The sequence below is a fragment of the Eretmochelys imbricata genome, chromosome 2 (genome assembly GCF_965152235.1).
Source record: "Eretmochelys imbricata isolate rEreImb1 chromosome 2, rEreImb1.hap1, whole genome shotgun sequence".
NCBI lineage: Eukaryota > Metazoa > Chordata > Testudines > Cheloniidae > Eretmochelys > Eretmochelys imbricata.
Genome location: NC_135573.1, coordinates 116,220,292 through 116,292,380, shown reverse-complemented (window position 1 = coordinate 116,292,380; position 72,089 = coordinate 116,220,292). Strand labels below are relative to the sequence as shown.

The 72,089-nt window shown below is 42.8% G+C and overlaps 1 protein-coding gene across 4 annotated transcripts; it reads left to right on the top strand.

Annotated features, from left to right (window-relative positions):
• The first annotated feature begins 15,410 nt into the window (after positions 1-15,410).
• On the top strand, positions 15,411-64,106 carry DSP (desmoplakin). 4 transcript variants are annotated; one of them, XM_077809129.1, is made up of 24 exons: positions 15,411-15,604; positions 26,980-27,082; positions 29,167-29,315; positions 30,281-30,455; positions 34,201-34,329; positions 36,096-36,146; positions 36,978-37,139; positions 38,131-38,235; positions 39,050-39,145; positions 39,699-39,824; positions 40,727-40,879; positions 41,711-41,865; positions 42,891-43,017; positions 43,943-44,159; positions 44,814-45,016; positions 46,126-46,292; positions 46,804-46,942; positions 48,583-48,776; positions 50,047-50,209; positions 52,296-52,379; positions 53,624-53,731; positions 54,914-55,012; positions 56,588-58,882; positions 60,847-64,106. In XM_077809129.1, exons 1-24 carry the CDS (start codon positions 15,411-15,413, stop codon positions 64,033-64,035), a joined length of 8,583 nt encoding a protein of 2,860 aa, XP_077665255.1. In that variant the 3' UTR covers positions 64,036-64,106. The 4 variants fall into 4 exon arrangements, with proteins under 4 accessions (XP_077665255.1, XP_077665257.1, XP_077665256.1 ...); XM_077809131.1 differs by having other exon boundaries at positions 44,802-45,016; positions 56,588-57,085; XM_077809130.1 differs by having other exon boundaries at positions 44,802-45,016; positions 56,588-57,553.
• Positions 64,107-72,089: the final 7,983 nt, after the last annotated feature.

Here is a 72,089-nt window from a genome sequence, read left to right as displayed (position 1 = left end):
AATAATCAGCAGTGTTACGATACAGTGCACTCATCTGGAGCTTGGCATGCAATCTCTTACTTCATTTTAACAGTGGAATGCTCCTGAGTTTTTCTAGGTAACATGCCAAGGCCTACCTTTCTATGTTCCTTTTCAAAAAAGTGTTCATTTGAAGGTCGCTTTATGACATGGGGAGACAGAGACCTGAGTATCATTATCATCAAAGCAAATCTCAAAGGGATGTAGCCTCCTTGCAGATCAAGTGCCACAGGGATCAATCTCTAGCTAGGTCTTTAAAGTAGTCTGGCTGGATATTCACTTTGTCTTTCAATGGTGATCTTATTGTGTCTCCAAAGCTCTTGGTGACTGCCATCTGTGTACTAGAATCCCTTGATAAACGTACATGTTTACCAAAAGAACTGAATATGACAAGAGACTAATGCCTGGTGGTTTTTAGTTTTGCCACATAATCTTTCATGAGACAGGGGACCCTCTTCCCCACCCCGCTCCCACACACATACACAAAGAAAAACCACCACTGCTGGCAGAGGGAGGCACACCTCCTTCCTCAAGTTTCAGCAGGTTCCACTCTCTCAAGTTCTGGAAATGCTCAGGGAACTTCATGTCCATGTACCTCATTGCTGGTTAAATCCTGTACGGAGATGTGGAGTCCCTAAAAGATGGAGAAAACCAAGGCCTCACTGCTGAGGACAGGGTGCTCGCATCTGTCAAACAAGTAGATTTTAGGCTTTTGCTGAAGATCTCCTGTTGTCCCCTTGTCTCCTATCTTCCTAGTTTTTTGGTAAAACAGCCTTGGCTCCACCTGGAATCCTTAGATTTGTGGGATCCAGGAAGACTGGTTTTGTTGCTGTTTATGGAGCAGACATAGCCCTCGTCTCAGTGATCTTCCCATAGTGATGGACAAGATCACATCCATGATGGTTCTTTTGGGGCCTGACCCAAACCTATTAAAGTCAATAGGAGTCTTTCCATTGACCTCCACAGGCCCTGACTGCTATTCACTGCATTTGATCCCAGTGACCATGAGGTGATGATGCTTTTGCAGACCCTGGCAGAGATAGATAGAGTCACCCTTAAGCACCTCTGCTCCTTCCTCTCCTAGAGGACCCAGATCATAGTTATCCTGTCGCTGACAGAACAAATGAATATGAAATCTGTCTGTAACCAAGAGCACGCAGTTTCAGTATAAACATGGGCACAATTCATACTATTTTATTACTACAGTTCTTTTTGTAGACCTAAGTGTCCTAATAAGCAAAGGAACAAACAGAATCCTCTCATCTCAAGTATCTGACAAGGAACAGAATTGTTATCTAGAGCAACAATTGAGATAACATAGCAAGCTCGACATTTCCCTAATTCAACTGTGTTCGGAAAAAGTGGCAACAATTAAGGAGCCAAGCTCTGATCCAGGCAAAACCCACCGTGCCTCCTCACTGCGAGCTTTATCCAAGGAAAGAATAAAGATTTCAACCAAGTTCTCTTAATACTTAAGAGGTGAGGGGAAATGGTGAAACCTATTGTCTATAAGAATAGTAGATACCAGAGCACCAAGTCCATATTGATGAATGAGTTCAGAGCCGACCCCTGAGGCCTACTGAGATTTGTCACCACTAGTTTTTACCTCATGTCCTTGAAATACATGTATAAATGAGAAGTTGGTGGCCATATTATTCATTGGTGTACAAGGAAAAACCTTTGTTGAAGTCAGGATAGTTGAAAAGAAGAAAATTTGTCCTTCTGAGTTAAATCCATTAGGATACATTGATCTCTGGTGTAATAATATTTTGTACTATGAGCAGAAGTCTGCAGCACTTTCACTGAGCTTGCCTGTAAGAAATATAGCAATGGGCTAGATATCTGTGCATCACCACAGATCTGGAAAATCTGCTGCTACCTGTGCAGTAACTGATTGATTTATTTATTTTCAAGCTTATGTACATGATTCGTCTCTCCTTTGCTCAGGCAAAGCTCCAGGCTGAAGTCAGTGGGAGTTTTGTGTCAATAAAGAGTGTAGGATCAGGCCCTGTGCAGTGAGTCTCGCCTAACCACGCGGAGAACTGAACAACCAAGGTTTTGTGAGAAGTACTGATTCGGGCTGTTTTCAAAAATCAAGGTTGTGATAACCTTGATCCCTTTTAGTGGTACTTTAGTCATCAAATGACCTAATTGAAACCAATGGGACCACTAGTGCAGTAACATATTACTCATGGGAACAAAAGTATCCCATCTGACAGTCATCACTTCACTTCCTTGTATCTATCAGGCCTGAGCAGTGCCAAATTTTTGCACTGATTTGACTATTTCATTGAGGGGTTTGACACAGTTATCCCAGAGAAGGGTACCTTATATTGGGATAGCTTATTCCCCTTCCCTTATGAGAATAAGCTGTACCATGTACAACTGTGTCCACAATAGGGGTATTGCACTGGTGTGTGTAGATGAAGCCTTAAAAAAAAAATTCTACTCAGCAGGCCAACCCAGCCCTTTCTCATGTTTTTGTCAGTGCACGTGACACAGAGTGAGGCCACCAGGTGAGGAGGTGTGATTTCCTTCCTTCAGAGCAGCCTGTGTTGGCAGTGCTGCTTAAAAACAAGTTGGGATGCTCTTCTGTGTAAATGAGGCTGAAGAGCCAGTTGAGGCAAGTTGAATCTGCCCACTCCCGGGCTAATAATAATAGTACTGATAATTTACACTTCTAGTGCACCTTTCATCTGAGGATCTTCGAGTGTGTTACCAGCCTTAATGAATTTACAAACATTGAATTGCACAACACCCCCGGGAGGTGAGTACTGTTCTTTAAAATGGGAAGATGAGGCAGCTAAGGTACAACATGGCTGACTAACTTGCCCCAGAGACATGGTAGATTAGCGGAAGAACAGGGAACAGGCACACAGATACTGTGGTGTTGGGCAAGGCCTAGAAAGGGGCAGAGAGAGCACTCCTTGCCATGAGAATAATAGCAGATGAAATCTTATGTTACAGAGTCACTTTGGGAACGATGGGAGAGGTGCAGCACATAAGGAGTCATGCCAGGAAACACTATGCTTTTGTGAGGCACAATGGCACTATGAGGAGCATAATGAAAATAATCTGCAGTGGGCCTTGCTTCCCTTTCAATAATGTGTACGTGCCCCTGCTTCCTCCAGCATTCTCCTGCCAGGGTTTGCCTGTGTGGGGAATGGTGCATTTGCTCTGAGCCCTTAATTGCAATGGTTAAGATACTGGTATGTAATTAGGGGGGTGGACACTCTACTCAGGCAGCCTCAGTCAGACCCTTGCATCCCCACTGAAGTCAACACGGTTGCAGAGTACAAGTGAAGGGAGAATTTCATTCACGGTGTGCGTTTAGATCTATGAAGCCACAAAGGGCCTCTATGTGATGCCACAGGCCAGGACCCATGATGATTTGTTAAAAGTACAAGTGGCGATTTTCAAAGTAGTCAAGGGCACTGAGACACATATCTGCTAGTGACTGTAGTATGCAGTGTAGTTGTAGCTGTGTGAGTCCCAGGATATTAGAGAGAGAAGATGGGTGAGGTAATAGCTTTTCCTGAACCAACTTCTCTCGGTGAGAGAGCTTGTCTCTAAAAGATATTACCTCACTCACCTTGTCTCTCTAATGATTTTTTTAATAGCAAATTTGTTTGAATCTCCTCAACTACTTGGAAAATTTTCAGCCACAATCACCATAAACAAACAAAAAAGCAGCAGTAACCCTACAAACTATAAAAACAACAACAATAAATAAACTAATACCCCGCTGTCATTCCTTAACCAGCATTTCCCTGCTCAACAACTCTCTTAAAAATGAAATTTGCAGCATGCTCTGAAGATCGGATCTGTCCTATTTCAAATTAAAGGAGGGGAGTGCTCCAAGGGAACGGGACCATTGTGGCTGGAAAAGATATGCCAATAGACCCTTCTCATTTGCAGGATTGGAGGGTCCAGTTCTGTGGATCTCAGCTGCAGCAGTATGACATGGGTAAAGAGGCATTCTCTTATGTAGGCAGGTTCTAGGCCATCATACCATGCTTTATAGATCACTGCAGCAACCCACTGGCAGCCAATCATTTCACAAAGCACTGATTTAAGTTGTTTGCAGTGTAATGCTCCACTGAGCAAGATGGCTAGTGCTAAAATACTATGGTGACAAGGGCCATAGAAGAACTTAGAGAAAGAGATTCTGCACTAACTTAGTTTGTGAACGGCTGTAAGGTGCAATCTCAAATAGAGCAGATTACAATAGTTCAGTCTGGAGGTGACAAAGGTATGCATCACAGTGGTGAGGTCCAGGCTGGAAAGAAATTGTCACAACCCACTAGAATGACAAAAAATGAAAAAAACAATGGTTTTGGCTACCATTTAGCAATGATTGGGAATCTAACTAGACTCCTAGGTTAAGTGACACATGGCAGAGAAACTCCCATTGGCAGAGGGACAGATCTAATTTTTGCCACATCTTTTGACTGCTTTCTGCAGCCTACCAACATCATCTCCCTTTTATCTGGATTGATCCTCAGCCATCTTGGCCTCATCCATATCCCAAGCTCACCCAGAGACTGGGAAAGGAACATGTAGCTGAGTGCCATCAGCTTAGTGAAGATATTGCAGCTCTTGCTTCCTCGCCAACCTTCTTAACAGCTACATATACAGACTGAACAAGAAAGAGGACAAAATGGAGCCCTGCAGAACTCCACAGAAATATACCATTGGATTGGAGGAGCAATTGTCCAACACTATCTTCTGGGTTCTTCCCAAGAGATAAGAATAAGACACATTAGAGCATCTCCATTTCTCTCAGCAAGCTCTTGCTTCAGTGTGTATTGCAAAATACGAAGTAATATGAATATAGATCATGATTACAATTCCAGCTCACTGCTAGGGGCCAAAATCTGGCCTCACTTACGCTACTGGAACCTCATTAATTTCACCAGTGTAACTGAGGACAGAATATGGCTCATTTTAGATAACAGAATTGCTGAATAAAATGGAGAAAGAATGGGGTAGGGGGCTGGTAACTGTAACAAGCTCTGAAGTTTTCTAGATGGTGGTTTGAATCTGGCCCCCGATGACATATCCCAGTGTTGTTACCATTTAATGGGTGTTGATGTGAAATGAGTCAGGCATTTTGGTTCAGTAGCTATTGGACAGAATTCTACATCACAAAATCAACCACAGTAGTGGTTGCTTGTTAGTAGAGTGACCCTACGTCCCGTTTTGGCCCAGACAGTCCCCTTTTTAAGCCCTATCCTGAGCAACCCAATTTCTTTTTTTGTGTGTGGCAAAACTGGGCATTTGTCCTGTTTGCTCTTGCCAACTGATCATTGGAGGAGGGATGAAGGAAAGAAAAACCTGTTCATTGTCCTATTTAAACACAAAAGCCAAATTTTCAAACTTGGGTGCCTAACATTAGGCTACTAAATCCATATTTCCACCTCTACATAAAATGGCCTGATTTTTCAAAGTGCTCAGCAGTTCCCATTGACTTCAGTAGAATTTGTGGGGACTGAGCACTTACTTTTTATTTTGGGGCCTAAATATGGTTTTATGAGGCTAATGTTAGGCAGCCAGGTTTGAAAATTTGGCGAAGCTGTTTATGTGTCAGATTGTACATGCTTTAGGCCATGAAGCTCCTTCCCTGGGGATTTCTTGTTTTTTAAATACTTTCTATTTGATGCAATCTGGTTTATTCCAAAAAGCAAAAACAAGATTGCTTTTAAGAAGTGGTTTTTATGCACCTCAGGGATGATTTATAATGTCCAGAGAGGGAGTAAATTCCACTAGAATCAGGAAATCGTCCCAAGTTTCCCTTCAATTTGATTTTGTAGGGGCTATATGTGTTTCATTGAAAACATCACTGGAAATTTTAAGAGGTGGTCCATTTTCCATACAACCAGTAGTATCATGATTTAGCCTAGTCTTAACTTAAACTCCTACTACATCCAGCAGAGTAGACCAAATTCAGCGCTGGCATGTGTGGGTGAAAGTCAAGGGGAGGAGTTGCACCCACTTATACCAGTGTGTAATTCGGTCCACTAATGGTTGCTTAGAACAAATGGCATAAAGCATTGAGTGGGGGCAGTTGGTTTCAGTGCCTTTCATGAAACTATAGACTGTCCTCAGTCCACGGGCACACAACTCCCAGTGCCAAAGAGGCACATCTGACACTCATAGGAACAGACTGCACATGGCTGAGCTGAAAAAAAGCTCACCCAGTTGTTTGAGGAGCAATCAGCATTCTGATAGGTAGGAGCCCAGCTGACAGCAGCTGAGAAAGAATTGAAAGGTGGAAGGAAGATGCAATGGGCCTGACACTTCAGATTGCTAACCGTAATTCAGTTGGTTGAGACAAAGTCATATGATGATTTCATCCAATTGTTGACAGGTCAATAGCTATTTTTCAAACAACAGTACAAAATTACTTTAGCTGGTATAATACCCTGAAAGCAAACTGGACTGTGATTGTGAATCCAATAGCAGGCTAATTTCCGCCCACAGTAACAGACATGTAGCCCCATTGTGCTGAGAAAGAATTCAGTGGTACTTTTAGACTCTGAATCTTAGTAACAAAAGGATGCTCCAGAAATAATGACAGAAATTATCTCTGACATCTCATCCACTTTTTTCCCCAGCCAACCAGATTAATTCTGTTTTAACTGGATTGAATTTCTGCTATTTAACAGAAGCTGTCATCCGGGGCTGGACTAAGGCAGACTGGAGCCCTATGACTTAGGCAGACATTTCTGCATCAGCTACCCTTGGTTCATAGTTTCAAGCTGTACTTCAAAACTGAGAGTAAAAAACATAACTCAAAAAAAAATAAAACCTGAGATTCTGATGTTGTCACGTAGGTCCAAAAGTAAGGGCCCTAGGTACACACCCATAGTGCCTATGCCTTAATTTTGTCCTGCTTCAAATCCTTGTTCAGGTGTTTGGAGTGTAAACTCCTTGGGGCAGGGACTTTGGCTTCTTATATGTCTTTAAAACACTATATATACCTACAGCATTGTAGGTAGATTATTAATACTATAACTGTTGTTGCTGACAGCAGATTTTTGCCCATTTTATATATAAATATATACCACACACTAATATGGTATACAAAATCACACACAGATATAGAAATAACAAAGGGGTAAATTCTGTGCATGGGACTGGACTAGATGATCTATAAAGTCCCTTGCAGTCCAACATTTCTATGATTTCAGATCCTAACCTCTTGTCATTTATTATACTTGGAAAAAAATGGAGTGGAGGATGGAAAGGTTAAAGGAAAGAAATGGTAATGATTCCGCTCCTTCACCCACCACTGAACTGCAGCTGTCTCTGAGAAGGAAACTGAAATGCAGCAAGCTGTTTAATAACAAACAGCAAAATTATGCAACAATTTAGGATTGGGAATGAAGAAGAAAAATATACTTAGTAGAAACTGCAGGTGAAATTTAGGTAAACACTGGAATTTGGTCAGATCAACTTGGTTAACCCCCACCCTACGCTTGCTCAAAGTATCATGACATTTTTAATAATCTCAGTTGTTGTGTGATCCTACTGCCAATACCACTGCAACAGTAGCTGTTAATCTTAAGAAATGGTAGTGTCTTGTTGTGAGAGATGGAGAAAATAAGCTTTTAATATACAAGACCCTAAAGCCTGCCATTTGTTTTTCTTTATAACTACCATGGCTCAAAAGAATGGTGCAGTAGGACTGGCTTCACCCTATCACCTCTGATGTTAGAATTGAGGGTATTTTTTTGTTTTATCTCTTCCTTTCCTGTTTTGTAGCTCACATGCTATAGTAACTAAAGTGCCTGTTTAAAGATGTTCAGGAAGAAGACGCTCTGAAAACATTCAGGGAAAGATTCTGGCCTCTGATAAGACTTTTTTGCACTGCTCTGACCCAAAGCACCCTTAAAGCTGCTCTAGATAGGCAGCAAGAGATTTCCTTGGTGCAGGGAAATCCCTGGCAGCTATAAATCCATGTATTTGGCTCTGTGCCACCTCAGCTGGCTCCCCAAAGAGGTGGTGGTATATTGGGGTGAGATGCGGGTGTGAGGGGGCATGGCCAGAACACACTGCCGTCAGGCAAATCTGGCTGGGATAATGTCCTTTGAGCAATAGGGGGGCCATTAAAAGTGACATAATTTACAGCAGACCTAGAAGACAAACCGACCTTCAATTCCCCAGCGATTGGGAGAACACAAAGATGGCACCTTCTCTCTTCAGCTGTGAGACTCAGAGTTTTGGCACAGCAAAGAACTGGACCTTTATCTTTTTCTCTGTTAATTATCCAAACAGCTATCATATCATTATCCAAACAGCTATCATTTCATATTCGATCTGACCTACAGATGGAATATGAAATGGCAAACTCTGTGAACTCCTGTAGGAACTGGTGACCAGAGCATGACTATGTCCTGTTGATCCGCAGCAGCAGGATCAATCCCTTGTGTTTCACTGATCTGGGTGTAAATTAGAGGAGCCCCAGGGGTAGCCCCAGTATCAGGGGAGAGTAAAGGTGTCTTAAAGCCATCATTGCCCCACCTCTAGTTTTGTGCCACGTGTAGCTCATCTGGCCTTCAGCATCTAAGCCTGCATGTGCAACTCTCCACATCATGAGAGTGAATTTGCTTTTTCAAGCAGCTCACATTTATTTTCAATCATTAGCCCACAGAAATTAGTATGTATAGCATGTATACTTTCTATAGAGATCAAAAAGGTTTCAGGCTATTAATAAAAATAACAATAAAAAGTAGCCCTTCTGTTGCTCTCGACATCATCCACTTTCTTTTCACATATAATCTTTTCAAGCTCTTATGTTTCATCAGCCATTCATTAAACAGAATTGTTAAATTAATTTCAAGGTGGTAATATAACAGTAAACAATTGGCTCTGCGCTTTCTCTGGGAAATTACCCTGTGAAAAATTACATGAAACAAAAAGCTCTGAAGAATTACAGTGCACTCTCTCTGCTGTCCACAGTGGGACAAAGGATGTTTTAGCTGCAATGGCTTTTGCCACTTGAAGCAAAACTGCGAGGCATCGGAAGTTTTTTATCTGAGCGGTCAGTCAGGTTTGATGCGACTGACACATCTCTCACCTCACCCTTCTTTGGAAGTTTAATTTCTTCATTTTATGGAAACAAAGATACAGTCCCACCATGACTTTTTTTTTCTTGAATTTAAAGGGTCGTTTGTTATACCACTTACCGGTAATGTAAAGGCTACAGTGCAGAATATCTACAAGGAGTACAGCCAGTGCTCAGGGGAAAGGCAGCCCATGAATGATAGTGTGAGCTTTGCATCCCTGGTCCCACTGCTTTTTGGTACAGAGTAGGAGCTGCTTTGTACTGAGTGACAGCTCTGTAGTCATCACTTGAGTCCCTAGAAGAGTTAGGCGGTCTTTCATTTATCACAGCACTGGCTGTAGCCCATCTAAACGTTCAAGTGGATTGGGCTACAAGGGGTTATAGAGCTGGCCAAAATAATTAGAAACCACATAAGTTGGTCTGGGATAGGTCAGTCCCCTGTAAAAGGGCATTGTTGATGCATTTAGAGGAATTGTCTGAGCCCTACAGTTCTGTTACTAATGAAATTCCAGGTCATTTTCTGAGCTGCTGTAGAGTTTAAAAAACTCTCTGTAGCTGTACTGAAATCAGTGGTGCTACACTGATTTACACCAGCTGATGATCTGACCCTCCATGGAAAAGGAACTCTATAACAGCAGAGTCTGTCATGAACTGACCAAATGTGACCCCATTTAGGTTGTGAGATCTTTTGAGATAACACAGAGAAGATGTGAGAAGCCTGATATGCTGAATAAGGAGTAGAAATTCCTGGGTTCCCCTTTATTGCCTAAGAATCACTGAATTTCTCGCTGCTACCATTTAGCCAAAGACAGGGAGACCACTGTGTAAGAATGCTGATGCAGAGTAGTGATATACTAGCAAGATACATAGTTATATTAATGGCTTGCCTGTGTAGACTTGGCCTCAATATCCAAAAGTGGGGGAAGTTTGATAAACAGAAATCAAATTCTAATTTTGCTTACAATTCAACTGACATTTGAAGTCATAACATCGAGTTTTTCTAATCAACAATAATGAAAATCAATAATCAGGCCTCTTATCAGACATGTTGGGTTAACAACTTGTTTTTTCAGCTATGATATTCTCATTTAGTAGTTTCTTGTTCACAGAGATGTCGAGGGAGTGTCTTTAGATATACTCAGGTGATTGTACATGAACAAAACCTGCTAGGTTGGGATGATAGCTGGTAATTAACAAGGATTTCAGCATGTACTTGAAAGGCTGCCATATGAAAGATGGAGAAAAAAATGTTCTCTTGCCAAAGAAGGTAGGACAAGAGACAATGAGTGAAAACTACAGCAAAGCAGATTTATATTAAATTTCAGGAAAAACTTCTTACCTGTGAGAAAAGTAGGACAATGGAACAACTGCCTAGGGAAGTTGTGAGATCTCCTTCACTGGAGGTTTTTCAAAAGAGACTGGATAGCCATCTGTCTGGGATGGTTTAGACACAACAAATCCTGAATCTTGGCAGGGGGTTAGACTAGATGACCCTTGCGGTCCCTTCTAACGCTATGGTTCTATGACAGGCACCCAGCTGAGATAGAGACAAATTCAGCTGGTCATACTCACATAATTAATTAATAATGAAAAGGACCCGGACCAGTAGTTCAGGCTCAAAACTTTGCTTGTTTGGGGTTTTTTGGAGGGCAGGGGAGGGGAAAGTTTTACAAAAGCTGATAGGATAGATTGTGCCTACCCCTTGTGTAATGCATAGAGGAGCCTCCCACTTCTCTGCACAGAGTTCAGGCATAAATTCACAGATTATGCCTTGCTAGTGTCCTCTTGGTACAAGCCACCCCAAAAAGGATGGAGATGGGTGGAGAGGAAGAGGGTGGGCCCTGGCTCAGCCCCACTCTACACTGGCCAGCAGAGCTGATTTGATGTGTAGGGGAGAGAAATGTTATACCCACACCTGATGTGGATCCTCTAAAGATCTGTGTGGTTCTTGGGGCTTCATGGGTTAGAGGAATGGAACCCTTGGCTTCATTCCCAGGGGGACAAAACATGTCCCCCTTGGTGGAACAATGAGTAAGAAACTCCACATGTTGAAATTAGTAGATTTTATTCTCTTCTATGTGGAGGGAGAATGACACCCACAGACTTTACTTCAAGTGGGGATTACTCAATCCTTACTCCAGCAAACTCTTTTTGAAGCCAAAGAGTGTTAAGGACTACAGCAGGGGTGGGCAAACTTTTTGGCCCAAGGGCCACATCAGAGTGCGAAACTGTATGGAGGGCCAGGCAGGGAAGGCTGTGCCCCCCAAACAGCCTGGCCGCTGCCTCCTATCTATCCCTCCCACTTCCCGCCCCCTGACTGACCCCCTCAGAACCTCTGATCCATCCAACCCCCCCTGCCCCTCATCCACTGATCGCCCCCTCCCAGGACCCCCTGCCCCAAACCACCCCCCCCAAGATCCCACCTCCTATCCAACCCCCCCTTGCTCCCTGACTGCCCTATCCACTCCCTGCCCTCTGACAGGCCCCCGGGACTGCCATCCTACCCCCCCCTGTTCCCCGTCCCCAACGGCCCCAGAACCTCCATCCAACCCCCATCCAACCGCTCCCTGTCCCCTGACTGCCCCCCGGGACTTCCTACCCAACCCCCCCCACTGCCACGCACGCTGCCGCCGCCCCCTTACCATGCCGCTCAGAGCGGCAAGCGCTCGCAGCCCCGCTGCCTCCGTGGTGGCATGACTGCGGGGGGGAGGGGGGCCAGCAGGGGAGGGGCCGGAGGCTAAACGGAGCTCAAGGGCCTGGCAGGATGGTCCCGTAGGCCGTACTTTGCCCACCTCTGGTCTAAGCAATGTTTTCCTATTTCTAATTGGGACACTGACATTTTCCACTAGTAAATGGAATTTTAAGATAAACTTGCAATGACTTGTTATTGTCAGTCTAACTGTCCCTGTTATATCAAATTAAATATTCAAAACAAAGTTTGGTTGTTGTAGGGTAAAAATAGTTATATTTTATAATTATATGGAGAATTAACCATTTTACAGGTCAAACCCTTCTTACTTTACTCAGTCCCGTGCATTTCAATGGAGCTATCTGCATAGAGTAGGACAAGTGAAATCTAGCCCTTTTGCTATAAAGCATGATGTACATGTCCAGGAAAAAATGACTCATACAGCCTTTGGGATGTATCAGAAACATGCTGCATGTCCATTAAAAATAATGGAATGTCTCACTAAGCTGTAAGCCAGTGTGAGCTGAAAGGTGGGGCAGGACAGGGCTTCTTTTAAAACTAAACATAAAAACAATTTCTGAGATATATTAACCCAGTTAGCAGATTTTAAATGTTTATAAAAATGCATAGGCCACATCCTCAGCAGGTGTAACTGGCAATGCTCCGGAGAAATCAATAGAATTATGCTGATTTACGTCAGTTAAGGTTGTAACTCATGTTCCTAATGCTGTGCTAAGAACGCAGTTGACACTGCTTACTAGATAGGACATTGGGCTAAACTGCTCATGTTTATATGTGAGAAACCCCCTGAAGTCAATGGGAGCTGTGGGTGTTAGGCCTCTTGTTTGGATGCCTAACTACAGATGTAGGTGCCTAACTTTATGAACCTATGTTTGAAAATCTTGATCCTAGGCAGAACTATGCCAATAATTCAGTAATCTGCATTTAAATAAATCCTTTAATCAGATTTTAGACTGGAGAGTCTGAGGCATAAAACTCAACCATCTTCTCATCCCTCTAATAGGTGTCCTTAACTTAGCTCCTGCCTCTGCCCTTATTTCCTTCCATACTCCTTCCTGCTTTCCTAACTTTGCTGAATCATCAAGTTTAAGTGCTCACTTGTTCTTATTTGCTCATCCTTGGTGTTTTTCTGCACTGCTCCCTTATGCCTGCAAAAAACACCCAAGTCATGTGCATAAAACTCAGTCACCCTCTTCCTTCAAATAACCCATCACTGAAAACCCATCTGTTCTCTGACAAAGGAGATACCATACAAACACAGAGTTGCAGTTGGTTAGCATTTTAAATTGTTTACATTATATATAGCCTTTAGATTGCCTACTGAGAGAAGGAACCTGTATTTGTTTAGAACAGTTCTCCTCCTCTAAAATGTCCTGTGTACTTAGGGCTACATTCTGATCTAATTTACACTGGTGTCTTCCCAGAGTAACTCCTTCGACTTCAGTGAGATCAATGCGTACCCAACACTTCTAAAAATCAGGCCATGTCCATTCCTCTTTTCTCCAGGCATGCCCCCAACATGCCCTTCCCATGCAGGCTTTTCCTAGGAGCTAGAATGGCTCCTTGGAAACTGAAGTCAGCACAATTTTATAATGACCCTGAGGTTGTTCTAAATTGATCCTCAAGACTAGCCTAGGGGCCTGAGGATAAAGAAGCCATAATGCATCTTATAGATATCTTTGCTGACTCCACATTTTACTGAGAACAGACCAGCCCAACCCTAGAATCCAGCTGTTAATTAAAACAACACCGCATAGATTCTGGAGCACAAGAGGGCAGCCACCAATGAAAACTAGCAATGGGTGAGTCAGCCCAGTTAGACCCCTGGTTCCTGATAAAGATACCCCTGCTCCCCAATACAAGAGTCACAGACACCCTCTTCCCGCTGTGCACCATACAAGAGATTCTCTCACACACACATTCTCCAGCTCCCCATACAAGAGAGAGACACACAAAGTCCGCAAATTACTCAACTCAGACGTTTCCTTTGCTGACACAGGAAATGCAGCGTTACTTCAGCAATGCATTTGATTTGGACGGTAGGAATCTTTTCCACATAAACAGAAAAATGTTCCCAGAATCACGACTTTATTGACAGTGGTGATGAGATGGTGATTTACTAATACACAATGCAAACCCTTCTGGGGGCATGCATGGTGGTCCAAATTAATCCCCGCTATGGCTCTATTAATGCAGATTCTTTTGTCTCTTTGTGTCTGTATTGGTTCTGCCATTTATAACAGACTGTACCTATTAGGCACTGGTGCCAGCTTTGGGTGCAGCGCAGCTCTCTTAGTAGAAGCTCTAGGAAAATTACCCTACAGTAGGAGCAGTACTTGTGCAGTCTGGCCTTCCCTCTATGGCTGCCTAGTTCTGCCCCTGCTGGCTTAGAAGGGGGTGTGACCACACCTCAGCCTTACTTCCTCGCATTGCCCGAGGGGAAGCTACCAGGCCTCAGTCCCTCCGAGCAGGAAAGTTTGCAGCGATAGTCGTGCCTAACTCGTGAGTGCACGCGAGGGGAGGCTCCCTGCACGCTGCGCATGGTGGGTGGGGGTGAGCGCGTAGGTCATCCACACCCGAGAACCCCGCTGCTGACCCTGGGGACGAGCAATGTGGAGCGGACAACAGAGAGAAACCATCCATAGAAATGCAAATAGCTAGCCGTGGCTCCCAGCTGTTAATAAAAACAGCCACACACTTGCACAAGGCGGCAACTCGGTGGGAGGGGGATCTGCAATGAGCCGGTCATTCGGACGCACCGCTGCGCAGCTGGGAACAGGGCGCTCCGCTTCCCCCGCGTGGAGACACTCCCATGCGCTGCCTCTGATCGTCTCCCTGCCTCCCGGTGGTTGGGTGGAGCTGGGGCCTCTGTAAAGGAAGAGCCCAGCCGAGCTCGTGTGTGTGTATTGGCCAGGGGCCCCGCGCCCTGAGAGCAAGCGGCTGGGCTGGGGGCGGGAGTCAGATGCCGTGTGAACCTGAGCCAGACACAGGAGGCCAGGACAGGACAGGACCGGACGGGGGAGGGAGGGGTGGGAGCGGCGGTGGCTCCACGCCCAGGCTTGTTATTGTTTAAAAAAGCACCCAAAAGGTGTGGCTGCGCCTGTCCTGCGCCAGCTGGGAGGGACTAGACCTCACCACCTCCTCCTCCACCACCTGCAGCAGCCCGGCTTTCCTGCCACTGCTGCTCCTACCTGGGCACCGCGGAGACAGACGCCTGCGCCCCAACCACGCTCTGCTTAGTTTTATACCCAGCCGGTGCCATTTCTCCTGCTCCCCTCGCTACTCTGCTTGGCAGGCCCCTCTTCTTCCCCTCCCGCTGAGGACAGCCGATCCGCCCCCCCCCCCCCTTTGCACACCTGTGCCTTTGCAACCGCCCCCCTTCTGTAAGTCTGTCCCCTTCCTACCCTTCCTGGGCAGACGCTCCAGCTAGGGGCGCTGGCATTTTCCCCCTTCTCCTCCCCACCTGTCGGTCCCGCCCCGCCCCCCCCCCCGTCCCTTTTCGTCCTGGTGCTCGCAGCCCCGATCCCTGGGAGCCGGCCTGGCCCTGAATGACTCTGCCCTGATCGCTTTGTCCGCTCCGGTGCGTTCGCTGAGCCCCTGCCCGCCGCCGAGATGAGCATGAACGGCGAGTCCCACCCGCGGCTCAACACCATGTCTCGGATGGTCGGAGCCGAATCCGGCCCGGATATGCACTACGAGATGAACTCCCATGTGGTCGGCGGCGGCGGCGGCAGCAGCCATGCTACCCATAAAATGTACACCATCCAGAAAAGCTACGTACAGGACTTCAGCTCGGAGGGATACGGGTAGGTGCAGCCGAGGGCCGGCCGTGTGTCCCCCAACGGGATCCCGGGCGAAAAGAAAAAGGAAGCCTTGCTAGGCAGAGTGGGGGGGTCGCGACTCAGTCCCAGAAGAGATCAGGCGCTGCAAATGAGTGGAGAATCTGCAGACATACCTCCTCCTGTTCCCCTTCAGGTACTCTTGATGCACACTGTGTAGGGGATGAGTTATTCCACCCAAACGCCTTTCTAACGCGAGTGAGCCTTGAAGTTTGTAACTTACTGCTACTTTTGCATGCTGGTTTTCTGCAGGCGATTCATTTCGCCTCAGTAGTTCCTTGTTTGTTTGTTTGGTACATTTGGGCAGGAAGAAAGGAGAATACTCCCTGCACGAAGAGGGAGTTATTTATAAGTTACTTATTCCATTTGGGCAGGAAGAAAGGAGAATGCTCCCTGCACGAAGAGGGCGTTATTTATAAGTTACTTATTCCATGTGCCGAACAAGGTCTGTGTCCTGGACGTTTATCTGTTAAAATATGAAACCGTTACCTTGCCAGTGCTCTTTGATTTCCCTTCCTGTGAAATACAAGAACATTTTTGGTTGTTATCCTCTCTGGCTCTGCAGGCTTTCTTTTTACTCTCCCTTGGAGTGGAGATCTGGGCCTCTTCAGAAGCTGTTAGATAAAGCTCTTTAAAAAAAGGAGTACTTGTGGCACCTTAGAGACTAACCAATTTATTTGAGCATAAGCTTTCGTGAGCTACACTCACTGTATGCATCCGATGAAGTGAGCTGTAGCTCACGAAAGCTTATGCTTAAATAAATTGGTTAGTCTCTAAGGTGCCACAAGTCCTCCTTTTCTTTTTGTGAATACAGACTGTTAACACGGCTGTTACTCTGAAACCTGTCATAAAGCTCTTTGCAACTCATCTACGCCCATGGTATTTTATTGCCTGTGGGTGAAGCAAAATTAACCATAACACAAAGAGAAGGTTCAGCAGCCTCTAGCCATCTCAAAATGGAATGAAAATAAAAAGAACCATTGAAAGACTGTGCAAACACTATAATAGGGAAAAAGAAAAGGAGGACTCGTGGCACCTTAGAAACTAACAAATTTATTTGAGCATAAGCTTTCCTGAGTTAGTCTCCAAGGTGCCACAGTCCTCCTTTTCTTTTTTGCGGATACAGACTGACACAGCTGCTACTCTGAAACCTGTAATAGGGAAGTGATTTTGTTGGGTGTTGTTGCTGTTCAGTACCCTGGAAGGGATCAAGCTGCCTTATTGTCTTTGTTGCTGTTTGGATGCATTGCTTTAAAAAAAAATATCGAAGGTTACCAAATGCTATTTATTCTGTTTCTGTAACAAAGCCCGGCTTGAAGTTGTGGGGTTCTAACTCTGAGTTCGTATCCAGAGCAGGGACGTGGCAGGGTTGACAGCTTGTGTAGAAGTTTCCACTTTCGGCCGTATAAAGACTCCTGTAATGGCGTCGGTGTTGCTTATTAACGGGAGACATCAATCACTGTTGCTCTTAGCATTCTGTCAGGTGCTTTTAAATAGTTAGGAAAAGCAAATACGAGTGGATTGTCTAGGTGGACAAAAAGAGAACTAGTTTGGAGTTCACCTTTACTTTTCAAAATCCGGGTCCACTTTTTGTGAGTGTGTGCAGCTTGTAATACAGGACACTTTTTTGAAAACTGCATGTTGTGTAATTCAGAACCTTTTATCTCCTTTCCCCTACCCGTCAAATTCTTTGAAGAAAATCCTTTAAAAATAATTAGTTGGCCTTAGGGTTGGTGGAGGCAGTCCAATAACAGAATATTTTCATAAACATTTCTGGTTTATTGTAACTGCTGTGAACCAGGTTTGAAGTCAACTCAGAGATTAGTACTATTTACAGCTTATTGTATTGGAGTTTGCTACTGTTTTCTAAGCAAGCTAATTTTGTGAGTCCTTTGAGAGCAAGCAAAGAATAATTTTAATTATTACTTGGATCACTTTTCTACTTCATAGAGGGGTTCTCTCTGCAGGACTTAGGTACTAGTAAGAGCCACTACAATATTGGATAGTGAAAGCAGGAAAATCCCCCTAGTGTAGATGCAATTATACCAGTATAAAAGAGCCATATACTTGTACAGTCTGTTCTGGTTTGCTGAAGTGAAATAAACTATGCTGGTACAAAGCACATTATACTGATATAATGCTGTGTGCATATTAGGGCTTTTACTGTCATAACTATGAAAGTGAAAAATTACAGCTCTTACTGACAACGTCAGGCCAGTAAAACTTTTTATATGTAGACCAGACCATAAATTGTGAAATCGCTTTTTATTAATTCTTGCATTTGTTTCTAATCTCTGCCAGCCATTACAATCTAAGGCCATGACCCTGTAATGGATTTCATCAGATTAGACCCCTGTACTCCCAAGAAGGATTTCTCTACATAGTTCAGTTTGTGAGACTTAGTTGTCAAATTCTGATTTACTGAAGACTTTGAGAAACTATGGGCTAGAACTTGGCCCTACCAAATATTAGTAGTCTGGTCAAGGTGTATATAGAAAAGAGCTTTTCAGTTAATCCTTTTGGTTCGTGATTCACATGGCTGAAAAGTAGCATATATATTTTACTTCAATCATACATTGATATTGCCTGCATGAAAGATAAACCATCTAAGTCAAATCCTGCTCTCAGTTATACTTTGGTAAATCTGGAGTATCTCTATTAAAGTTATTGACTTCAGCTGAGTTCTTTGGCTATATAATGGTGCAACCCTGACTTACAGTAGAATTTGACCCTGTGATTTTTTTGATGGCACATTGTCTCATTTCTTTCCGGGAATGCGTGAAAGGAACTAGACGAGTATAAACAAACTGTATTGAATCAAGTACCTCCATAAAATACATTTTGCAACTTGCAACTCTGCTTAGGTACATACAATCCTTTATTAGTGGGCCACACAACAGCAAACATTACATGTTTGTTTATGCCCTCACGTCATAATTAAAGATAATGAATTGTTATTACAAACCAATATATTATTATTACACATATTGTAATAATATAAATTATAATACCTACTCATGTTTGAACTCTAAATTGCTGTATAACTGTAATAATACGATGTTTTACCAGTGGTGTGTAGCATCACTCAGTTGTGGAATCCTTTGATGGAGATCTCCTATACTTTAACTCCGAGATACACAGGCTGTGTTACATTCTTAAGGCTTTATTCTGCCATCAAGAGCTCACCCACAAATCCAATTAATAACATTTAATATAAGCTATACATGTAAATTAATGGAAGAATACACTCCTCCTCTACTCTAGTCTGTCCTTTATGGGTTTTACCCCAGTGTAACTACATTGGCTTCATTGGAATTATTCCTAAATTTCTCCTGATTTGAACCAGAATAATTGACAGATATGAGGTTCCTTTAATTTATTTTTGTTTAACACTCATTTTAATTAAGCTTTTCTTTATTTTTTTAATAGTGGTATAACATTTCAATCTGGACTTGATTGAGAGTGCTGTTGTTAAAGGTCTAGCATCAACATCCTTTCATTTCTTCTTGACAGCCTATCCTTTGTTTTCATCTTTTTACTGACAAGGCCAAATCTTGCCAGGAGTTCAGACTAAAAATCCTCTTGACTCCATTGGGAGATCTCCCCATGGAACCCTAGTCCCTTAGATTTGGTCCCATTTTCATAAGATTTCGTGTCAAAACTTCATGTGAATGCAGGGGCGCTGGAACAATTGGTACAGTGGGGGTGCTGAGAGCCATTGAACCAAACTGTAAACCCTGGATATAATGGAAACCACTTCTAACCAGGGGGTGCGGCAGCACCCCTTGTTCCAGCACCTTTGTGTGAATGGGAAATTAATGTTATAAACAGAGAGATGAAATGCATTTGTCCAAAATGTTTGAAACTTTTCTCTTCAAAACATTGAACATCTTTACCCCAGTCTGAGGAATAATTCTTTGCAAAGGTTGATGTTTCTAAAATCAGTTAGGTGTTTAGCTGGGATGTGTCCAAAAGATATAAGGACATTTTTATTACTGTATAACTAGAAAATAATTAGCACCTGATCCTGCTGCTGTGCTGTTTGCAGAGCTCCCATTGAAACTGAGAGTTCTGCCTGTAGCAGGTCTGCAGGATCAGGGCCATAATCTATTCAATCAATCTTATAAATGGCATTCAGGCTGGCAGTTTGTATGCCAGATTTCAGTGGAGATGTTAAACCTCCAAAACTGGGATTTTTTTAAAATGCAAAAGCTACTGTAGCTTAATCTTAAAATCAGTAGGGTTACATTTGGGGCCTCATCCTGCTGCTTTGGGGTCTACACCCCTCCCCCTCTTATTTGCATTGAGTAACATCTTACTCACAGAGCAGTGTTAGGCACTCCCTACCCTTAGGGCTGAGTATGCTGTCTCTGCTGTATTCCCAGCTTCTGCTGGCCTGGGAACTCTGGGTGAGCTTGAGTCCTGAATGTAGATACTGTTTGACGAAACTTCTCACCAGTTGCCAGTTCATCGGGCAATTGACTATCTAACCCTTTGCTATCTAGGGATAAAATCCAATATACTATGAAGGGAAAAAAAGACAGTGTCAAATTCTGCAATTTCACTTGTCATTTCGAAGATCAGATAAAAGTTCACTCTATAGCTAATTATCAGGCAGATAATACTTGGCTACAAATCCAAATTCACTTAAATACATGAGCTATTTTGAAAGTACTGTAGCTCACACGCCCAGCAAGTTGCAAGGGAGTGAGAAATCCACATACCAGACCTGAAGTAACTTGTAGGGTCTGGCAGAATAACAAACAGTACACTGGGAAGAAAAGTCTGGAGTTTCCTTTGTTCCTGCCTATCGAGCATTGCTGTGGTTTACAGGGCATTTGCTATACACGGATAAGATTGCTTCCCGTTCACTGATAATATTGCTACCCCTTCACAGTCTCAAGCTGTGAGTGAGGTGGGCCGTTGCTGTGACCAATAAAAAGATCAGACGATTGTGTTCTTTGCTTTCTATCAATTTGCCAAGTGCACATCAAACTAACAAAGCTAATTACTGTCTGTAGGTCAGCAAAAGAAAACCCACAGCAAGAAATGGGGTGGGCAATTGGGAATTGTTTGGGAAATAAGGAAGAAAAACAGGTTGTCACTTTTCATAACTCGCTCTTTACAGGAGAGTGGGTGAGACCACTTCCTTACAAGCTGTCTTCCTAGGAAAGAAGCCTTTTTCAAGTGATGTATTTAGTGTAGTTGTAGCTGTGTTGGCCTCTCTTTCAAGTGAGGCTTCTGCTAGAAGAAGTATATTTCCTGGATCTGCACACTAAGCTACAGCCTTTGGGCCCAATTCCATGCTCCTTGAGATTTAAGAATGGGAAAGACAAAGTTATGTGGGTAAATGTTAGTGAAGCATATTCTACTTAGCAGATAAATAGTGTGTTTAAGAAGATGTTGTTGTTTCTAAGGCTTAATCCTGTATGTTTTAACAGTGAAGAAACTCCCATTGAAGTCAGTGGGAGTTTTGCGTACGTAAGGTCTGCAACTTGGGTGAAATCCTGGGTCCATTGAAGTCAGTGGGAATTTTTCCATTGACTTCACTGGAGCCAGGATTTCACCCAAGTCTTTCTTTCTATTACAGGATTAAGAGCTTTATCTAGCAAGGTACTGAGCCTCCTGAGCTGTGCTCCCTCAACTTCTCTTGAGTGGAGGATGCTTACCATCTCTCAGAAGTTGTTCAGCACCTCACAAGATGAGTCTGTTTGGTGAGGCTTCAATATGCAAAATTAGCATTTGTAACAAAAGTGATATACTGAAAACTCAGTTATAATATTCCTGATTTTTCATGCATTCGCCTTGGGAAACAAATCTTGTTTTATGGTATTTTAATTTTTGGTTACATCTGTTTGAATATTGTGACTAGATATGTAGCTACTTTTTTATATGCTCCTCTTCAAAATATCTCTCATTTGTATTTTCCTGTGAGCATATAAAATTTATAACACGCAAGTTACAGCTTTTGTTAGTATTTGATTGGAGTGCTTTTGTGTCCAAGTTCAGGACCATCTGTGACTAGCAGGCAGCAAATATAAAGCTGTTCAGCAGTTGTTTAAACAATGATGTATACATCACTTGCTCTTAGAATTTAGAATCCAGTTCAGGTTTTTATTAACCACTGCTGAGTGAGCATATCAAATAATACCTTGATGAATCTGTTGCTTGTTCAGACAAGTTTGAGAGAGTGGGGAAAAAAAACATGATTTTTTTTTTCTCAAGTGTTGGCTTGTTGCATATAGCAATTGCTTGGGTCTTTGAACCTGAGCATAAAGATCATTTTAAAAACTTGTTTTAATTGTGAAAACAGGAAAAATTGTTTCTCTGGGGGGCCAACCATTGAATGCCTTCTTTAGGTGTCTTTGGCCCTTTGATGTGTAGCCTTTTACACACAGGTTTGGCCTTTTTGCATCCCTTATGTGCTGCTGACCCCTTGGGTTCTGTACTGAGAACAGCTCAGCTGCACTTGAGGATCAGGGCTTAAGTGTTTACAAAGGAGAAATCACTTCTTTTCAAAACCTATAATGTAAGAAATCTTTAGACTATTTAAATGTTTCTAATAACACTAACAATGAGCAACACTGGATGCTGGAGAAGAGGCTCAGAACTGTAAGCGAGTTCTTGCTTAGTGCAGCTCTGTTGCTGACTCCTTGCGTGGCCTTGGGAAAGTGTCTCTTTCTCATTTAAAAAGTAATGTTTTCTTTTTTCCTCCCCTGGGAGTTGTGAGGATTGTTGCTAGTTAACAGGCATATATAGGATTGGGTGTGGGAGGTCCTGTACGTGCACAGTTGAAAACATGGTTTAAAATCTAAGGATAATTAGTTAGGACCAGATTGAGACCCACCCTTCTGTGGGTGTGGGGAGCTGCTCATGAAATCTCCTGCTCCTGAACAAAGCAAGGATCACAACAGCAATCCCTGAGGAGCTGCGGCCTTGCTCCCTCATGGAGAACCAAGGACTAATGTAGTAGTGATGATCCTAATGAATGGAGCAAAGTGCATGCCTTCAATGCACAAGGAGAACTTTGAGGGATTCTGCCTCATTCCCTTCTGGTGCTCCTCCTGGAATGGTACTTGCTAGACTTTTTGCAAAATACACAACCCTGCCCTATGTTTTAAAAGCTGCATCTCTGCCCCCAAATCAAATTGTTTTGCTATACACAATACTTTTACATAAAAGCGCAAAATGCTCCTTTGCTGCTTTAGGATATTTTAATAACATGCTTTTGGAATTCATAAATTCGCATCAGAATAAATATTCTTCTTTAAGGCTTTGAGATTTAATTAAAAATATGGATTTATAAATCATTCTAGACCTAAGGCCTGATTCGCCATTGCCAGACTCTGTTCTTATGCCAGTGTAATTCCATGGGTTTCCATTAACTTAAACAATGTAAAACTAGAATAATGGAATGGTGAATCAGGTCCCAAATGCATATTTAGTAAAAGTCAGTGCACTCTTGTTTTGGAAGTCCAGACAAAAGACCTCATCTCTGATTTTTCCCTCTATCTAAATAGACAGGTTATTTGATTTTGACATTGTGAATCACAGGTTCATCTAGACTAAGTGAAAGAATGACTCCATATGTGATAGGGACCATCTTCGTACTGTGTGTGTGTACAATGTCTCGTGGAACGGGACCTTGATCCCTAACTGGGGACTCTGTGTGCTATCTCAGTACAAAATAACAACAACAATCCTGTATTTTCATATCTGGAAATCTGTTTCATCTCAAACAGTCTCTGAAGATGTGTGTGTCAAAATGACGCTTCTGTAGCAGCTTGCTTGGTTTGAATCACATCAGGGTTAACTAGATCCTACATCCTTGTGAGGAACATAAATGGAGTTTGAGGAGCAGCCGTGTTTGTCTGTATCCGCAAAAAGAAAAGGAGGACTTGTGGTACCTTGGAGACTAACAAATTTATTTGAGCATAAGCTTTCGTGAGCTACAGCTCACTTCATCGGAGGCATCGGATAAATGGAGTTGTGTGCGGAGTGTATTGGTCATTTGGATGAGCCTTTAAAAATCAAGGTTCTGTCTTCCATGCATGAATATTAAAGATGTCATATCACATTTTACAAGAAGTGGGATTTTGCCCTGATTTCTCTGGCCCAAGCTTCTCTTCCCAGCTGTTCATCCACTTGTCTGTTGCCTCCATCACAAGATTGGCTATATGATTGCTAGGCAGCATGATTGGGATTTTCGAAGGAATGCAGCCTTGTCCTAACTGTTCCTATTGAAGTCAAGAGGAGTTTTACCATTGACTTCAACAGGAATAAACTCCTCTAACTTAAGTAGGAGCAAAGAGTTAGGTCATGGCTGATGGCTTTTTGAAAATGCTACCCTGTATTGCTTATAAAGTACTTTACAGTTCTAGAGAGTGAAAAATATTATGGTGTATTAATGTAAGAGATTGCAACATGTTGATGAAAAATCATAGTGATATTTAATCCTTGATATCATAAGAGGTGGTATACATTTCAACAACCGGTTAGATTTGCTTGCTGCCACTGTTGTAGAGTTTCTGTGTCAATCAAAGTGGGTTTAGGCATTATATTAGCTAATATTTCTAACAAGTTCTCAGTTGAAAGTTCACTTCCATATTCTTTTAGTTTTAAAACAGGAGGGACATTTTTGAATGTGAGTGCATGTTTGTGCAGAAAAATCCTCTGCAAAGGCCAGCTCCTTGGCTAGTGTAAATCGGCATAGCTCCATTAACTTCTTGGAGCTACCCTGTCTTACACCAGCTGGGGCTGTTGCACCAAATAGCTACACCTGCCTGGCGATTCTATGCAGAGCTATTTTTGTTGCACTTCACCAAAGCAAAGTTTTTATTTCTGGAGTTAGTCTTTCTAAATTTTTAAAGTGAAACTGATGCTGAAGTACAGAAGCTCGTACTTTGAGATACAGGGATCTTTTTCTCTAGTCAGTGCATGCCACAGTTAATGCACACATACGTGTAGACTTCCTGGATTTATACTTGTTCTTCAGTCTTTTAAATGGTTGTAGTAGGTTAGTTTATTTGGAAAGGATTTTCTTCATCATCTTTGGAGATAATTAGACTGACATAATGGACCATTTGGAATTTTCATACATTCTTTGTGCCTTACCTCAGTTGGTATGAATCCACAGAGCTCCACTGAAGTCAAAGAAGCTATGCTCCTTAGCCCCAGCTGAAGATCTGGTCCTTACATAAAACTCCTGTGAATGTAAGGCATTTTACTTTCAGAGAGGGCACCTAAAAATCAGTAGGCAAAAATACTGTTCTTATATGCTAGTTTAAAAAAAAAACAAAAAACCAAAACTTGAAAAATGTAGGCCACTTAACAAGAATCCTCCCTTTTTATGTTTTGTCTTTTGAGTGCAAATAATTGCAGGTGCAATTGTTGTAATGTAGATTTTAGGGGGAGACAGGTACTTGGAGATCCAAAGACATCAGCTGAGCCCACAAAGAATTATGGCTGTAGAAAAGGAGCTTGGGTTAAAATCGAGTCCATGCTGTTTGGCTTTTCTTCAGTCTGGTTTGAAATACCCAGGAGTGCATATGGCCCAGATCCTGTGCTGCTGCCGAGCAGTGCATGCTGTAGCGTGGAAAGTTGGCTTTATGTCACCTTTGTGCTTCTCCAGTCTTGGGTTGTTTGTACTCCAGTTCTGGTCTCCTGGAATAACCTAAAGCAGCTTAGGCGCTGCTCTGAATTGTGCTGGCTGCCATTGGCTGTTCCAGCAGATGCTTATTGCTGGGGCACAGAGAAGCCCCAATCGTACCTCTTTGCCCCAACCACCCCTCCTTGGCTAGCTGCAGGGAGGTAGGTGCAATAGGAGCCGTTACAGCAGCTCTTCACCACTAAAGGATTTTCCTACGCTAGAGTGATCCTCGTGTGTCCAGCTACAGCAAAGGATTTAGTGCCTTTTTGTGCTGGTGGCACAAAGCAGGGGAGAATCCAGGCCTGTATCCTTAGTTAGTATCTTAAGGCCCAGTTCTGAAAACCTGTTGTTATAGGGCCTAATCCAAAGTCCAATGGAAAGATTCCTGTTGACTTCAGAGGATGTTCTCGCTCATTACTTGGAATGAAGTGGAATTACTTGGGATGAAGATTTGGGTCTTTAGCAATTTGTAATGGGAAAATTCTATATACAGTGAGCATGGTACACAGAGAGCTGGGTTAGTACAGGAAGCATATACGTTTCTTACCGTCTCCTGGCAGTCGTTTATTTCTTTTTCAGTGGCAGGATATGTTGGAAATATAAACCTAGGAACAGTCTGAGTTTGTCTGGGAGCTGTGATTCCATCTGCAAGGGGTGGTTCCCAGTTTGAAGCACCTCACCCATGTTCAACTACCACTGCTTCGCTTTGGTGGCTGAATCGAAAGATAGGCAAATACTGACAAAAAAAAACCTGTACATGGGCACTATCTGGTCATGTGATCTATAGGTGAATGGCAATATACAGTAGATCATATGCAAATAATCACCCAAAAAGGAATTCCACTCCGACCCATCTGCTTAACTTGGGCACCCATATTTAACACCTCAGATAAATCTAGTAGCAGGTTTTTGCTTAGAGCCCTGAATTTTTTTTATTACTATTATTATTTGGTAGAACAAGTGCTCATACAGTTCCCTTACTGTAATGCCTTTAAGACATTGTGGTAGCTTCAAATATTACCTCTGATACAAGGATACTTGATGCACCTAGCCTCATGATTACGTTAAATTCAATAATACTTCACACAGGCAGTTGTGATACACATCTTCCTAGCTCTAATATATGCTGTTCCATAGGAGAGTGTAGAAGGCCCGATCCTGCATTCCTTTTGCACTCCAAAGTTCAGGATCAGGCTCATAATGTATACAGATTTATGTGCTACTATTTGGTATAGACTATGAAGAATTTAAGGAATTTGTTACTCTTGTGTGATGGGTATGTTCCCCTGCTACGGTCACAGATCTGTGCTAGAATAAGAACTTTCTCCTTTACCAGGTGCCAGCTCCTCCCTTCTGCTTGGTCCTACCTTGAAGTTGTCATCAAGCCTGTGCTTCTAGAATTACAGCCTGTTCCCACAGAGATCGTTGTGATGTTGCAGAGTCAGCATTCTGACTTCACTGCAGGATAAAATAGGAGGGGCAGATGCAGCATTCTGACTTCACTGCAGGATAAAATAGGAGGGGCAGATGCAGCATATTGATCTCTGGGAAGTCTGACTAAATTTATTGTTTCATATCACTGTCCTTAATTGTTGGGAATATGAATTTCTTACTTCCTTTGAAAAATGTATTTGAATTAAAACCTAATTCGTACTTCAAATTTCATTCTACTATTCCTCTTTTTCCCTCCCAGTCAAAATGGTACCGGTACCATGTCAAGACGTCAGAACACCATTCAGGATCTTTTGCAGAATTGTGCGGATTGCCTGATGCGTGCTGAACTTATAGTGCAGCCTGTGAGTCCCCTTTATTTTGCTTATCCTAAATGAATATTAACACTGTAGGTAATGGTACTTCAGAACTTTCACACAATTGACTTTGGTTCAAAGTTGAAATCCCACTTTCCCTCTTCTCACTGATCCTTTCACTTGTTCTGCAAAGGAAAGCTTGCCTTTTGTCTATTGTCCTGAAATACTATGTATCCTTTTCAGATCTCACTCTTGAAACATGTACCTTTCACTTCCGATTGACTTTTCATTAGAGCTGATTAGAAAAAAAAATTAATTCCAAGATTTTCTGATTAAGAAAAAGGAACACACTTTCTGTGAAAATTGCCATGGAACATTAATCACACCAGCTTTAATTTTCAATGTTCGACTGAGACCACTGTCAGGGCAAACCATCCCCCTAAATGGCGTGGCCACTTATATGCTCCCCCAAACTTTGCTGTATTTGTTCAGCAAAGTGTTCTGAGCTGCAGTTGCCCTGAAATTGAACCAGCCCTGTGCAAAACTGCTATATCTTGACTGGTAAGGAAGGGTATAAAACTAGGCTGAGGTCCCCTTAGCTGTCTCTTCTTAAATGTATCCATTCCAGTTCTGCTCTCCCCCAGTGTAAATGCAGAGTTGGTCAGTGATGTGCAGTGGAGTTATTCTGGATTTACACTGGAGTAACTGGGTTCAGTCCTGCTAGGTGTTGAGCACCCTGAACTCTGATTGAAATCAAAGGGAATTCAGGATGCTGAGCAGATGATGAGATTGAGGTCACGGAGATCTGAATTAAACCCACAATCTCTGCAGAGGATGTAATTAAATTTACATTTTAGGGCCCGTTGGGGGCACTAATCTCTTCCAGGAATGAACTCTCTGGTTCAGAGTTTTGTTTCCTTTTCTGAGTCGTTGCACATGTGTCCATGCTTTTGGAAATGTCAGTGCCAAAGCAAATACTGTCTCTTTCACCGAATATTATTTCAGTGGAGTTAAAACAAAGAAGTGCTTCGTTCTGGCTCTGTGCCACTTGTTGCACTGTTTACTTTTTATTCTTTTGGGGCCAAAGAGTGTGAAGTCCATAAGAATTTTGCCTGCCTAAAGGTGGAGGGGAAAAAATGCATGTTCAATTGTGACTGGTCCCATGTAGGTGCACAAGTAGGGAGACAGGTCAGGGATCCTTTACCCCTTGTGCAGCAGCTGTCCGCATTCTGGTTTGTGCCTCTGAGGTAGCAATTAGTGTCAGCCTCCACAAGTTGGTAGGGAGGAATGTGAGAGGGGCTGGCCATGGCCTATCCTTGCTCTATCCCAAGTTAATAGCACTGGCCCCATGGAGGGTGAGTGCATTCTGTGATTTTTCAGAAGGTATTTCGCTTGAATCAGGACAATGTCTAGCAATTCCCACTGGGGCACAGCACTTACTTATTACTCCCTTGAAAGTGCAAAGCATCCCTCCATAAGGTCATTGGGATTTGATTCCTGGGGTGAAATATTGGCTCTATTTAGGTAAATGGGAGTTTTGCCATTGACTTCCATGAAGCTAGGATTTCATCTCTGGTGTTTATAAAGACCATATGCATCCAAGTCTTTTCAGTGAAATTGTCAATGGACTTAGGCACAGTTCTTAACACAACAACGTGGGAAATGTGATCATTGTGGACAAGTATGGAGACATTTTTCATTTTGAGGGTTAGTATGGTGGTACCAATGCTGGATTCAAGGAAACCCAAGCTATGTGTACTAAGAGCCTATAATTTATTTTTTTGGAAGGATTTGATTTGTATCTTCAGTGCTGGCATTTTGGTATAGTGGGAAATAAAACAAAAACAGAGACATTAATTATTATTTAAAAGTATAATCACAGAAGAGGAGATTCAGAAGGAATTCCGAAATAGTCACATTTCAAATCATAATGTTCATTAATATTAATTTCTTATTTATTGATTGTTGACAGAACTGAAAGCAAAAAGTTCACCAGCTGTCTGAGTGCAGTGTGTCATACCTTTTAAATGTAATTGCTCCTGATAACAGATCAAAGCATTGTCTCTCTGTAAATAAATTACTGAGCTGGAATTTGTACAATTTATGATTTTTTTTTCTTCTGTTTCTTTTAGGAATTGAAATATGGGGATGGCATTCAAATAAGCAGGAACAGAGAACTGGAAGAATGTTTTGCGCAGACTAATGAAAATATGGATATCCTCGATGGACTGATCAGAGAGATGAGGCAAATGGGCCAGCCCTGTGATTTGTATCAGAAAAGGTACTGCCATTGGTGAATTACAAGAGGAATGTGGTCCCATCACATTGTAAATAAACAGCCTTCTCATTATGCCTTCAGAGCTTTAAAAACCCAACTAGCAATGGGACAAATGATTGTGATCTTGTTTACACAAAAGTGTAAATCTGGAGTAACTCCACTGAAGTCGGTGAAATTACCCTGCTTTTATGCTGTAACTGAGATCGGAATCTGGTCCAGCATGCTGTCCTTATAGTACGGAATCTTTGGCACATGAAAGCACATACCATTTTATTCCTCTTTGTATGTGAATTGTGTCACACCTTGTGCATATAAAGCTGGGGGAAAACCAAGCCACCTAAGCTGTCAGAAAAGATAGCTTTCGTGAGATTTGTGTGCTGTGTACACAGGCATTTCTGCAGCAGAGGCCAGCAGAAATAATTACTTTCCGTGTACGTATATGAGACTTGCTGCTGCATGTGGACACCACTGGGGTTTTTTTAGTGTGAAGCGTTAGCAAACAGGATTTAGCTCTGTCTGTTTGACCTACAGTAATGATCCTTCATTTGTGGATTGCAAGGATTTCCTTCTGAACCTGTCGTCGTCACTCCCCGTTCAGTCAGAGGAACGAGTAAGGAGTGATATCCGGGACTGACTGTCCTTCTCACCAGACACAAATTTGCTGCCTCTGAAATGCTGACAGTTCCTGCTGCTAGAAAAGCAAGAGATCAGAAGATGGAACTAAACTCCAGTTCCCTTCATGCTAGGGCAGGGCAATACCACTCAATGGGCCTGGTAGCATTATACTTCTTATGATATATGTCTCAGTTGCTATTCTGAGATTTTTGTCAAGGTTCTGTTCCTCAATCGGCTCATTTGGGGGATTTTCTTGCACACTTACTGGTTCAGTAGGAGATGGGAATTGCTTTATTTACATCTCTTCTGGTTATTTTCCTGGTTTATGCTAACTATTTCCTTTCCCTTTTCAGGCTTCTTCAGCTTCAAGAGCAAATGCGTGCCCTTTATAAAGCCATCAGTGGTCCTCGTGTCCGGAGGGCCAGCTCTAAGGGTGGTGGCTGCTATTCCTCTCAGAGCGGCTCAGGCTGGGATGAGTACACCAAACGCATCACCAGTGAATGTTTGGGCTGGATGAGGCAGCAGAAGGTAAATCTATCCTAAGCACAAATAGGGTAGTCAAAAATGGTGTAGCGTTGAACCTCACTTCACACTCAGTGGTGTTGTGGGAACCATCAAAACATTTTAAAAACCACTTGTGAGACAATGTTGCGTTGTCTCGTCTTTCTTTTTCTTTTAATTGCAGTTCATTATATATATGTATTTTCATTGAAATAAAGACTAGGATCCAGAACCCTATGTAACAGGGAGAAAAGGTGGCTCCCAGATGGTATAACAATTTATTTATTTCAGATTAGTGCTCAGCATTTGCACTCTGACTGCCTGCCTTTTTGCCTTCACATATACCTCAATGCCTCTGATTTGTACCGTATTTACCCACTGTCCAGTGAAGACCATCTGCCATGGTTTTATCCTTTTGGCCAGTATGCTGTAGCTAGTACCCCACTCCTGTATCTACATCCCAGCTAGAGTAGGAAAATAGCATTGCTAGTTAGAGGACTAAGTTTTCAAAAATGATTCCCTAAATAGCAACATTTCAGATGTGACAAATGTTCAAAATGTACCCCGGCTGCATGTGCAATATTCACATTTGTCTGTATAACCAGGTAGCTGTGTACACAAGTTGCTAAAAACACCTGTTATAACCCTGTAGTCTGGTTCTGTGCTGATGAGGTGGTTACCCTATTTTTATGACTTGATATATCCCTTTGAGTGCACCCATTATCTGGATGGTGGGAGGTGTGGGAGAAAATGGCTGCAATTGGAATTTGCACCAATCCAGCCTTGAAATTTGGATTTCTATCTTTCTTTTCCAAAACCAAGAGCTATTTAATCTGCTTTTATGATAATACTTACGGCTACGGCCCCCTCTTCCTAGCTTCTGTTTAGTGTTTGCCAGGTGGCTTTTTGCAAACCACATGAGGAAAGATAAGCTTCTTGCACACACCCTTCAATCCTTCACACCTGTGTGAATACCAGTCACTCTCCAGTGCTGTGGGTTCTGTAATAGCTCTAGTACACAGACAGAGGCATGTTGTAGGGGTGGGTGGGGAAGTGGAGATGCACTAGCATTGTGCCTGCAGAGGCCAGGAGTAGGTATGATTCCTCCAAACATGCTGTGGGAGGAGCACACTCACTGCTAGCCCTTGTTACAGTTTAGGAAATGGTGTAGCTTGCACGGGGGGACTTCCAGCTTCAAGCCAGTGTGAAGACCAGAGCTCACCCACCAGCCATCGTACTTAACACGGGACACCCCATTCAGACAGGCTTACCTGTGTACAGGGAGCACAGGCTTTCTGGCTGCATCCTGCATAGAAGCTGTAGAGGAAGAAGGGGGTTCACTCCCCATGCCAGTTCCCTTAGCTTACCCAGGCTCGGGCGGCCATCATTTGGCCCCTTAGCACTTTTTTTTGTTTGACAGTTCACATTAGTTTTGAACTCTTCCCTGCTCCCTGTACTGCACAATACATACTGTATTTCACTCCCCTGGAGTCTAGGATCTATTATGCAGAGCCCAGCTACAGGACCAAGGTCATGTTTCCCCTAGTAATATGATACATGGGAAATCATTCACAGCAGCTGCTGCTTTCTGCCTGTGCTTTATTTTTCTTTCATGGTGGTTTGTTGGTAGGAGAATCAGATGCTAAATATCCCAACTGACTTTCCATGGTGAACAGAGGGGCAGTGAGCTGGAATTCAGCCGCCCCTTATTTACACACAGGCAATCACATACGGTTGCTGCTGCTTCAAACACTTTGGGCTTTAGCTGAAATGAAAAGGGTCAAAGTCCTGTGTAACTTCTAGATGGCCGACTGTAGAAAATGGCTTCCTTTGTTGGAATCTTTCCAGCTCTGCCTAACCATGGGTGTGGCTCAGGATAACAGGTACTTTAGTAGTAATTGTATTGCAATGCTGAGTCATAGCGATTTGGTTCCAGACTAATAATTACCTGATGTGATCTCCGCCCAAGAGTGATATGGGTATGTATTTGTATGCACAGACACTACGTATATACATATCGATATCTCTCTCAGACTGAGATAATATCTGGTAATTATCAGCGTGGAACCAAATCTCTATATATAATATAGAAGAAGCCAAGTATCAAAAAAAGTGATTTGGCTGTGTTTTTACAGTTGGAAGCATAAAGATTTTGATCATCCTTGTAATGGATTTAATGGACTTTGGTATTTAAAAATATTAAAACAAGGAATTGTGATCCTTGCTGTCAGCTTTTGCCTGGGTTCACCGTTTTTCAAAGAACGTTTCTAGAGATTTTCCCTCAACATTGCAAGCTTCCCAAATAGAAATGTTACCAATTGGTAAGGCCCCACCAAATTCACGGCCATGAAAAATGCGTCACGGACCGTGAAATCTGGTCTCCTCCCATGAAATCTGGGTCTTTTGTGTGCTTTTACCCGATACTATACAGATATCGTGAGGAGACCAGCATTTCTCAAACTGGGGGTCCTGACCCAAAAGGGAATTGCAGTGGGGGGTTGCGAGGTTATTTGAGGGGGGTCACGCTATTGCCACCCTTACTTCTGCCCTGCCTTCAAAGGTGGGCAAATGGAGAGTGGCTCGGAAGGCAGCTCCCCACCAGCAGCAGCGCAGAAGTAAGAGAGGCAATACCATACCGTGCCATCTTTACTTCTGCGCTGCTGCTGGCCGCAGCTCTGCCTTCAGAGCTGGGCTCCCAGCCACCGCTCTCCAGCTGCCCAGCTCCGAAGGCAGCGCTGCCACCAGCAGCAGCGCAGAAGTAAGGGTAGGAGTACTGCAACCTCGGCTACAATAACCTTGTGATTCCCCCTTCCCCCCCAACTCCTTTTTGGGTCAGGACCCCTGCAATTACACAGTGAAATTTCAGAGTTAAATAGCTGAAATCATGAAATTTACGATTTTTAAAATCCCATGACTGTGAAATTGACCAAAATGGACTGTGAATTTGGTAGGGCCCTACCAATAAGCCACTCTGTCTTGAATGGTCCCTTACCATATGTGCTGACTACTTATGCTAAACAATGGTTCCGCTTCACATTTTGCTCTGAGGCTAGGAGTATCTTTCCCAGACCTGAAGAAGAGCTGTGTGTGGCTGGAAAACTTGTGTGTCTCACCAACAGAAGTTGGCCCAATAAAAGACATACCTCACCCACCTTCTCTCTCTCATATCCTGGGCCCAATACAGCTACAACTGCATATACTGTATCAATAGGCCAGACGGACAATGTGTTCCAGAGCCATTCCCATCTTAAAACTATAATCCAGATTCCACTCTTAGATATACCTGTGCTGCCCCCTATTGAAGTCTGTAAGTTACCGTAATTTATCTTGATGGAAATGTGATGTGTAACTGAGAGTAGAATCTGGCTCCGTGTGCTTTTACAAGCTACCTGAATCTCATAGAGTCACAGGGCCAGATTCTGTTTCCAGAAACATCAGAGCAGCTCCTGTGATGTCAATTAAGTTACGCTGGGAAACATAAAGGAACAGTTTAGCTCAGACCCACTAGAGATGAAAATATACCTTATCTAGTCCAGTTTTAAGTGACTCAAGTGATGGTTCCTCAACCACTATGTTAGAAGCCTGTTACACCATCTAATAGATCTCACTTTTAAGAAACTTTTAAACTCCTATTCTGAGCTTCCTTTTGCTCCATTGTACACCTTACCTCCTAGAGTGAGATTTCCCTGTGTGTGTGTTTCGCTGGTGCTTTGTTTTGGGTAATATGTGCCTTATTGTAAATGACGAGACGTGCTTTCCCTTTTTTCTTTAGGCTGAAATGGAGTTAGTGAAATGGGGTTTTGATGCAGCAGCTATTGAGCAACAAATTAATGACCACAGGAGATTTCACAATGCCATTGGGGACTATCGCTGGCATCTGGACAAATTGAAAACAGATCTGGTAATAGACTTTCTCCACCCTTCTAAGTTCATATCCACAGGTTGCTAAAATTACTGCAGCAGTGAGGATAGCCAGGTGTCTTCTGTTCAAAAGGCCTGGCTGTCAAGATTGCAGCAGCTTTAGGCCCGGATGCTTGAAATCCCCCCTGCCCTTTTTGCTGTTCCCTTCTTTTTCCAATATCTCCATGAAGATAACGATATTGAGCAATGATGTGGAATTGCATAATTTTGTACAAACCTTAACAAATGAATCCTTACAACACTTCAGGAGGGTAGGTCAGCGTTGTTGTTCCCATTTTATAGCTAGGGGAGTCTGATACACAGAGATTAAGGGCTAGATTGTGCCCTGTAAGTACAGCCATGAGCAAGGGGTGCTGTGAAGACAGCTCCACCCCAGGAGCAGACCAGGCAGGTATTTTGTCTGACCTCTCTGAGGCACAACACCTTCCCTGTTCCCCTTTGGTTCTAGGGTGGGGACTGGGGCAGGCCTTTAAAAGGTGGTGCTTACATCCGCCTGCCACTTGGCCAGCAAGTGGGAGGAATGGGGGAGCCAAAGCTCCACCCTTCTTTATTCCTTTCCCATGCACTTGGTCACATGGGAGCTCAAGGGCTGTGTGCTACAGACCTGGAGCCAAGACCTAAGTGTGTCTTTCTCGGCCAAGCAGAATGGGGTCGGGTCGGGGGGGGGGGTGGTTTGCGGGGAGCATACTCCTTTTTACTCCCCTTCTTGGACAAGTAAGAAGGGGCACAATCTAGCCCTATGTGATTTACCTGACATTCCGCAAGGAGTCAGCGACGGACCTGAGATTAAAAACAAGAACTTGCAGCTCCATGCTCCAAACCACGAGATTGTGTTGTCTCTGGGTATATGTCTACAGTGCACACTCCTTACAGCGGCGTGTGGGGTACATACACTGCTCTCTTCCCTAGCATGGCTATAAATAGCAGCGTTGATGGTGAAGCACTGCTTAGGTGAAGAAAGACACACCTGAACCCTTGGGTATATACCCTACACAGCTCTCTATACGCCCAAGCAATGTCTCGCCCATCTACACTGCTATGTTTATCAATGTAGGGTCCCACTGCCTCCTTGCTCCTAGAGCCTTTGCCTGTCGCTGGATGCTGCCTAGCCTTTCCCCGCTACCTCCCCACTGCCAGAGCCGTTCACTGATGTGTGTAGCTACACGCTGCAGCGTGGATGCAACTTGCTTTTCATTGCAGCATGTATCTAGACAGACCCTACACGCTGCTGCCAGGGGTGTGCTGTGTGCGCATAGCATTGTAAAATTGTAAGGCTATCCATTAGTTCTAAAAATGTGTCTGTTCCATGTAATTGCATGGGACACCCACTTTCAGGAGCAGTTCTGTGTATTACAGAGACAATGTGCGTACCAAACAGCACTGGGGAGATTGCTCATCCAAAGCATGGTCAGACTGTCCTGGTGCTGCCCAAGGGGTGCTGGAGCTCTGCACCACCCCCTGCGGAAAGCTTTGCCAAAGTGTGCAGTCTGGGGCTTAGTTAATTGGGTCATAAGAGCACGATTTTTTAGTTCCTGTAACGGAAATACGAGCAGACAACTGAGCCTATCTGACATCAGTTCATGAGACAGAGTGTGAGTTCATTCAGCCCTAATATTGATCTGTTTTAGGATTGTCTGTGGCACCCATCGCTATAGTATGGTAAGCATCCTAGAGTAGGCCCAGATCTCTCATCTCTAGGTTTGTCAGTAGGCAAAGCACACTAAATAATTATTGTCTTTGTTTCAGCGTGAGAAGGCTGCAGTTCATCAGCTAGAAGAAGAATATGAAACCCTGCTGGTAAGCACATTTGTTTACCTCTGACATGTTTGGAATGCGTGCTCTGTTTGATTATTTTATCCTTATTGTATCAAATGTAAGCAATTAGTCTCCTGTGTAGAGGCCCAGCCCACAGCTTGTGCACCTTGCCAGTCCCACTTCAGCCCAGTCTGCAGAGGGGTGAATTTCATCTTCACTGAAGGTTGGATTTTAAAACATAGATGCTGACAGTGTCTTAATTTGCACTTTTGTATCATACTCTTTTATGCATCTTGTTGACCTGAGTTCCACTTCTAGGGGACTGTTCTGCTGTTGGCACTAGTAGTAATGGGACTTAGCAGGGGGAGCAGCAAAAAAGGACCCCTTCATTTTTAGTCTCTCTCTTTATATATATATTTTGGTATCTTTCTTGCCTGTGCAATTTAGTCCCTACTATTTGGTACCTGAAGTTCACTACTCTCTGGTCTACAGCAGTTTTATCCCTTGCTGGGCTCTGCTAATGGCTGTACCAGTAACAATCTCACATTGTGTTTCTCCTTAGATCAGTGGGACTTCCTTGAACTATTTCCTCCTTTTGGAAGTAAATAGATGCACCTCTTTAACAACCCAAACCCGCTCAACAAAACATATACAAATACTGAGTCATGCTGTTATATTTATGCTTGAACCGAATGTTTTCAGAGGCTGATGACTTCTGGATCCCACTACTTAATAAATCCAGACACTTTGTCTATTTTCAACAGTTGTCTTGCAATAATTTTTTTGTATTAATTGTAAAAGAAGATGCATTTTGTGATTCTGATTTTTTTTTAACCTTTTGGTTATATTGTTTCTTGTTGTTTTTCCTTGTAGAGATCCTCCTTTGAGAGAATGGATCAACTGCGTCAGTTTCAGAACCTCATCCAAGCCACTAGCAGAGAGATCATGTGGATCAATGACTGTGAGGAAGAGGAGCTTCTGTATGACTGGAGTGACAGGAACACAGATATTGCCAGGAAGCAGGAGGCCTTTTCTGTAAGTTAGTGCCAAAAAAAACCCCCTCCCTGTGGACTTTTCATAATAAATCCTGATGACGGGGCACTGCACTGCTTAGGAGACTGGTACTGTGTCTGAATTCCTTCACTTTCTGGGTTGCTAGTTTGTATCTATCCCAGTTGGGTAGTTACTGTGTAGTGGGTATTTAAATCAGGATTGGATGTCTTTTTAAAAGAGAGGCTGTAGCTAAACTAGAAGTCATGGGCTTGCTGCGGGAACCGCTGGTAGATATTCTATACATTGTGCTAAGCAGGAGGTCGGACTAGATAGCCATAATGGTCTTTTCTGGCTTTAAAATCTGTGACTCTCTGGTGCCTTCTGTGGTATGGCTTGGTGACCTCAGGCCAGTTCCTTATGGACTGATAGCCACATCTAAAAGCCCCATTATTTCCATTAACACTTCTGTTGGCAAACTGTGCAGAGACCAATGATCACACGGACATAGAGAAGAAACTACTGTCTCACCTCTATTAATTGTCTCTCGACACACAAGGAGTGTTGGGAGAGAGAGCTTGCATTATTCACTGTCTAGATGTCTAAATGCAGCATCTTTCCCAAGCACTACATTCATTTAAAGAAGAAAACAAAATTTACAGTTCTAAGCAGATACTTTTAGTCATGTTACGTTAGATTTTTGCAAGGTGCTGCAAGTTTTTTCCTTTGATCACTGCACGTAGACTGTAAGAGCTAGAGGGTGGCTTTGTTGCCCTGCAAAGGGAGCAGTACAGAGCTCGACAGCCCCAGGAGTAGCATTGGAGAGGTTGTTCTTTTAAGTTTTTTTTTTTATGGACTATATTAATGTATCACTTTGAATACATTACATATAATTATTTAATTTTTATAAGCTAGTAGTTTTCTGCAGTACTTTTCAGCCTTTAACATTTTTGGGAAACTCTTATTAAACAAGATAATGATGTGATTGTTAATTTGCCTTTAAAGTGTTGTTTAATGCTGTGCTTTGTATTCACAGAAACGCATGAGCCAGTTGGAGCTTAAAGAAAAAGAGCTCAACAAACTTAAGCAAGAAAGTGACCAACTAGTGCTTAATCAGCACCCTGCTTCTGACAAAATTGAGGTAGGTTAGGCTGTCTGGGATTAAACCCGATCCCATAGTTCTTCTCTGAGTGAAATTCCCAGTGAAGTGGAAGGTCTGTAAATTAAATTCCATATTTGTATGGCAGCTCAAGGAGACCCGTTTATTGGCAAAACTGATCATTTTCCTAAAGGAAGGAAAGTGTGTGTGTGTGTGTGTGTGTTCAGAAAATTCATGGTTGGTCTTAAGGCAATATTTAGGTGTATCCTAAATTCCTTCATCTCGCATGGATTGATTTATATGAAACATAGTTAATTGTAGCTAGGCATCTCATTCTTGTTGCTCGGATTGTTTAGCTGCCGAGGTTTTGAAGGTAGCCACGCTTTCTCCAACTGAAATTTAGAATGTAAATCAATAGCTACTCCAAGAAATTTTTGTTTTCACAATTTGGAATACGTTGTTTTGTCTTATCTAACATTTAAAGAGACTCCATCAATTTGAAAATAACCTTTCTGTCTGAAAACATTAGAACTACTATAGTTACAAATAACATCTAAGAACACTGTAACTGAAAAGTTACTGGGGGAAAAAAAGATTGCTTACTTTGTGCATTTGACAGTGCTTTGTGTAAAGTCAATATTCACAGTTTCCTCTCTATAGTCAGTTAGCTGGTCAGTTGCTGCCTTGCGGAAAAGTGAAATTATTTGCATGAGTCAAGTCACTCACGGTTGCATGTATTTGCAGTAGCAGACCCTGCCTTTGTAGGTAGCTTAAAGAAAAAGAATCCTGTTCTAGGCGTGAGGTGAGTGGAAGATTGGTGCAATGAATCATGTTTTTTTTAAATTAATTTTTTTAGGCATACATGGACACGCTGCAAACTCAGTGGAGCTGGATTCTTCAGATCACCAAATGCATTGATGTGCATCTGAAGGAGAACGCAACATACTTTCAGGTGAGTTCTGGTGTTTGCAGTAATAATGCTCTTTGTGAATCAGAAGTTTTATTCCTCTTCATTTATACTTCAAGCTTTGTATAACATTTTTTGAAAATGTCACATTTCAAAAACTCAGTTAGATTACTACCAACTTTGAGTAACATAAGACTGTGTTCTCTGGCCCTTCCTGGAGTAAAATTCCCATTGATTTCAGTGTGAGTTTTGCTCAAGTAAGAACTGCAGAATTAGGCCTGTTGATTTGACCAACAATTCATGGGAAGTCTGGCATTTCCCTTACTTCTGTAGTTGATTAAAAGCATGAACTTTGTCCCTAGGTACCTGAAAGCCATTTTTCCTATGTCCAAATCTTCATATATTCATATAGTTATGTATCAAGTACCAAGTAACATTATATTACTGTTTTATACACTGCACTTCTCCATAATGTAAATTGGGATTCTCATGTTAGATAATGATTCTGATTCCTTTTACTTGTGAAAATACCCATCCCTTCTTAAAGGAGTAGTTTTTGAGAGTTCTGTGTAACTGAAATCACAATCCTTCTTTGTAGTTTTTTGAAGAGGCCCAATCAACTGAAAACTACCTGAAGAACCTACAGGACTCTGTCAGAAAGAAGTACATATGTGATAAGAACATGTCACTCCAGAGCCTGCTGGAACAGATCAAAGAACTTGAGGTACTGTCACACCTTGCAGATTTCACTAACAAATTATGGGCCTGCTCCAATTGAAATCAATAGCAAAACTCTCATAGATTTCAGCAGAAGCAGGATTGGGCCCATTTTGGGTACTAATGCATGCTGTTCTCTAGACTATAAGACAGAATGACACTACATTGGTGGATCTTTCTGGTGATATCTCATATGTGGGTCAGCATCATTTGAATTTGTATTTCAACACTTCATAGGCAACTTGCTGAACATTGCGTTATGTAATACAGTGTAGGCCCAGCTCATTTCCAGGTGTAAGGCATGCTAGAAAATAGAGAGAACAGACATCAGATGAATCTGTAGGCATCAAAACGGATTCTCTTCCTTCCCCTCCCAAAGAAGTATAATATGCTTAATAAAGCATCTAACACATAATTTTATATTATAATAGCCTCCTTGGCAAATCTTAAGACTTGAATCTATATTTGACTTAAATGTTCATCAGGAGCTGGTCATACAGTCCTGATTTACTCCTTATTCAGAGAAAACAGCCAATTATTTTAATGGGCGCTAGCCTGAACAAGAAGAGGGTGAAGATTCAGGGTGCTATTATTTTGATTCTGAGAGCATGCATAGTGTGCTATGCCCCAGGCTTTTGCACTTCACTTTAAACAAGTCATAGATCTGGATAAAACACTATGGGATGCCTCAGTAGCTGGCAGAGCTGTAGAAATACTTGAATTCACTTACAGCCTTTTTAAAAAAAAATGACAGTTTTTTCATAGATCAAATCCCGGTCCCATTGAGGTCAATAGAAGTTTTGCTGCTGACTTCAGGGAGAGCCAGATGTGGGCCATTGTGACATTAATACAGATGTGCGAAGAGTGTTTTTTTTTAATGACGTGTTAAAATACAATTTACCTTTCCAGAATGAACGAGAGAAAATTTTGGAATACAAGAGGCAAGTGCAGAACTTGGTGAATAAATCCAGGAAGATTGTGCAGTTGAAGCCTCGTAACCCAGACTACAGGAGTAACAAGCCCATTATCCTCAAGGCCCTGTGTGACTACAAACAGGATCTGGTAGAGTACTCATTACAGACTGAGAATGAACACTATAAAAAGTAGAGCTGACCAAATAATTCCCAATGAATCACTGATCTGATGATTGTAACCCTTTAATTCTCTCTTGGTCAAGATTTGAATGGATTTGAATCTTTCTGAATAGTTTGCTCAAATATTCGTAACTGTACTGTGTCACTTTGTTGTTATTGGTCAGAGAGATTGCATGCTCTTGTTTCTATCCCCTGATTGGATGAATTCACAATTTGTCCTGGAGCAGATATTTGCACATGCAAATGTTAAGTTCCTCTGTGGATCAGAGGGCCAGCGCAAGGTTCTCCACGCCACTCAAATGCTGGATAGGAGCTGATGGGGAACTGCAGGTGTGGCAGCCATCGAGGGGTGCCTGAACAGCCTTGCATGCTGTAGAAAGGGTCTCCACACCAGCCCTAGACCTGTATTCATGACTGCCCAGTGCCTGAGTAATTGGGCTGTACATTGGAGAGGTGTGTTTGAGGGCAAACAGAGGGAGGAATCTTCCCCTCCTGGATATGGAGGGCAGTGGAGATGCATTGTGGCCATGACTGCAGCCTCAGGGTTGCAGGAGCTCCTGGCCGCCATGGATGGTGGATCTGGGTAATTATGGCCCACGAGCACGGTGCTTTGGGAAATGCCAGTGAGGCACTGGGTCTCCTTATGCCACCATAGGAAGTGGGTTAAAGCCACAGACACTGCCCACCTCCCCCCCCCCCCAACCCTGGTTAATGGTCTGTCTGTCTTGCCTAGAAAACCATATTTTGCTTAAACGTAAGCAAAATATTTTAAAAAATAATTCTCCTGCTTTACTTACAGAAAACTGTGCGTAAAGGAGATGAATGCATACTGAAGGACAACACTGAACGCAGCAAATGGCTTGTGACTGGCCCAGGAGGAGTGGACATGCTGGTGCCATCTGTCAGTCTTATTATTCCTCCTCCTAATCCATTAGCTGTGGATCTTGCTACTAAGTGAGTTACTGACAAGGTTCTGAATATTTTGCCTAGGTTTGGGAAGAGTCTGTTTAAAAAGCCCTGCTTTATAATTTGGGCCCGATGAGGCACAGGAGTAAAGGATCAGGCCCCTTATTTGTAGAAATTCACCCCATGGGTGAAACTTGGTGCATACTAAGACCATTTAAAAATCAAATTGAAAACGAAATGTTGTCTGTCTACATCCCTGCTCCCTAACAATCTCAGCTGCCTTGGAGCCATTGGCAATTGACACAGATTAGAGTGGACCACAAGCTACTCTAACTTGTGCCGGGGATTGGTGTGGTGTGAAGCAGCTGTAGGATTGGGAACTTCCCCTCTGACAGCCACACTGAGTACTCCTGGAGTGATTAGTCCTGTGGATCTGGCCTGGAGAGTCTGAATAGTCTTCAGCCAAAACTTTTTGTGGCCTTTGCTGGTTTGTGTCACACTTCTAACAACATCACTTTAATGTGGCCTGCATGAGATGGGGGAAAAATGGATTGTGCCCCTTTTTGGCTGCTTCATCATATGTAAAAACCTTCTTCCTTTTCACTAGTAGCTTCACATGTCCTTGTGATTAAAATACATTGTAGAACTTGAAATACTACCTGTAAATTAATTTGTATTTTCTGGTTTAAAAATAAGCCAAAGCTAATTGACAGGGATCATTTCTAGTAACAGGACAGTCTCAGCACACAGCTAGACAGGCTGACTGGAGTTTCTCAAACTTATGTTTCTGTGATGGGCAGGAGGCTTAGAAGTTCTAATGTGGGGGTTCTCAGACTGGGGTTTGGGACCCCTCCGGGGGTTGCGAGGTATTACATGGGGGGTCCCGAGCTGCCAGCCTCCACCCCAAACCCCACTTCGCCTCCAGCATTTATAATGGTGTTAAGTATTTAAAAAAAGTGTTTTTCATGTATAAGGGGGGTCGCTCTCAGAGGGTTGCTGTGAAAGGGGTCACCGGTACAAAAGTTTGAGAACCCCTGTTCTAACTGATGGTGAAATCTCTTTTCCCGTCTCAGGATTGAGCAGTACTATGAAGCTATTCTGGCTCTGTGGAACCAGCTGTACATCAACATGAAGAGTCTGGTGTCCTGGCACTACTGCATGATTGACATTGAGAAAATCAGGGCTATGACTATTGCTAAGGTGGGTATTCAACTGGCCTTCACTGTGGCGGACCAGTGGTGCTCAGCCTTTCCATACGGCTATGCCAGTTGACTAGACTTCTTGCTAGGCCAAGCAGTGCTCGCTATGTCCGGTTCAGCTGTCTCTCTAACACACACTAGGATGTGGGGAGCTCTGAACTCCCAGTACGGTGATTTAGAACAGCCTAAACTCTATCTCCGGTTACAGCATGCACATTAGTTAGAGCCTTGCATGAATACAAAAATTTGGATCCACATCAAATTCATGAACTGCGAAGGTGGTAAACAATACAGATATCCTTGGATATAAAGCAGATAGACACGGATTTGTAGAGCTCTGCACGTTCATATGGTAGGAGGACTGGGGTCCAGAACAGCAATTCATCATTAAAGTGGGCCAAAGCTCAGAAAATCAGTCACCAAAAGCCTGAAGTACTCGTCTTGCCACTGACCACACATACTATCCTGGCACTGGTGTCACGTGTAGTCATGTCTAGACCCACTGTCTTAGACTTTGTTGTGCAAGGGACTATAGAGAGAAACCCTTTCATTCTATTAATGGAGAAGCAAAACACATTCCTATTTGACTGTGGAAGGGATATACTGGAAGATTAGCAAGTGGGAAAGTTTGCCTTGTGGGTCCTTTCATAGCCCCCTCTCCATTATGTACTGCTGGTACTGACAGGTGCTGAGGTGTGAACAGCAGACCCATTAAGTTACATTCACTCTCTGGCTGCCAAAGTTTGGTGGTATCTGCTCTACAGAGCACTCACTTTCAATTATAGAGAGGCTGGGGAGCTTCATTCTAAAGTGTGCATCCGCCATGGTTTCATAGCACAGCTAGGCTAACGTTTCCTGGTAATTTAACTTCTCATTAGCCTGATCCGGTGGTTCCATTTTTAACAATTTCTGCATCTTTGTTGTAGCTGAAAACAATGCGCACAGAAGATTATCAGAGAATCATAACTGATCTGGAGATCCATTACCAAGAATTCCTGAGGAACAGTCAAGGCTCAGAGATGTTTGGTGATGATGACAAACGGAAAATCCAGACTCAGTTCACTGATGCTCAGAAGCACTATCAAACCTTGGTTATACAACTGCCGAATCAACAACGGCCGCAGCAACAGCAACAACAGCAAGGTTTGTCTTTTTGTCTTTGTCAATTGTTTTTTTAGTGATTAAAATTTTTTTTTTTTCTCCATGAAAATATTTATTATGTTTAAGCTCCCTCTTTGGCTAGACCTGATCCAATGTCATTTAAAACCAATAAAAAGACTCCTGTTGACTTCACTGGGCACTGGATTGGGGCCCTATAGGCACAGGAGTAATTTAAGAAAATCCCCTTAAGATGCGTGCCTAAGAACCTCTATTGCTTACCCCAAGAAAACAAAACTGCATGTGCAATAGTTTGCACAGAGGAACAAATTGTGTTCTCAGTTACACTGGTGTGAATCTGAACGTGTCCTGGCAAAGTCCATGGAGATGCTGTGGGTTTGCACCAGCACAAAGGAGAGCAGAAGTTAGCCCATATTGCAGATTTACAGTGACCAGAAAGTAAAACCTCGTTCTTGCATTTTTTTTTTTTTAATATAGCCTTTTCTTTGTGGCCCCTGATTTTTTGGTTTGTTCTTATTATGGCTGCATAAGAATAGATGAAGGATTGGGATCTTAATTCCACAAGCCAAATGAACTGTTAGGTGACATTGTCATTGCCTTGACTTTGCATGTTAGCTCTTTGACAGGTTTCCTATGCCAATGGTTATCTCCCAATATGTTCTACAGTGATAACTGAAGTCACTCAGGTGGATGCACCAAAACAAGTTCTAATTAATGAAAGAAACCGGGAACTTGAGAAGCAGGAGGCCTGGCTGCTGACTGAACTCCAGAAACTTCGTCGGCAAATAGAAATCTGCGAGATGCGTATGGTGCAACGAACCCCGCTCAGAGTGGATCAGGGGGCTTCCCACAATTTTTCAGTCAAAATAAATGAGTTAGAGGTAAGTGTAGATGTTTTTTCCCTGAGCCTTTCAGTCCCAGTGTGAACATTTCCAGTAGACTCTGCTGTATTGCATTCCAGATCAGCTAGGAAATAGCTAAATCCTGTTCTTTTCTCTGAGTGTTTGTGAGCGTAATTGAGAGAAGACATTTTTCGAGTGGGAACTAACTGTAGTTCTCTGGATTGGATTTTCATTCTTCTCTTGCGGGATTAAACAGAAAGAGATGACAATCTGAGAAGCAAACTCTGTTGCACTAGATGCAGGCCCCCCTGGACCGTAGCAGGAGTTCACGTTTTGCACACATGCAAAAGCAATGTTAACATCTTCCTGCACAGATAATCCCGGCCATAGGCAGCTGTAATCTGTGTGAAATGCAGACTGCATGCTCCATGTTTATAGGCTCTGTCCCTGAATTCTCCTTCCATTGCTTTGCCTGCAGCAGACCTCTGGGCTACAAACTCCGAAGGGGAGAATGAATCAGAAAAGTGACCCCTGGCAGTTCCGCTCCTGACCATGACTTTTTGGTCGTGTGCCTGTTCATAGCCTGAATTGGGCCCTTTGTGTAATGATTAAAAATATGACCCGCTTCAGTTAATTGTATTAGACTGTACTTCAGAGTCCCCTTCATGCAAGATCCCGCAGTGGCTCAGAAAGCGATAAGAAAAGAAGCTGGTTTTCTTTTTCTGAACGGACCCATTTTTCAAGGGTGAAATCCCCCAGGGGCATGGAGGCTGCAGAGGCCTCCAGAGAAGCAGGACCATGGCCGTGCTGCTGTAAGGGTTGGGCAGCGCCGAAGCAGGCACTGTTGTTGGTCCCTGTAGAGATGAACTTCATGTAGCCCAGCGTAGAGCAGGAGGGGCTTGGGGGAGGAGTGGCCAGTGGTTCTGCAATCTTTGTGCTTGTGCATAAAAGTGAATAGAGCCCTGCCTAGAGGTAATAGGTGAATATTATTAATGCAGGTTGAGGACACTACTTTAGTCCTCACTCAGATCCATTCGATCAAGTGAAATATTTTGGAGGGAAGATTAGTGGCATATACAATGCAGAGTGTTCATCTAGCCACGAGAAATGTATCTGCATAAAACAGACATTTCGGTCTCTTTCATCAGGGTATACAGAATGATTCACAAACAATGGCCGACACCCTCAACAAGCATAAGGACTTGCTGCCCAACTTCAGAGGCTCTGAAAAGTATGTCTATTTGCAGTTGGAGATAACTAACTTGTTTCAGAAACTGGAAAATATTAATGGTGTCTCTGCTGGCTACTTAGACAGGTGAGAAAATAAGTTTTATAACAGCAAATCATGAACTTTAAACATTTTCCTTTCTCTTAGCAAGTCCCATAAATCCCATAGATTCCCTTAGTCCAGAAATCTGCTTTTGTTTATCAGTAAAAAAGTTGTTTTATGTAGGGCCTTTCATATGAATATGTAACAAAGCACTTCCTAGAATTAATATTCTAGGTCTTGATCCTGCATAGTGGCCTACGTGGGTTGGCCCATACGCCTATGTGGACTTCCATCTCTGTTTCTGAAAGAGTCTGGTGTAGCAGGGTTTTATTTTATGTCACAGGCTCCCCCTTTTGACTAATAAGATATAGCGAAATTATACTGGGTTTAGTGCATGGATGCTGGTGATGCTGGTGGCCTGTGATATCCAGTAGATCAGACTAGATGATCTGGTGGTTCCTTCTGGCCTTAAACTCTGCTCCTGTAAAACCAAACAGCATAATTTTCCTGCGTAAGTTATAATGGATTTATTTTGGGTCACGTTTATTTATTGCAGTTTGAATGCACTGAGATCACTGCTCCAGGTTCTTCTACAAGCGGAAGATGTGATCAAAGTTTTTGAAGTCAGACTTACCGAGGAGGAAACGGTTTCTTTGGACCTTGACAAAGTGGAGGCTTACCGAGCCTGTCTGAAGGTGAGAGGTTAAATGCCTGCTGAAGTGCTGTATTTCCTGAAATTCCAAAGACGCTGGAGAGGAGAGATCCTCGGCTGGTGTAAATCGGCATAGCTCTGTTGACTTTCATTGGAACTATGCTGATTTATGCCAGCTGAGGTTCTGGTCCTGTGGTGTTTAGAAAGCTTCACAGGGTGATATTTTAGCTTTCCTGACATCTCAGATGTGACCAGTTAAATCATAGTGTTGTGTTAGCCTGTGACCTGGTCCTGCGACGGCGCTTACCTCAGTTTTTCCACTGAGAGTTAGGCACATGCAACCCCTCAGCTGTAGGGTTGGATCCTAAATGAATAGGTATCGTTGGCTTTGACAGAAAATAGTTTGATTAAATGCTTTTACAGCTAGAGATTATGAATATGTATGGATCCTGGTGTATCTGTTAGGGATGTTTTTCACACACTGAAATTCTATTTTAGATTCCTGGTGACTTTCAGGAATAAACCCTGTGGGGGCGTGGGGTGAGAGGGGACTCCGATGGTTCACTGAGTAACAGGGTTAGGGTCTCCTAGATTTACTCCCCAAATACCTCTTCTTAATCAGTCTTCTAACTGAAGATGTCTGAAGAGTGCATGTTTGTCCATAGCGGATGAGCTACGCTTCTGAGACATGATTGTGAAAACTAGGGACGGAGCGGCAGCCTTTATTATGAATTTATTTGGATTTGATATCTTTTGTAGGTTTAAGTTACTCGCAGTGGACCAGGTCCATAAGTGGAGCAACTGCTTTGCGCTTCACTGTGGGTAGAATCTGGCTATAGAGCCAATTTACCTGGCATTGGGATGATCACCCCGCAGTAAGGTCATCTTCTAGTAGAGTATACATTCCTATGCTGCTCTTCCGTCCCACTGCTGGTGTAGTGGGAAAAAGAGGCTGTGGTCAGAGCAAAGGGGGCATAGTTGGGGTACCCTTACACCACACCGATCCACAGCTGTAGTTTCAGCCATTTGCAGCCGTTGTAATTTAGAGCAGCCCCAAGGCTACTTGCACTTTCACCCAGAGACCACCATTGAATAGAGCAACCCTAGGATTGGGGGAGTGCAACAGTATGCAGTTTGGTGACACCTCAAATTTATTGTTATTAGATTTTTATTTTTAATGCATGATCTTCTGTAGTGGTTTTTTTAAAAGTCTACTATAAAACTAATTAAAGAAAAAAGTCTGGTCATTGTTTTAAAGATCCGCAAAGAGGTTGTTACTTTTTATCTAACTGTATTTAAAAAAAAAAGAGAAAATTTGACGGTATTGTGACCTGATCCTGCAGAGGTTCCATGTACAGATAGGTCCTCTGAAATTAAATGAGACTTTCAGCTGTAGAACAATTGGAAGAGCAGGCCAGACCCTTCACATTTAAAATCCACCCTTTACCATTTAAAGGAGCCGAGATGGTAGTCACAGACAATGAGAGCTCAATTCAAGAAAGTACTTGTGAACATGCTTATTTTTAAGCACATTCTGAAGTCCTGTTGACATCCATATGGTTCAGTGCTTTGCTGAATCAGGGCCGAAATGCCAAAACCAACCCTTATAATGCAGTATACATACTATAGAAGGTCAAGACCTGGTGGGGAACTAAATGTTTCATTGTTTTCTCTCACATCCAGAAAATGAAAATAGACCTAAACCAAAAAAAGTCATTGCTGAACGCCCTGGAATCTGAGCTGCAGAAAACAATGCAAATCCACTCGCAGTCTAGCCAGGCTTATGTCCTCTATGATTTGGACCTGACAAAGTACACTGACAAAGTCAACCAGCTAACAGACCGTTGGCACAGGGTGGAGAAACAGATAGACCACAGGTTTGTCTATATTTCCTAATGGTTCTCTTTCCTTCTTCTTCTCTCCCCCGCCCACCCCCCCGTCCTTGATACTGTGATAATCATCATGTTGTAGTTAGAAGGAAAACACTGAGCTGATGTAACCAGCATTCTGGGAATTTTGGTGGTCTCTGCGTAGAGCTTGGTTTTTTGGCAATGGGAGAATTGTCAAAATAATAGGCTAAGCACACTTTAAAGGACACTGCTGGGTAGGACAGGCCCAAAATGTCGAGTTTCGTTGCGGGAAGGGAAAGACTTTATATAACCTAATAAGGAAATAAATGTTTTTAGAATTTTTTTTTTAATGTCACTGAAAATAGTTGACTGTTTGGATTTAAAACATTCCCATATAGTGTTTTGCCACTTGAATACTGCAACACTGTGCTAGTGTGTGAGAGCCAGAAAATGACACTGACTAGAAAAAATGAAACTGATTAATCTGTATTCATTGTTTAGGTTGAATAAATTGGAAAAAAAAAATTGAACAGCATAAGGAGTAAAAAGGAAATTACATTTTTTTAAATAATATTTCACTTTTAATATATTAGAGTCAAATCCTGAAGTTGTTACTTCAGGCAGTGGTGCTGGAACAATTTTTACAGTGGGGGTACTGAAGGTGGAAACCGTGTATTTGGGTGGGGGTTGTTACTACTTCAAGCCAGGGGGTGCGGTAGCACTTCCAGCACTCCTAGTTCCAGCACCGATGACTTCAGGCCAAATTCTGCTCTCGATTACAGTAAACAAGCTTATGCTGATGTAAATCTAGGTAACTGCATCAGTGGTCCTGATTCTTGTCATACTTAAGGTCTGATCAAACCCTTGCTTCCTCCCCCTGCCACCCTGTGGCGCCCCCCCCCCCCCCCCCAAAAAAAAAATTAATAGGAGTCTCTCCAGTGACTTTAGTGGGAATTAGATCAGGCACTTATATGGTATCCTCGCACAACAGTTAGGCAGCAAAATCCATATGGAGCAACTAAATAAGTGGTCTGATTTTTAGAGGTGCTGAGAACTCACAATTTGCAGTGACATCTGAAAATAAGAGCAGTTATTTAGGTACCTAAATATGGGTTTAGATGTGAATTTCAGCATACAAATTTGAATATTTTGACCTTAAATCTTCTTTCTGCAGCTGCTGCTGTTTTACCTCTTGTAATAATGAGCACACAGAGATGGGATTGTTTTAAACATTTGAAAATTTGCAAAAAATGAGACTGTACTTTTCACATTGATGGTTTTTCTTTGTTTTTTCTAGATCATGGGATCTAGAAAGACAGGTCAAACAGCTGAAAACTTACCGTGATTTATACCAGGCTCTGAACAAATGGATCTGTGATGCGAAGCGCAGGCAAGATGCTATTGAATCTGTGAAATTAGGAGATTGCAACGCCATCATGAGATATTCACATGAGCAGAAGGTACGTGGCACCTTACTGCAGTGTTTTCAGTGAACCAGATTTTTAAAATGTATAATTGTGCAGCAGTGTTGTCTTCATAGTAATAGCCTGTTTTGAGTTAGAAAATATTTGCACCAGCAAAAAAACAAAAACAAGCTGCAGGCAAAGGGGTGCCTCAGGGTATGTATGGCGTTAGTTGAAAAGTTGATTAAACTTAGCCACTTGAGAAATGCAGCAACCATCCTGAAACGCTCCCCATAAGTGACTTATTACTATTCTGAAATGGTGTTATACCTAAATATGGAAAACAAACTCTTGCCACTTCCCTCTTTGGGACGGTGACTTCAAAAGCTTTCTTTCAAAACTCGCGATTGTACACACGGCTGTCATGCAAGTTGGTCTCTCTATGGTCTACTGATATCCAGTCCATGTACCGAGTCTTTGGCCTCCCACTCTGTTGTCTTCCATGTGCGATTATTGCAAGGGCCATCCTACCACTATAACTCTTAGGTCCTAACATGGGAATCAGACTGACCTGTGTATTTTCTTGGCATTATTCATAAGTATGACATTGTTAGGGTTGTTACTTCTATGGTAACTGTCATCCTATAAATAAGGTAGATAACTGACCATCAGAAAGGACATTAGAACATATAGATTGGTCATGAAATCCATTCTGGAAGTACTGTCCTCCAGCTCTTAAAATACAGTGATTGCCACAACCTGAGTCCTCGCTGGTGAGTTGAGTGTTTAGAAATACCAGGTATTTCTGTGCCAACTCATCCCTGCTCAAGTAGAGTCTAATTTTGCTCTCTCAAAATTTCCAGCCTATTTTCGGGGGTGGGGGGAAGCCTGGAGCCCAGTGTGCCTCATAGAATTCAGGGTCAGGAATGGTTTTGTCCTTAAAGCATTCAACTGGGACTCAGAAAGGCTAGGTTCAATTCCTGTCTCTGCCACTGATTTTCTATGTGACTTTAATCAAGTCACCTACAGCCAGACTCTGAAGCTCTTCCTCATACTGGTGAGCACTTACTGTCACAAGTAGTCCCATTGAAATCCACAGTACTACTTGTGAGTAGCTGCTCACCGTTGTGTGTAGGGTTTCACAGTTTGACTGCCAATCTATCTGTGCCTCAGGGCAGGTCTATGCTACAGCCTAAGTTGATCTAATGTACATCGCTCAGGGGTATGAAAAAGCCCCTCCCCCTAAGTGACACAAGTTTTGCACTGTCCACACTGGCGCTATGTTGGTGGGAGATGCTCTCCTGCTGACATAGCTTCCGCTTCCCACCGAAGTGGAGTACAGATGCTCCCCGACGTACGCAATCGTTCCGTTCCGGAACGCCTTGCATAACTCGAATTTTGCGGAAACGTATACACGACCATTATGCAAAAAAACAAAACAAAAAAAACCACCCAACCACACCGAAAATACCCCCCTATTTCTAGTTTACGGAACTTTTTCTGTGAGTGCGGATTTGCATAAGTTGGGTCTTGCGTAGACCGGGGAGTGTCTGTAATTATGCTGACGGGAGAGTGTCCTCCTGTCAGCATAGTGTGTCTTCACCAGATGCTTTACAGCAGTGCAGCTGCGCTGACGTAGCGCTGTAGTGTTGACTTGCCCTCAGTTCTGTATAAATGGAGGCCGCAAGGCAGTATTGCCATCCCTACGATTGTGCAGCACACAGCCAAGGATTGAGCACAGACCCTCTTAGACTCCCACCCACCTTCTGACACTTCCTTACACATCACCTTTGAATGTAGTCCAAGGGAGTCGAATTGATGGAAGTTACGTGATAAGTACAGCTGGAAAATCAAGTAAAAAGAGGGTTTTTAATGGGTATAAACTAAAGTCAGGCACTTCCCAAATCCTGAGGTCCTTACTCAGTTGTTACTAAGTCCTTAGGCAATGGGAGTTAGTCCGTGGAAGGCCTGAGTATCAGAGTGAAGATTTTAGGCTTAAGCCGTTTATGTTTCCAACATATTATATTGCAGTCACCCTTTCAAGAAAGTGACAGGCACCTGCTGCTCTCTTCAACAAGGGAGACTCTTGGCAAGTGGAAGTGCAGTAAGTTTTTTAAAATCTATTTTATTGTTTCCTGGACAGAACTTGCATAGTGAAATAACAGGAAAACGAGACAAAGTGGAGGAGGTTCTCAAGCAAGCGGATCTGTGTGCAGCTGCAATTAAGGTACACTTACTCCAGCACTTCAACAAGGAATGGCTTTTCACTATGTGGACCCCCTTCTGCAGTTTTCACTTAACTCTTACTCAGGCAAAACTCCCACACTCGCTCCTTTTATACTGGACTGTATGTGAAGAAATTGCTCGTGTAAAGCACTTGGGGGAGCAGAGCTTCCTGAAAGCAGTTTGTATATTTAGGGCCATCCCTTCCTTTCACCCCGGCATGCAGCTCCCACTGATGTCTGCTGGATTTCTGAAGGAGGATCAAAGGCACTATATATACAGACTTTCCACGTCACACATTAAAAGGGTGGGATTGGATGAGAAATCTGGGGCTCCTGGGTTGCTTTGGGAGGCAGGGCCAATGGCAGTGCAGATCAGGGAGGAGGAGTATAGAATAGCCACAGAGGTCAAGAAAGGTCCACAGGGGACAATTCTGGTGATCTTTGGTGATCTTTCTATGTGGCTTGCCCTTGTCTCCATGTTTCTCCCAGCCCCATCTCCTGCTGTGCAGTAGTAGCTCTGTTGCATCTGGCAAGTGTTCACATCCTTTCTGTGCTGTAAGAAAGACACAGGAGGTTGTTCTGTTAATGTTCTAAGGCAGTGTTCTAATGTTCTCAACCTTTTTCTTTCTGCGGTCCCCCCAGCAGGCTATGCAAACTCCACAGCCCAGCTGTGCCACAACTGTTTTTCTGCATGCGAAAGCCAGGGCCAGCATTAGGGGGTAGCAAGCAGGGCAGACGCCTGTGGCCCAACGCCACACAGGGCCCAGTGAAGCTAAGTTGCTCAGGCTTCAGCTTCAGCCCCAGGTGGCAGAGCTTGGAGCAGCGGGGCTTCAGCTTTCTGTCCTGGACCACAGTGAGTCTAATGCTGGCCCTGCTTCGAGGACCCCCTGAAATCTGCTCACGGCCCCACTGGGGGCCTTGGACCCCTGGTTGAGAACTGCTGTTCTAGGGGACAAGGTGACAGAACAATTACGCCCAGGAGTCCTTCCACGTCACCTAACTAACCATGCCACCTCAGTCACAGAGCGACAAACACCTTTCCCCTCCGCGCAGTACGCGCACACGCTCATCTGAGTCTCCTCTGCAGCATTCAGGCTGATCAGATTCCCCCATACTCCATAAACAGAGGAGAGCATGTGGCCTTTTACAGCAATAAATACTTTGTGTACAGTTCTGAAAATCTGGACCAGGAGAGGTTTCTCAGCATTCATTAAAGATGCATTGTATTCTGTTCCCATCCTTACAGGATTATGAATTACTGGCTGCTTCCTACAGTTCAGGACTGGAAACGTTGCTCAACATACCTATCAAGAAGACTATAGTTCAGTCACCTGCAGGGTTGATTCTTCAAGAGGTACATTGCCTTTTCCCCCAAGATCCTTGTAAACTCTGTTTATTCACGTGAGCTGTTTCGGCTGAACCTATCCTGCTAGATACGCTGCTGAATCCTAATCGCTAGCACTACTGTTGTTTAGGGTCTATAAGCATTTTTGTTAAGCCAGTCTAGACTCTGAAGGGAAATCCTTTCCATCATGCCATGCCTGACTTGCCAAACTTTGTGCCGGAACGTTCCAGGGGGTTGAGTGGATGGATCCCCCTGTGGAGCAGCAACAGAGCTGCTCACACACATGTCTGTGTAGCTGATGGATCCACGTTGTCATGGAGCCAACATCCCAATTCTTCCTTCTGGAATCCCCAAATCTCCTTTCACATCCTTGTGTAGAGAACCCCCTGTGCCGTGGAACTGCACCGGTTTCACTGTGTCCAAATCCCCCTTTTGGGTGCAGAAAATGAGAGAGACAAGTTCTTTGACATCATTACTGCTTCACTGTAAGAAATGTTACATTCCATTATACATCAAAAAAAGTTAGAAGCCGCCAAGATGTTCTATTTGTAATGTTTAACTTCAGCACGTCACCACTGAATAGATAATGTGGTCACAAAGCATTTTTGAATCCATGCTTTTTAAAATAAAATTAGAAGTGTGAAACCTTCCTCTCTTATCCTAGGAGCAGAGCTGAGATCAGTGGCTGAAATATAGAAGTATTGTTTCATTAAATCTCCCTAATCAGGTCTTAGGGCAGGATAGGGATATCCTCTCCATTTTACAGGTGGGGCACACAGAGGTTAAGGGTAAAATTTTCAAAAGTGCCTAAGTCACTTTTCAAAATGGAACTTAGGTTCATTAGTCACTTAGGTGCTTTTGACACTTTTTTACCTGAAGTGACTTGCCGCAGTCACACAGGAAATAAATGGTGATGTGGGGAACTGAACCCAGGATTTCACACCACATCTGCAGTGGGGCAAATGGATCTTGGAAAAAAGAGGCATAGCCTTCTCAGAAAGGGGCATTTTCACTTCCCAAAGTCTCCTAGGGTAATTGGGAGGAATTTGAAGGCAGAGAATTATCTCCACACTCTCTAAATCGATGTTTCTTGTAATATATTCAAACCATTTAAAAAAAATCATGAGCTCCTCTCTGGTCTCATACAGCTTTCTAATATAGACTGACCATAGTTTTATTTTTATTTTCCAGGCTTCAGAAATTCAGTCGCGGTACATAGAGCTTCTTACAAGATCAGGGGATTATTATAAATTCTTAAGTGAAATATTAAAGAGCATGGAGGATTTGAAGGTAACCTGTTTGTTTTATTTCTGGTACTTTTACATTGTCACCACAGTATCCGACAGCAAGGTATCACTGGTCAAAAGCTTTTTCCCTTAGTGAAATGCAAAACAAAGTATTGAAAAGGAAAAAGCACCCTGGATTATATCAACAGCAAGCTAATTAATCCTCACAACACACTTCTGAAGTAGGTAAATAAATTCCATTCTCCCCGTTTTCAACTTGGGGTAGTGACTTGCAGGGCCAATTTTGAGGTGATGTAGAAACTGGTGTATATTAGACTTACACGTGAGGTGGTAATATCAAAAGTACCCAGCATTGGCCTATTAGGTCAACCCTGACTACTTCTGCAAACCTCACACCCATTCTGTGGGCCTGAGTCTGATTTTATGTCCTTTTTGCAGTGTTGTGATTCCACTGATTTTTAGTGGCGTTACTGCTGATGTGATGCATCATGGTGAGACCAGAATCAGGCCCAATTCAGAGGTCACGTGTGAGGAATGTAGGATATATGTAGGAAAGTGATTGGTTGCAAATATAGTGAGCCCATTAAAATGAGCTTATTTAAGGGCACGTGTGCTTTTTGGGTACACCATCTCTGAAGGAGCTCCCTGGAGCACGGGGAATGTGCCCACTTCTACGCTTCTTTAACGGCATATAATCCACTCACTCTGCTATACTAATCCTGTTCTACAGGCCGTGCAGACAGCTGGGATCCTACCTCCACCCTACCCCTCTTTTGGGGCACTGTGCACCTCCGGGAGAGGGGGGTATGAATCAGGCTAAGATTTTGTCATGGATATTTTTAGTAAAAGTCAGACGGGTTATGGGCAATAAAGAAAAATTCATGGAAGCCCGTGATCTGTTAGTGACTTTTTTTTTTTTTACTGAAAATATCCGTGGCAAAATCAGGTGTGGGGTTCCCACATCACCCCCAGTGGCTAGACAGCTGTAGGGGCCTGCTCGGAGCTCCAGGGGCTCCCATTCCCTGTGCGGGCTCGGAGCTCCAGGGTCCCCCCGCTGACGCCTGCAGCAGGAAGCTCTGGGGTACCCCCACTGCCCCTGGCAGCTCTGGGGTATCTCTGCCAGGTGGCAGAGGGGACCCTGCAGCTCCTGGTCGCCGCGGGCTGAATTCATGGAGGTCGCTGGAAGTGACGGATTCCGTGATCTCCATGAAAGAATTGTAGCCTTAGGTATGAACAATGTCAATAGCTAGTAAATTCCGGGTAGAGGGGAATTTTAAATGTGTTTGAAGCTAAGATATTTCATTCATTCCCAACAGCATGTAGCATTGGGAGCTTTGATGTTGCCAAAACAGAAAGCCAAATTTTGCCACCCATACTCACATCAGGTAGAATCTTATTCTGGAAATCATCCTATTGATTGAAGTCTTTCAAGGTACTACTTGAAGTAAGGTACTACTCGGTGTGAAGATGGGTATCTGAATCTGTCCTGATGTGATTAAATAAAAGTCTTGTGAATTGTTGGGCATGTCCCTTACAGTTGTTGGTTTTTTAAGGTGTAATTCATGGGATGGGTTCAAACTAGTTATCACAGCCCATTTTTTCAATTTTGATCCCACAGATGAAAACCACTAAAATTGAAATGTTAGAAGAAGAGCTCAGGCTTGCCAGAGATGCAAATTCCGATAATAGCAACAAGTATAAATTTCTGGAACAGAATCTGCAGAAGTTCCAGGTGGACTGTTCCCAGCTCAAAGCAAAGCTCATGAGTCTGGAGGAGTTGAAGAGACAAGCTGAGATGGATGGCAGTTCTGCTAAGCAAAATCTGGACAAATGCTATGGTCAGATAAAGGATCTCAATGACAGGATAACAAGACTGACTTATGAGATTGAAGATGAGAAAAGGAAAAGGAAGCAGATGGAGGATAGATACGAGCAGCAGAGAAATGACTATGACCAACTGCAGAAAACAAGACAAAATGAGAAAGATAGCCTGAGCTGGCAAAAGTTAGAGTCTGAGAAGTTCATCAAGGAGAAGGAGTACGAGATAGAAAAGTTAAGGGTTATTCTCCAGGATGAAGGCGTACGGAAGAGGGAATATGAAAATGAGCTGGCTAAGGTAAGGAACCAGTTTAACGAGGAGATGAGTAATTTAAAGAACAAGTATGAGACTGAAATTAATATTAAGACAACCACAATCCATCAGCTAGCTTCCCAAAAAGAAGATGATACAAAAAGTCTCAGAAACCAGTTGGATAGACTGGCAAGGGAGAACCGAGACCTTAAAGATGAGATTGTGAGACTCAATGATACCATTTTGCAAACAACAGAGCAACGAAGGAGGGCAGAAGAAAACGCTCTTCAGCAGAAGGCCTGTGGTTCTGAAGTGTCACAGCAGAAGCAACAGCTGGAGCTGGAGCTGAAGCAGATAATTCAGCTGCGTAATGAAGACAACTCAAGGTACAAGCAGGCTCTTGAGGAGGCTGCATTAACCATTCAGGAAAAAACTAAGGAGCTAGAAAGATTAAAGATTCAGCTTCAGGAAGAGGCTAAAAGCCAATGGCAACTTGAAAATGAACTGGCTAAGGTAAGGAACAATTTTGATGAGGAAATTATTAGTTTAAAAAACAAGTACGAGACCGAAATTAATATCACCAAGACTACAATTCACCAGATTACTGTGCAAAAAGAAGAGGACACAAATAGTTACCGAACACAGCTTGACAATGCCATGCGAGAAAATAGGAATTTGTGTGAGGAAATTAGGAGACTGAAAAACACAATAAGTCAGACAACAGAGAACCTTAGAAAAATAGAGGAAAGTGCTCAACAGCAGAAAGCAACTAGCTCAGAGATCTCCCAGAAGAAACATCAAGTGGAGGTTGAGCTAAAACAGGTCATTCAGATGCACTCTGAAGAAAGCATGCGATACAAGCAGTCACTTGATGATGCTGCAAAGACCATTCAGGAGAGAAACAAAGAGATTGAAAGACTGAGAAAGTCGTTTGAAGTGGAAACAAGTAAAAGGAAAGACTTAGAGGAGGAAAATAAACAATTACAAAGAGTTCAGTTTGATCTGCAGAAAACTAACATCAGTGCGACAGAGACGATCAACAAACTGAGGATCCAGGAACAGGAACTGACACGACTGAAAATTGAATATGAAAGAATTTCACACGAGAAAAAAGGGAAGGATCAAGAAAGTGCAAAGTTCCAAAGCACTGTAAAAGACTTGCAGCTCCAGAAACATAAACTGGAAGAGGAACTTTGTAGGCTGAATAAAAATGCAATGGAGGAGTCTTCCAAGAGGAAGAATGTAGAAGAGGAATTAGAAAGTATGAGGAGATCTTTCAGAGAGCAGTCAGTTAAAATCACCAATCTCACTCAGCAGATAGAGGAAGTGTCCATTGTAAAGAAAAGGAGTGAGGATGACCTTAAGCACCAGAGAGAGTTACTAGATGGTCAAGTAAGAGAAAAACAGAGATTCATGGAGGAGATAAGAAAATACACATCTGAGCTTGAAACTTTAAGCCACCAGTTGGTTCAAGAGCAGGAACACTTAAAACAGGCTCACCTCCGAAATGAGCACTTACAGAAAGCTACTGAGGACAAAAGCAGGAGCCTGAATGAGTGCAAAATAGAAATTGAAAGACTTCAGTCTCTCACTGAGAATCTTACCAAGGAGCACTTGATGTTAGAGGAAGAGTTGCGCAATTTAAGATTGGAATATGACGATGTAAGAAGGGACAAAAGTGAAGCTGATGGTGAAAAAAATGCTACTATTGCTGAACTAAAGAATCAGCTCCAAACAAGCAGCAAGCAAACCCTGGAACTTCAGGGGCTGATTACTGATTTACACAGAGAAAGGGAAAATTTGAGACAGGAAATTGAAAAATTCCAAAAGCAGGCTCTAGAGGTATTCACAAATATTTGATCACGACTTTACTGTTTCTCCAATGTTCTAATTGACTCCAATGGCTTTTTGAATCCATTTAATTTACTCTTTGCCATTTAATTATAATGGAGATTAATTTCCCTTTTACATTTGATTTTTAAAATGGTCAGATCCTGGCCCCTTTTCTAGCTCCTCTGCACCCCTGAAGCAGTGTCAATGGGCTATAAAGCAGTCTTACCCGTCCAGCTGAGGATTTCCCCCAGGGTGAGGGAAACTCTAGCTCCGTACTAATCCCCCCATTTTACAGCCACAGGGGAAGAGGGAGTACCTGGATTGCCACTGTGTTTCAACTCTGCCCCGTAGGCTGTTTACTCCTTGGGGACTGTTTCATCCAGCACAAGTGAAAGCAGTCTGGAGACTGTTGTAAATTGCAGCAGGTGCTGAACCAGCTGCTAGCCCCAGAATTGAGGAGCTGCAAAAGTGGCTTAAGAGACTTTTCCCCCTCTTCTCAAGTGGGTTGAGTATATCTTTGGCTGCAGCTAAGGATTAAGGGTAAAATCTTCAAAAGTGCTTATGTGACTTAGAAGCTTAAGTGTCATTGCCTTTCAATGGGACTTGGTACTAAGCCACTTAGGCTCTTCTGAAAATTTTATTCTGAGCCCATATTCCCCCAAATATCAATGATATTTGATTACAGAGAAAATTTTAAAAGATCTGATTTTATCCTTCATTCGTTTGCTTTGTCACTTGCCAAAGAGCAGTTTATATTTATTATGTGTACAAGTGAGCATTTATGAAACCCTATCTACTGAGCAGGTTTGAATCTACATATGTTACATTACTATATATACATATACATATATATATATATATATATATATATATAACAGAACAAATCCACATCTGTTTTGCTTTGTTTTCCAGAAAGTAATTCTTCCTTACAATCTGTGTGTTTTTTATGTATATGGTTGAATATCTGTGTAAATAAATATATTATGTATACACCACTATATTACATGATATATTTATGCATGCATATGTAACTATGAAATACATAGTTATGCTATGCTATCTGTCAAAATAAAAACATCCTTCATAACTCTGCCACTTTGCAGTTTTATTTCTGTGCTTACTTCAAAATATTTTTCTATTACTTCCATGATTTTCCCTATGCTTACTTTCTGTAATCTTTTACTATTACCATCCTCGGTATTTGTCTTTTGATTCTGTTCTCAGCATCGTTCTTTCCCTTTGTTTTTCTCTTAAACTCATAATATTGTTTCTCTCTTTTTTTTAATAGAGTCTCTGTATCTATCGATCTGTCTATGTCTCTCTCTAGACAGAAACACACACACACACACACACACACACATATTTATTACATACATAGTTTATTTAATTTAATACAGTTGATGCATATAGGGTATGCATTCTATATATCTGTGCATGTGTGTACGCATATGTTAAGTGGCATTAAATGCATTAAAATTTAAAGAAATTCAAGTAAAAATATTTGGAACTGAAGAAAATAAAAAATATGGACAAGAAGAGGAGGCATAAGTAAATGGAGCTATGCCCATTTTCACCAGCTGAGAATCAGGCCCTTGATGTGTCTGTGTACACTGTACATATATAGTATGAGTAGTCGTAAAAATGTAGTCAGAAGGTAACTGATCACCATAAAACCAAGGCTTCCCTAACCCACAGACAGAAATAAAAACAAGACGGTTAAGAGGGGATGCAGTACAGTCTATAAGCGAAAAGTAGGTATGAGGCACTATGTGCTAGGTGGTAACAGGAATGTTTTCAGAGAAGGTATCCATGTATATTAAAACATATTCATAGTCTTGGATACAGCATAGGGATATTCCGAAGGTTTTCCAGTGCCAATATATGATAGATTAAATTATGGAAGAGGATAAAGAACATTGTAAGTGGGAATTATAACATTTTTCTCTCTCAATTTTTTGCTTTTTAAATTTTAGGCATCCAACAGGATTCAAGAATCCCAAAGTCAGTATACTCACATTATGCAAGAAAGGGAGACCCTGCTGATAAAAATAAGTACCTTAGAACAAGACAGGGCAAGACTGCAGAGATTAGAAGAAGAGCTGAACCGTGCAAAGGTTACACTGGAATCAGAGTCTCGTTTGAAACAACGGCTGGAAAGTGAGAAACAACAAATCCTGAATGACTTAAATCAGTGGAAGAGCCAGTATTCCCGAAATGAAGAGACCATTAGAAAGTTTGAATCTGAGAGGGAAAAGAGCGAGAGGGAGAAGAATGCCCTGAGGATTGAGATTGAAAGGTTACAAATGGAGATCAAGAGGATTGAAGACCGATACAAGTGCAGATTGGAAGAGATCAGCTGCAAAAGCCAATCGGAGATGGATGCTGAGCGCCTCAGAATGCAAAGGGAGATTGAGAAATTTAAGTATCGCCCATGTGGGTCCCACAGATGTACTCAGACGGAAGAGGACTTTGCCATTGATCCTTCCAAATTGCTGTTTAATGGGCTGCGTAAGAAAATTACAGCAATTCAGCTCTATGAATGTCAGTTGATAGACAAAAGCACCCTAGATAAGCTCCTGAAGGGGCAAAGGTCAGTGGAAGAAGTTGCTGCTGACATTGAACCTTATCTTAGAGGGGCAGGGGCTATTGCTGGAGCATCTCTTACTCCAAAGGAGAAGTACACTTTGTTGGAGGCCAAACGGAAGCAGCTTCTTACCCCAGAAAACACAGTCCTGCTTTTAGAAGCCCAGGCAGCTACAGGAGGCGTGATTGACCTGCACAGAAATGAGTTGTTGACTGTGGACAGTGCGATTGCGAGAGACCTGATTGATTTTGATGACCGAGAACAAATCTATACAGCAGAGAAGGCTGTTACGGGATTTAAAGATCCATTCTCAGGAAAAACAGTGCCAGTGTCTGATGCCATCAAGAAAAATCTGATTGACAGGGAAACTGGTATTCGCCTGCTCGAAGCCCAGATGTCTGCAGGAGGCATTGTTGACCCTGTCAACAGTGTTTTCTTGCCAAAAGATGTTGCTTTGTCTCGTGGGTTGATTGACAAAGACCTGTACAGAGTCCTGAATAACCCTCAAAGTGCTTCAAAGAATTTTATTGACCCTGCAACCAAGAAGGCGGTCAGTTACATCCAGCTGAGGGAAAAATGCAGGATTGAACCTCACACTGGTTTACTTCTCCTTCCCGTGCATAAGAGAAGCATGTCATTTCAAGGGATTAGGCAGCCCGTCCCCATAAGTGAACTGGTCAGCTCTGGAATTATTCAGGAATCAACAGCCTGTGATCTCGAAGCAGGCACAATTAGTGTGGAAGAAGTCAGTGACAGAATTAAGGATTTCCTCCAGGGCTCTAGTTGCATAGCAGGGATCTACAATGAGGCCACTAAAGAGAAGCTTGGCATTTACCAGGCCATGAAAATAGGCCTGGTTAGACCGGGTACAGCCCTTGAACTTCTAGAAGCCCAAGCAGCCACTGGTTTCATAGTGGATCCTGTCAGCAATGCAAGGCTACCGGTTGAGGAAGCTTACAAAAGAGGCCTTGTTGGAATTGAATTTAAAGACAAACTTCTCTCCGCTGAAAGAGCGGTCACAGGGTACAAAGACCCCGAAACAGGAAATATCATCTCCTTGTTCCAGGCAATGAATAAGGAGCTCATTGAGAGAGGCCATGGCATTCGTTTGCTAGAGGCTCAGATTGCCACTGGGGGAATCATTGACCCCCAAAAAAGCCACCGTTTGCCAGTTGACGTGGCATATACACGTGGTTACTTCAATGAAGAGCTCAGCTTAATTCTTTCAGACCCGAGTGATGATACGAAGGGTTTTTTCGATCCTAACACCGAAGAAAATCTGACCTACCTGCAGCTGAAAGAAAGGTGCATAAAGGATGATGCAACAGGGCTCTGTCTTCTCCCCCTGAGAGACAAGAAAAAGGTGGTGCAGACTTCACAGAAGAACACACTTAGGAAACGCAGGGTTGTCATCGTAGATCCAGAAACAGACCGGGAAATGTCCGTGCAGGAGGCATACAATAAAGGCCTCATAGATTATGACACCTACCTGGAACTTTCTGAACAGGAGTGTGAGTGGGAAGAAATAACTATTACAGGGTCAGATGGAAGCACAAGAGTGGTCCTTGTGGACAGGAAAACAGGCAATCAGTATGACATTCAGGAGGCTATTGATACGGGTCTTGTTGAAAGGAAATTTTTTGACCAGTACCGTTCTGGAAACTTGAGCCTTACGCAGTTTGCAGACATGATTTCCTACAAGAATGGTGGCGATGAAGTATTTAAGCATGAGTCAGTAACTAAATCTCCCACAGTGCTGAGTGTCAGGAGTTCTTCAGTGAGAAAGAGTGGTTCTTTTTCAGCACCCCTGGAGGAATGCAGCCCCATTGCAGCCATATTTGATACTGAAAACTTAGAAAGAATCTCCATTTCAGAAGCTATACAACGGGGCATTGTTGACAGCATTACAGGACAGCGGTTGCTCGAAGCTCAGGCTTGCACAGGAGGCATAATGTGCCCTACCACAGGCCAAAGGCTTTCACTTCAGGATGCAGTTGCTCAAGGCATCATTGATCACGATATGGCCACACGGCTCAAGCCAGCTCAGAAGGCCTTCTTAGGGTTTGAAGGCTTAAAGGGTGGCAGTAGAATGTCAGCAGCAGAGGCCGTGAAGGAAAAGTGGCTGCCTTATGAGGCTGGTCAGCGTTTTCTTGAATTCCAGTACCTCACTGGAGGCCTCGTCGATCCAGAAGTGCGTGGAAGAATAAGTACGGAGGAAGCCATTAGGAAAGGATTGATTGATGGGCGGAATGCTCAGAGATTGCAAGACACTAACAGCTATACCAAAATTCTGACCTGTCCCAAGACCAAGCTGAAAATATCCTACAAAGATGCAATGAGTCGATCAATGGTGGAGGACGTCACTGGGCTGAGACTGTTGGAAGCTGCTTCTGTTTCGTCCAAAGGCATCTCTAGTCCCTATAATGTCTCCTCTGCCCCTGGCTCCCGCTCAGGCTCCCGCTCAGGCTCCCGCTCAGGCTCACAAAGTGGATCCAGGAGAGGAAGTTTAGATGCATCAGCAAATGCTTCATATTCTTATTCCTATTCAACCTTCAGCAGCAGCTCTATTGGGCGTTAGTAGTCAGTTAACAAGTGTATCTGAATTTTAATTTCATTTAGATGAATCTGTATTACTTTCACTTAAAAACAAAACAAACTGGTGGTCATATTATTATTTGCTTGGGTGCAGTGACCTTGCTGGAAAATAAAGTCATGCCCAAAATAAATCATAAAGTCTTTTCTGGGTGTGATTAACTTCTCTACTCTTAAAAAATCTGTAAAATGTTTTGGGTGTAGACTTTTGAAGAGAAGATTGCAGGACAGCAAAATGCAACAGTTATGAGTTTCATATTTTTTTAATGTTTGGATTTTTGATTAATCTCTTCCTGTATATTTTGCATGGGCTATTGTTTGCTTCTCCCATTTCCATACCCTCAAAATTGTAAGCTGATAACCAAGATCTGCAAATATTGTAATAGTTTCCTTTTTTCCCCAGCCTAGCTACTTTTATTTTATTTTATTTTTTATTTTATTTTAAGAAAAGTAGTTACATTGTGGATGGAAAACGCATTTCCTTATCAATCTGGATACTGTACTGTAACATGAGAAGCTGTATCCTCTTCCACAGATAATGTACTTGGTTGACTGTTCAATTATAACTTCATTATTGGGGGATATTATTAGCATGTACTTTTCTTTCACCATACTCTATATTTTTTACTCATTTTGCTTGTTCATTTTCCATGTAACATCAAAAAAGGCTGACTGCTGCATTCTGGCAATAAACTTTTAAACTTTTAAAGTATTTGTGGTTTATTTTAAAATTTAGACATGAACACAGCCTTGGAAGGAAGGGAAATAGAAAGAGCCTTTCTTTGCCAAAAATGAACAAATGTTTCCAGTGCCACAGTTACTGTACAAACTCATGACGTTAACTCTGAGTCTCAGGAACTTGTTTATGTCAGTCCTATTATCTTCATGAGCATAGAAAACTAAGCCTGCATTTTCCAAAAGAAAATAGAGACAACGTGAACTATGGCCCCATAAGCAGAAGGCCACTTTTCACATCTGATTGCAGTTAAGGACAGAAGAATTTTTTTTCTCCCACTAGTGATCCAACACCTGTTTGCAACTACAAGCAGAACACTCTGGATCAGATTCTCCCCTGCGTGAGGGTAGCCTTCAGCCAGCACACCAAAGACCAGTTTAGCCAAACACAGGATGATGACCCAGCACAAGGGGATCTTTTGATAAAAGTGATTAGCATGACTTTGAAAGAGATCCATCAGGGTACTTAGCCTTATGTGAATTCGTATAGCTATTTGCTTTTTCCTCCACCATTCACAGTACATTTCAAAGAGAGATGTAAACACAGGATATCTCGGTATTTAATTCATTTAAATGATAGGATGTCTTTTTGATCTCTGAACTATCAGAATACAGCATAGACAGGGACTGTTGATTACATCGTTGTCCCTACTCATACATATGTAAATACACAAAAACACAAACATTATCTCCCCACATGTCTTTTGAGGGTTATTTATTTCGCAGGATGTTTAACCCTTTCTAGCCATGCATCACAAATGGACTTTCGTATCTTTGGCCCCAGCTGGAGTTTAGCCTGTAACCTTTTCAAAAGTTCATATGTTATCGGGAGATAAAAATCCACATATAAAATCACCAGGCGCGCACAATCCAAATTATCATGCTCTGTTCAACTCGAGACCTAGGAAGATAAATTGAGTGGTTCCATCCTGACCCCAGGCACCAGTGGTGAAAGGTTCAAGTAGCTGAGAAGGTGAACCCTGCACAGAAGAATCCCCTGGGAGAGACCAGAGTTTTGTAACTTGGACTCTATAAATGAAACTCATCAGCTGTGCCCTAAGCTGAAGGGATGATCCAATGTCAAAATAGCTTCTACTGACATTTGCCATCCACTAGAGAGATGCAGCTTTGTAACATTTACTGAGACATGAGAAATGGTTCAGAATCCCCTGTTTTAAGTGGATTTCAATCTTTTTGGCTACAGGAGAGGGGTTCCTGAATTCAGTAAACACAGTGAAATTTTGCCATGGGGTGTGTGTGAGCAATGCCTACTGGAATCAAGGGGAGCTGTATGTGCACTTGCTGAGGCAGAATTGCCCCTGTACTGTAAGTACACTTTTGCAGGAGCAGTTCTAGGCATTGTGGGTTCTCTTTGTCAGGCAAGCGTCTGTGGGGCTGCTTAAAGCTCCTTTTCCCCTGCGGCTGGTTAGAGCCCCTCTTATACTCCCTGCAGATCAGTAGAGTTTTATAATAATGCTGTCAAATGGAACCTGGCTTTGATGGGCAATCCTGTACACCAGGCATTAGAATGGCGTTCTGCACATTTTACCTGGATAGCTAAAGACTCTAGCCAAGCTGTGAATGTTCCTTTGATATTGCCTGGCAGCTAAAGTTGTACTGAGCTGTGCCATGTGAGACATGGCTCTGGTTTTGAAGCGTTGGAGGAGTATATACAAGCGGAGATTTTGTTTTGCTTTTGTCAAAACGATTCTGCTCTGTGGAGGCTGTTGGGTATTAAAATCCAGCCCTCAGGTGGAGCATGGGTAGGACAACTGAGAGAATGAATGGACTAACACATCTCGCTGGTGGCAGTGCTCTTCAGGAGCTCCCTTGCTGAACTCAGAATAGGCGTGACCCTCACAATCAGGGGCGAGAGATGGATCCCTCTGTCATGCTTAGTGTCATGGGCACGGAGAGGAGGGGAACAGACTAGAGTGGAAAGACAGAGAAGGGAGGGGGAGAGCTCAGGCCCAGGGCACATTGGGTGCAATTAAACTTCTGAAAATCTCTTGAGCACACAAACATGCTCTAAGTTGCAGCTGGAGCATGCAACAGACTATTTGCATCAGGTACCACGGTAGTGGGAAGCCTTCTCACTACCTAGAGAGAGACCACCTTTTGAAAATTTCTGCAATAATCTCTTCTCACAGTTGCCTGAGATCACAGCAGCCCTGCACCCCTTTCTACAGTCTCAAGGACTGGCAGAATCAAGGCATAACTTCAGATTTGGCCTGGTTCTGTATATACACACTCCCTTTACCCTGTACCTCAGTGCAACCACACCCCCAACTAGAACTTTGAGTATTTAAAAACACTTTAACTATGAAGCAACATTTTAGTGTGGATGCATAGGCTAAGCCCTCAATGCATTAATTTTTGTGTGCTTTTATTTTAATCACCACTTATTCACCACCACCACCCCCCACGAGAGAGAGAACCAGGAAAAAGTGGTCTTGGTTGGATTTAGTGGAGGGAGGGGTGAGAGATAAATCCATTATTTTTTAAGCAAGAAAAGATTTGTAATTTGAAAAACAAATCTGCATATGTATTATTTGATTCCCTTCTGGAAAGAAGAATGTGAAGGGAAATTTATTTATAGAAAGGAACCCATCAAACTGATTCTTGGTCCACAGACACTGTTACCATTAGGAATCCAGAGTAAACCTTCAGAGCTAGATTGAGACTTTAGGCACATCCCTGACAAGGGCTGCGCCAACCCAGGAATATCTCTAGGAGACACTGTGGTACCTGTCAGTTATAACTCCTCCCCTGCTTGCTTCTTAGGGTGGGCAGGAAATGGGGGTGGCCTACACCACCAGGAGGTTACTACCTCCCACACTGGCTCAGTTACTTTGGCCAGTGAGTAAGGCAGGATGGGGCCAGTTTCTGCTCCTTCCCACTCCGTGCTCTGGGGAGGGAGTAAATAGGAAATAGTCCCACTCACTCCTGCACATCCAAACCCGGTATCCAGGTTGCACAAGTCTAGGTATATGGTGGGGTTATTAGTCCCCTCTGATGTCTTGTAGCCTTGGTCACATTTAGCCCTTAATTTTTTTTGTCAGACAAAGATTTGCTGGTGGCAGCAGCAAAACATGCAGAAACCAAAATGCTCAAAGTAGTAGCTCAATGTGACATAGTCCAAATGTAGCATTTCAGCCTGTCATTTTAGTCGAGCTGACAGGAGGCTACAAGATCCAGGGAAGTATGAGTGAATTGCAAATAACCAACAGTTGTGCAGAAAATATAAAACTTCAAACATGAAACCCTGCCCCACTGTTAACACCCTCCTCTCCCCCTCAGTCCTGACAAGTATCTCTATCAATGTGAGTTCCGTTGGATGTGTGCTAGGCACCTTACAGACAAGCCCAAGACAGGTTACAGTACACAGCATGGGACAGAACACAGGCTGGGAACCCCACAAGCAGCTTCTGAACTGTTAACAGCAGTAGCTGATAAATAAAAACATAGAAAGCTTTGAATGGGGTGCCACAGCCTTTCCCAGTGAAAAGCCAAACCCACAAAATGGTGAAGAGTGGTAGGTCAGCTGTTGAATACACATAGGGCTTGATACAAAGATCACTGAAATCAAGTGGGAGACTTTCCATAGACTTTAATGGGCTTTGAATCTGGCCTTTAAGGTTCGGTTCTGCACCACTGAAACCAACGGGAGTTTTGCCATCGCCTCAGTGAAAGCAGAATTGTGTCTTTAGTTATGAGCACTAAAGGTAGCCACTTCCACCTTTTTTCTTTCTGATGTCATTCCCCCCCCAACAGGCTATACAAATTCCATGGCCCACCTGTGCCACAACACCTGGTTTTCTGCATATCCAGTAAATTAAAAGCCAGAGCTGGCATTAGGGGGTAGCAAGGCGGGTGATTGCCCAGGGACCCACAACAATAGGTTGCTCAGGCTTCGGCTTTCAGCCCTGGCAGCGGAGCTTTGGCTTTGGCTTTCTGCCTTGGGCTTCAGCAAGTCTAACACCAGCCCTGCTCTCTGATTTATTTTGGTGGACCCCTTGAAACCTGCTCACGGCCCCGACAGACAGCCCCAGACTCCTGGTTGAGAACCACTGCCATAGAGAACAGGCTTCTGCTAATAGGGGAATTGGGAATAACTGCTGAAACCTTTCTTTACTGAACTAGTCGTCTAGAGATACAAACAGTGGCATGAATCCTGCCAGCCTTAATCAGACAAGACACCTATTGAAGGCAATGGCTTGAGAAAGGATTACAGCTTTTGGCTCTATGTCCATAGAGCACTGTGTTGTTTCCACAACAACAGCCAAGTTCAAACAAGGATTTTGTCTGTCGTCTTCTGTTTGATAATATAAACATGCCAAGGTCTGATTAGTCAGCCAGCTTTGTGAATTACAAAATGAGGTGCAGGAATACTATAAAATAGCCAGTGTACAGTTCAGTATAAAACAGGCTGAATTAATAGACTGTGGCTGCCTATGTAGAGATTTCTTTTAAAAACGCATCCTGACATACAGACTTTTTCAATCTGATAGATAAATTCAGCTCATCTGTCTCGGGTAGATCCAGAAAAACGATTTACTTGGCTGAAGTTGCTCTGGGTTTAGCCCATTATAACTGAGAGCAGAATTTGTCCTTTCTTGTTTATCTGCAAGATTCAACATTCACTTGGCTTATAAGAGACCCAGAATACATTTTAAGTAAAAGTCAAGCAGCTTTGTTTCTCAATGGATAATCAAACACTCAAGAACTTTAACCAGAACCATTAAAATGGGGTAGTACTTGATGGCTAAAAATTTATTCTTTTAGCTGGACTCATTGTGATGTTTACTTATCTGCTGTTTAATGTTCATGCACCAATGATTTGAGGATGAAAGGGTACTTCCACAATACACCAGTTGCACAGGTTTGCATAAATATAACTGGGGAATGTAATAAAGAAATCACAACATTTGGGGTTTAATGCCTAAAATCAGTGTCCCATTAGCCCAGTATAACATTACTAGGCCACCAATGAAGAATCAGGTAGTGGTGTTATTCCAACAGGAAATGAGTGCCATCAGGATATTTTTCCACATCTATCCTGGCATCATTATTATTTTATAATTAAACAGATGGCCCCTTTACTAATCCCTGTTCTGACAGAGAGTTAGGAGCATAGATCCTGCAGTCTGCTGCTTCACAAAGTCCAGGGACACCCGAAGGGCCAGGAAACCCTGGCTGACCTGGAGGACCATGGTAGCCAGGGGGACCTACTGTGCCTGGCTGACCATCTTTGGCAACAGCAGCATGTCCAGGGAATCCTAGAAGAAGAACGAAACAAGGAAATTATATAAAGAAAAGGGGAGACTCGATGGAGCTGAGTCTTCTTGCCCCAAAACGAGGCCTGATTTTCCTTTTATTCATACTGGTGTAAATCAGTCATAGCTCCACTATTGCTGTTGGAATTACACTGATCCAAAAAGAAAAGGAGTACTTGTGGCACCTTACGTACTCCTTTTCTTTTTGCGAATACAGACTAACACGGCTGTTACTCTGAAACTGATGCAAAACTGATCTAAGGAGAGGTCAGAATTAGGCTCATGGCTTGTAGAAATTCAAGAACATGAGCAAATTGTGAGGGTGAAAAAGGTCAACAGGGAGCTATCTAGTGAATTAGTCTAGGGGTACGTACCATCTCTGTTAAATTCCTCTGCATGTGTTCTTCCCCTCCCCATGTACAGAATGAATCTACATGAAATAAATCCCCTTCACAGGGCCTTGCTAAACCTGTACAAAGGACCTCAGTCTCTCTCAGTGTAATCTAGATACTTGATAAGGGCAAGTGCATTTTAACACAGTAAAAATTGTGCCAGGGTCATCCTGACACTAGATGCTAACTAGAGCTGATTGGAACATTTTAAATTTAATATATTTTTGTTGACATATGATGCTTTGCTGAAACTGGAGTGTTTTATGGAGCCATATCAATTTTGATGAGAAGGTTTCTGAAGTCCAGGGTTCCTTGGTCACTTCTGACCAGAGAGAGAGAGACACACCAATGTTTTCAATCTAAAAACGGATGTTTCCACACTTCTGTTTCACAAAAACATTCAAAAGGTTTTGGGTTTGTTCTAGTGAAGAATGAAAACAAATTCTGAAACCTTGGAAGTTGTTGTGAGAATTATCATCCTCCAGCCAGATCTAGCATTAACTATTCCAATATGATTAGCACACCATTTCAGGGGTAGGAAATCTGATTTCTTTCCTTCATCAAGGTCAGGAGAAAATAGTGGGGGGGTGTCCTCTCTGTGACCCTTTCTTTGAATTCCCAACCAGTGATTCTCTCTCGACATTTCTTTTACAAAGATCCTGCTGACACACACCACTGTCAGTGTACACATCAGGTGCCATTAAAATCTTTACAGGTTTGCACAGTGATCAAACTAGCAGTGTGGCCTCCCCCATACTTACAATAGCGATTATGTAGGAAAACTGTGAAGCTCATGAACAAAGTTCAGTATTTTCACAGAGAGCTGTAAATATTTCAGTGGCAATCATTGTACCAAAAATAACGACTTTATTAAATAAGTTGCACATATGTGTTTCATAGCTGAGTCTATAAACAGTTTTATGGTGAATAATTGAAAAATATAGAGCAAGGAAGTTAAAACCTCAGATAAAACATCCCTTGAAATTCTCTTTACCTCTAAAGCCTTGAGGTCCATCTGAGCCAGGGAGTCCCATGCCTGAATCTCCTCTCTCACCTTTCTGGCCTCTGTCTCCTATATGGCACAAAGCACATAAAGAAACCAGCTTGCGCATTGGATTTGGCTATAGGGGAACATTGCTTGTGAATTAATCTAGGAGTGTGTATGTCCCTACCTTGTTCCCCAGCTGCTCCTTTAGCTCCAGGAAATCCGATAGATCCTTTTGGACCAGGCTCACCTTTAAATCCATCAAGACCTGTTTTTCCCTATTAAAATGATATAAGTGATTTTAATTTTTAAAGGCACAAACCAGGGGGTTTGCCATCATCATAAAAAAATGGCAATTTTGAGAATCTGTTCTCTAAGAAAATGAAAACAAGCAGGCCAAGGAATCTCAGGACTTCAGAATTTCACCTGAAAGCAGCAGTTCTGAGATACAATGAGAGCAGAGTTTCTCATTACATGTCCAGTAGGGACCCAACCAGAGCTATCAAATAATTGATTATACATTTTTCCTACCCCACTCTCCTATGCTTATTCTTAATGGAAGTCTCCAGGCGTCACCATAGAAATTCAGGATCAAATTGTCCAGGTCTAGCCCTGAGCTGAGTATACTTATGCTTTGCATCAGCTCTGCTCC

What these genes read in the sequence shown, in the direction of transcription:
- DSP (XM_077809127.1), top strand. Translation starts at nt 15,411, where the DNA reads ATGAGCATGAACGGCGAGTCCCACCCGCGGCTCAACACCATGTCTCGG. An exon ending in CAGGGTTGATTCTTCAAGAG is followed by an intron (nt 53,732 to 54,913) that starts GTACATTGCCTT and finishes TTTATTTTCCAG; the next exon opens with GCTTCAGAAATTCAGTCGCG. An exon ending in AGAGCATGGAGGATTTGAAG is followed by an intron (nt 55,013 to 56,587) that starts GTAACCTGTTTG and finishes TTGATCCCACAG; the next exon opens with ATGAAAACCACTAAAATTGA.